This window comes from Corapipo altera, unplaced genomic scaffold, assembly GCF_003945725.1.
Source record: "Corapipo altera isolate COAL_440 unplaced genomic scaffold, ASM394572v1 133, whole genome shotgun sequence".
Classification (NCBI taxonomy): Eukaryota; Metazoa; Chordata; class Aves; order Passeriformes; family Pipridae; genus Corapipo; species Corapipo altera.
The window spans coordinates 6,331-78,419 of NW_020884939.1; the positions used below are offsets into that span (position 1 = coordinate 6,331).

The 72,089-nt window shown below is 41.0% G+C and overlaps 2 long non-coding RNA genes across 4 annotated transcripts in view; both read left to right on the forward strand.

Moving 5' to 3' along the window:
• The first annotated feature begins 18,536 nt into the window (after nucleotides 1-18,536).
• Nucleotides 18,537-50,299, forward strand: LOC113955437. 3 transcript variants are annotated; one of them, XR_003530556.1, is made up of 4 exons: nucleotides 18,537-18,784; nucleotides 24,596-24,831; nucleotides 49,888-50,076; nucleotides 50,174-50,299. It is a non-coding gene; the product is annotated as an uncharacterized LOC113955437 (long non-coding RNA). The 3 variants fall into 3 exon arrangements; XR_003530558.1 differs by lacking the exon at nucleotides 18,537-18,784 and adding an exon at nucleotides 20,682-20,762; XR_003530555.1 differs by lacking the exon at nucleotides 18,537-18,784 and adding an exon at nucleotides 23,595-23,839.
• A 13,513-nt stretch (nucleotides 50,300-63,812) lies between these two features.
• LOC113955439 overlaps nucleotides 63,813-72,089 on the forward strand; it is a 55,644-nt gene continuing 47,367 nt past the window's right edge. The window contains exons 1-2 of the long non-coding RNA XR_003530560.1: nucleotides 63,813-63,969; nucleotides 69,173-69,269. This is a non-coding gene — a long non-coding RNA (uncharacterized LOC113955439). The remainder of the gene's footprint in view (nucleotides 63,970-69,172; nucleotides 69,270-72,089) is intronic.

The window sequence follows — 72,089 nt, forward strand, 5'->3', positions numbered from 1 at the left end:
GAGCAACCACCGTGATGCAATTACAAACTTTTATTGTTAACTGAGTGCACCATATACACTTTCTCATTTTTATTATGTTAATATTTTTCAGTGTTTTGAGCCATCTTCTGTGCAATTGTCTGGTTGCAAAAATTTCCCCAAACAAGCCTTTAATCCCACTGCTGCCTTCTCGAATCTTTATACAGGAAGAACCACAGTGCCTCCTTTTTTTTTCTTTTTTTTTTTAAAGCATTCAATTCCAAGTCCTTGGGATACATTTAATTCTCTGACTATCTCTGCTTTTCCAAGGAAGGGATGAGAGCACTAGATGGCTGGTTTGAAAAACAGCATCTGACAACTGCGCTTAGTTTAAGACAGCGTTAAACTATTGTTCCTCATTTATTTGAGTCTGTCAAAGATGCATCTGATATGGAAGACCTAATTCTGGTACAATCCTCTTCTTGTACAGTTGAGTCTGTGCTGATGCAGAGGCTTTGTCACACACATAAGTTACTCTGATAATAGAAGAAAGTTACTTTGAAAGAAATGCCGCTTAGAAATACTTGTATTAAATCAAGTCTGATTTTTATAAGTTTCAAATGCCAATTAAAATATCCCAGCTCAGCAAAACCTGATATCAGTAGCCAGATAAATGCCTTCTAACTGGCCCAGCTGATGGGAGAGGGGACCCTTTTCATGAATGCAGGTGTCAGATGGTCTCATATTTGCCTTAGAACCCATTTCCTTGGCTGTAGGCTCACAGAGTAGAGAAAATATGGGGTCTGAGAAAAAACAGCAGCAACCCATAGTGCTCACTGTGACCTTGTAAAGCAATTTAGGCCCATATGTGTGAAGAATTTCAACAGCAACTACACACAAATAGGTGCATTGGGGCTGCGGTAGACCCATGCCTTGTTTTTCCATCTCTAAAATGAGGGAAGTGGTACTTCCTTACCTGTATTTCCACCCTTTCTGGGTGTAGGGAGGTTAAAAACATTGTGAAGTGCCTGATTGCCAAGAATCGTGCCCTCTCTGTGTATCACTGATGTATTTCTAATTCCATAGTTTCAGTTAGTGGGAGTTCCTTCTTTCCATGTCCCTCGTAGTTCTTGGGCTCCTCACGGAAGGCAGTGGTTAAAGTGACGTGATGTAAAGCAGCCAAGCACCACTGCTGTACTGAGGCAGAACAAAGGCAACTGCTGGCAAAGCTTCAAGGACACCAAGGGCATCTTGTTGCTGAAATCTAATCTAGTGCTGTGACACTGCTTTCCTCCAGGCTCTATGGAATGATGGGGGAAACAGCTTGTGGCTGTCCACTTACCCACCATTACAGAAATGCTGCTTTCTTCTATTTCACTTTCACGTTTTGCAATGGATGTTTCACTGTTGACTGCAGGAAATGATCAAAGGTGTGTACAAGAGAGTCTGTGTTAATTACTGGGCAGGAGATGGGGTTTTATGGGCTTTTGGATCTCTCTAGGAGTAACCTGGAGCATCCATGGCAGGCAGAGATGGCTTAATGTTGTCAATAGAGCCTGGAGGCACATTCCTGCAATCCCATGGGGGTGTCAGCCCACTGCTGGCAGCAGGATGGGGTATCCCTGTTCATTCACTTCATCCCCCATCCATCGAAACAGCACGGCTGAGATGTGTGACTCAGGTTACATGGGCTCAGAGCCACGGTGTGTGCAGTGCTGTGACTACATTTCTTTTTGAGCACATTGCAGCAATATACTGTGCAAGTGAGTTACCAAAATATCCTAAAGCCCACCCACAACTCCTGCTGAGAACGGATTATTTTCATCAATTCTCTTTTTTTTTTTATCCCACTAAGTCTACTCTTCCACAGTTTAGTGAGGCAGGGATATACTTTCCTGCCCTGGCATAGTGCAGCATGGCTCAGGAATATAGAACCAATTTGTCGGTGTGACAATATAAAAACTCCATAGAATTACAAAAATAAGTTGTTTTTTTTTCTGTGCAAGTGTGTATTATGCTCTTCTCACCTGGATAAATGCGCACAACTCACATAAATGACCCTCAACATAAAGTGAAAGTGAGTGTTGGTTCCTTTAGGCATGGAATTATTCATTTTTAACTTGGTACTGATGCATCAAATTGCGTGCAGTTTAAGGGTTGATAAGTTATTTGTGTTTTTCCTTTAGACTGTAAATGAAACAGTTTTCAGACACTATTAACTCCTTTAAAAAACAATTCTCTCTGAATTTCGTGCTTTTGAAGCACGCCAGAACATTTCTTCTCAAAACAGACACCATGTAATTCTCGCTTATGGAAATGGAATGATATATTGGGAAGCTGTAATAACAGTTGCACAATGTAAACACAGAGGCAGGATTTAATATTTTTCTAGTCTCTCCTCACCTACCAGTGGTGGTTTCAACCCTTCCCCTTAGGAGCACAAATCATGGTGACCGTGTGACACAATTCCTTTTTGGGACTGCCACACAGAAGGAAATTATCACCTGATGGAGGGGCTCCAGAACTTCTCCAAATCCCAGGACTGTCTAGGCTTAGGTTTTGTTCTGTTACCTCACTTTCTCCCTAGCCACTCTCGATTCATATTGTTCTTGTGCATGAATTACATCCAGTTTTCAAAAATATTGACTGCTACAGAAGAGCCCTAGTTAGTAAGCAGAACCACCAGAGCAGAGAGAAGTGGGATTTTTCCCCTTCTCTGTAGTGTTGATAAGTTATCGATTCCAATTCCGGCTGTATAAGGTGATTTTCTGTGGGTGTTTTTCATACATCAATCTGAGCTCAGGTCCTGAGGCCAATAATTTCCTGCTTTCCTGCCTGTCAGTGTCAGTAGCCACAGGGGCACAGTTTTTGGGGCAGCTGCTCACAGGGGCCCTGGTGGCAGGTGTGGGGGGGCTGTGCTGTAGGTCCCAGGCTGCTTCCTTCCCTTTGCTCCAATGGTTACAGCTGCAGAGGCCATTTCTACTGCTGCCTGTAAATGCCATCTGACCTTCTCTGCAGGATACCTGCAAACAGTTTGGGTTTGAGGCTTTTTAAATGGTCCTTTGGTTTGCCCAGTGTGTATTTTCCTTCACTGGCAGGGTACCTCATTCCCCTGTGTTACTCCTCCTGTTGTGACTTCTCAGGACTTGACCCAGAGCAAGAATATTTATTCTCCTCGTGACATCTGTTCAGATTCTATGAAGCAGAGCTTGCTGCTCATCCTCAGAGCAGCACAGGGAAAGACTTGCCACAGAAAGCCCTTGTTGGTGTGATGCAAAGCTGGCAGAACCAGGTGTCCTTTCCTGCTTGCCACCGCTGCTGGCACTGCGAAAGGGCCAATCCCCTTTGTGCTCCCACATGGATTGTTGCCAGGCCATTTTGCACTTGTGGAAAGACTCAGATTCAGGACAACTCCACACAGGGCATACAAAGGCAAGGCAGACCTTTCTATATCCACTGAAAGATGGAACTACAAAATACCCTAAGCAGAAGAGAGGGACTTTCGCATCACCTGTTGTGAAAGTTGTTACCTGCAAAGGTTTTAACTCACACCAGGGCTGTGAGTTCCTCTGTGGTGTATGGATAATACCTGGGAGATATCACTGCAATGAATATGAAAGTGCAGCATAGTTCTTGGCCTCTCTGCTGAGCTGCTGAATTTTTAGTGCCACAGCTGACAGTGATAGTAAAAATAGTGGGTTTGAGCCACTGACAGTGACAGTGATTTCTCATACCCTGGATTCAGTAAAAACCTGACACTTCGTTCACTGATGCAGTTAATATTTTCTCAATCCACAACAACGTTCAGAATCTGGCTCCTCTGAATTAGAAACTGGACTGTTTCAGCAGCAAATTTTACTGGGCAGCCATCCAGTTGACCTAAACCATTTTTAACATGGTGATTTAGAGACAAGAGGCACTTCTGTGTACTTTGCTGTATCCTGAATCATCTGTGCTTGTTCTCCTCATAGTTGAACTATGTCATTTGAGTAGAAGTACTATGGCTGAAGCATTTACACTCGGCTCCAAAAGCCCTTTGAATATTCTTACAAGAAAAGGTTGCTTTATAGGAAGGTAGAGCACATATTATTACCAGTCTGGAGCTGACATGGAGATTTGGCACTCCATCTGGAGTGCTTCCTTTCAAGAGGTATTTCTATAAATTCTGCCCTGGTCCTGATGCACAGACAGTCTCTGTTGTCTGTCTCAAACCATAGGCTTGTCAGGCGTGATAAAGGCAAAGGAATATATACAGTGTGCATTGGCTGATTGCACATTGTCTGCAGCTGTATAATTTTCCTCTTATTGCTTTCAGGTGATTTATTTGTGCAATTTCTTGGGGCAAGTCATCTGCAGGTTTCAAAATGCATAGTGTTATGATCTTGGGGATTTATTCTCACTGTGTAAATGGGGACTCTCAGTGTCATCTATGAAACTGCACTAAGATAGTGTGGAGAAGTAATCAAGACCACTTTTAGAACATGGACCTCAGCAGAATGACTGGAGGTTTATATTAACATGCCTGGTGTATAAAATGTGACTGGAGAGCAGTTGATAGTCTATCTAAGAAGAGGTACAGCTTTTGGACAAAAATTATTGAACATAAGGGGCAATGAACAGAAGGTTTTAGAGGTGTAGCGTGTAGAATTTACCATATCTCTTGAAAATAGATGTCTTGTTTTCATGCTAAGTACTGTCTTTTTCATCTTCTACAGGAAATACTTCAACTCTCATGGAAATAAGTAGGGAAGGTAATCATAGTTTCTTAGTCATTTTTGCCCTCAGAGGAAGGAGACCAACTTTTCTTTGAAGACTATTTGTACTGTAATTGAACCAGGGTAATTACTATGCAAACAATACCTACTTTTCTCATAGCTTCAGGAAATTTATGATCTCATTCTTTGTTTGCTTGTTTGTTTCCCACTGCCTGCAAATCACTGGCTAGATAAAGATTAGCCTGGTGAACCCTTTGATAGTTTGGGCAATACATTTCATATGCAGAGTGGTGAAGTCCTGGCTGCAGGAAAGGGTGGACAGTTTAAGATACCAGCTTGTTGTTCTTTGATAATTTGTTATTCCTTGGCTGGGACAAATAAGCACCTTTCTGGCTGATGTGGAGGAACAGGCCATGTGGCTCAAGCTCTCCAGGTGGCTGGAAGAAACCATAAGGAATTTATTGTATTAATCAGTATTTTCTTTATGCTGAAATTGCATGTGCTGCTGTTGAAATCTTTCCTTTGTGATTTGCTGTCCGGCTTTGGTGTATTGAACAAACCCCATAAATTCAATAGGCTTCTCCCCAGGCTGTGGGATGGAAATCACTTCTAGATATAAAAAAACTCCAATGCCTAGTGTGGAGAAAAAAATTTCTTTCCATTTGCAGAGCACGTGTAGAGGAAAAGACAGTGAAATTACCAGGGTAACATGGATACATCAGAAAAGCTTAATTCTTTTTCAGTCCATAGCCTAGGATCGTGGTGCTGTGATATGAGGAAGCAGCTGTTTGTAGTTTTACCAAATGGTGGTTTGAGTTTTTGTTTCTCCCTAGTCCAGCCTCAAGCTCTGCCCTTGAGCTGCCTGCAAGGCTGTTGTGGGGGGCAACTCCTGTCTCCATGTTCCTTCTGAGGAACAAACTCCACATCAAACCTGCTGGAGCTGTGGCAGATGACCTTCCCTCACTGCTACCTTTCTTTTAAGATGGACAGCATGGCTAAAGTGCTTGTTTTCCAGCTGACACAGCATGTTTTATTTACTGCAGGAAGCAGAAATATCTGTGTCCCTTTTGGTCCGACTACCTCAAATCGTGTTTCCCCCTGCTTTTGTGTTATTGGTTTGTTGGTCATAAAAGTGCAACCTCCTACTGTTTTGTCTTTGTTGTTCTATAAATTACTGAATATTGCCACATTTCATGAATTCACAGCCAGGCAGTTGTTGAGGCTGTAGCAAGCAGGTGTTCTGCACTTTTATATCCTTTACTTTTAGTGTAAAGATTGTATTTTCTGCTGACTGTAAAAAATGATAGAGATTTTTTGGATGCTGAATATGTGACTGTTTTGATCCAGGTAGTGAATTCAAATGGGAATATTCTATTTATAAAGGAATTAATGCCAAAGTACCAGCACTGGAACCCAGTTTGGGATCATGGTAAAACTGCAGAAACTGCCCCTAAGAGAGCTCTGACACTGTCAGAGTAGCTGAGTAGCAGAAAATAAACCAAGTCCAAATAACTAACATTTAGACTTATGTAAATAAACCTACTTCTCTTTATCAGATCTGACACTATCTTTTTCAGTGCTCCATGTTTCTGAGATGGTATAAAAAAATTAGATGAACAGAAGAAACAGCTTTGTAAAACCTGAGGATGTGAATATCCTTTAGTTTTGTATTACTATCTGCACAAAGCTTTTCTGCTCCTTAGTGTCCCCACAGATACTTTTCTCAGTTGAGACCCTCTCACTAACCCCCAGGAAAGGCTGAGGCCTTGAACTCCACTGTCCAGAGCAACCCAGAAGTCTTTCAAATGATGGGGAAAATGCGTTGCTCTCCATAAGTATCTTAGTGTGGAGCATGTGCTTGTGAGTTCAGCTTGGATATGGGGTGTCCTACAGCTCTGTGCCTCTGTATGTTCTCTGACCCTCTCTGATTTCTGCACTTGATACCCCCCTCAGTTTTCCCAAGGTGAGTAATTGCTTTCCCTTATGCATTCCCAAGTGTGCTGATCCCCCAGCTCAACTTGTCTGTAGCGAATCAGTATTTGTGGGAGACAAAGCAAATGCCATCCTCTATGATGTGTACACTACAGAGAGGGAGAAAAAAATTCAGTATTTGCCTATTTGTATTACTCTATGAACTGATACCACAGCCTTCTCGACCAGCTCAAGTTCCACCTCAAAGAGGGAATGGACAGCTTATAAACTGTCTGCATTAAACTTATTTGCAGGTGACTTGGTCCTTCCCCAGGGACCTAGTTTGGTCTTTGCTGAACAACAGGCAGTTGCAGAGAACTCAGCATTTGCCTAGACTGAGTTGCTAAGTTTCTACCTGCACCATCAAAAACCTCCCTCCTTTAGCAACTCTAAGCTTACTTTTTGAGTGACTAAAAAACCCACTTTAGCACATTTTATGTTCTTCCCAGTCCTTCAGGCTTATCCCTTAGCAATTCCTTCCAACCCCTTTTTCTTAAGAAGTATAATTTTGCAGCCTCCTTCACAGAAAATGTGATCTCATTGTAATCTCCTATACCTTAAAATAAACCAGCCACCCTTCAGTCCATTTCTCTCACCATCCAGTCATCTTTCATCCTAAAGTTTAATGAACTGCTTTCTACTGTTTTAATGTAGGTACTTTCCAGTTCATCCTTATTTCTGGATTGAAACACCTTCAGAAGTGTCAAACCTTTGCCAGAGATGTAAATACATTTACTTTTTTTCCTGTGATGTACTATCTCTGGAAGTCTCTTATATGGACTCGGATTCAGGGACCTTTATACACCTAGCAAATGCAAGCTAAGGTTGTAGCATTTTGGACAATTTTTTGTGGAAATTTGATTAACAAAATTTAGTCATTTGCTGTTTTCTAGTGACCTAAAGATCACTTTTTCTCTAATTTTTTTTCTTTTCCAGGCACTGAAGACAAGATTGCCCACTGTCTTTGCCATGGCCCAGCCTGCAAATGTGAGTGTTGTTTCAGCGTGTCCCTCATCCTCACATCCTAATTCCAGGGCAGCTATACTTTGCTGTTCTGTTTTGTGCAGCAGCATCTCTGTGTCTGCACAACTGAAATTCTATCCCAGCTTTCACCCCCTCATGTCTGGAGTTACTTAGGAGGACACTCACACTCTCTTTCTATTTGTTCAAAATGCTGCTAGTGATACTCATTTCTTGCCTTGTAATTTAAGCACTTTATCACTCTTCTTGCATCTCTTTGCTGACTTGCTTTCATCCCCTCTATCCACTGTCATTCTGCATTTTTAAGACCCTTCCAAGCCTGCCAAGCAAGGCTGTGAAGCTGTTAACTCTTGTTTCTGCCCTGAGGATGGTGCCAGTCATTCTCATCCTCCTGCTTCACCTTTTCTTATGTTCTTTACCAGGGATGAGCAAAGTTCCTTGTAACCCCAGCAGGGCAGCTCCATGGGGTGCCTCCTAGGCTGGCCTTGAAATTCCCTTAGCAGTGATGCCTGTGTGCCAGTAGGCACGCAGTGTGTCACCTTGGCCTGGCTTGTGTCTGTGCTGATGTCCTCTCAGATGTGGGATTTGAGAGAGGACAGAGCTTGTCTGGCTTTCATCACCCTAAAACCAAGCCCTGGTAGCAATGTACTGCTATAATATGACCAACACAATTTGCTTGGGAAGATTCTGGGTTATCTATATCACATCAGCTCCTCCTATACAAATTGTTTAGGATAAAAGTATCTACATTTTATAAATGTAATTCTATAAATCAAATTGTTTTCACAGATCACACTTTCCTTTTATTGCTCTTTGTTATTTGGGGGCATATGGTAGCTTTTTGTAAAATGTCACCTTAATTGCCTTCTGGATATACCCTATAAATCCTGACAAATGCTTTTAAAAGCGAAAACCAAGACATATTTTTCTTCTATCAGAGCTTGCTCAACAAACTGCTTGTACCTTTTCTGTGGGGCCTTGCAAAATGCTGTTATGTCAAGAAGAAAAATGCTCTTTAATTTATGAACCATTAATATTTATTGCACATGCAATGGCTGGCATTTTGTGTGAGAGAGCTGGACAGCAGCTATTAAAATTGGAAAGAGGTTATTTATTAACCAAGGCTACTCAGATAATTCATATGGGTAATTTTTGATTAATTTATTTCTTTCTGTTGACAAATTTCCTGGTAGTGACCAACAAGGTGGGTTTTTTAAACTTATTTGCTAGCTCATAATGAATTGCTCAGTAATTACTACAAAAAATTCAACTCCTTTGTTATTAGGGTTTTATAAGTGTGTTGAAGAAGACTTGCTTATCTTGTTACACAATTAAGGAGTTGGATCTCAGTCTCACTTCTGAGTTGGGATCTGCTTGTTTCCCACAAAGATCAGGACTGGGGGCTCCTTACTCTGTGTTTTGCACAGGGGCATCCAGAGACCCCAGTGTGTGATGCTGCTGCCCTAAACCACACCCCCAGTTCCACAGTGTGAGGAATTTGCAAAACCTTGTAGCAGTGCTCAGCTTTGCAGTGAATCTCCCTGCAAACTGTGTTGGAATACTGGCCCAAGAGAGGGCTCTGGTGCCACAGTATCATCTTTTGAAAAGAACATGATTAATTTTGGGGTATAAGTTGGATAGATCTGCAGGCTATTTGTAGAATAAGTTGCCTGAAAATTACTTGTAACAAGGTTTTAAAATTCAGGTTATGTTGGTTTCTCCTGATACAAGTCTGCTCTTCTCAGTTCCTGATGGGGAATAATGTTATTTTCTTGAATCAGGTTCTGATTACAATGTAAGTTTTATTTCCCTAAGTATTTTATGTGACTCACTTTAGAATTAGCTGCTTCAGAGAAGTTTCCAGATGATAGATTACTTTGGGAGATGCTTACAGAAACATGTGAGTATGACTGATAGCCATCAACATGGAACAGGTGGGAATTCTGAACAGTTTGATTAATGTTTTGGGGGTTGTTTATTATTATTTTTTTAAATGTTGTGATACTTGCACCTGTAGCAGAGTGGAGTCTGTGACTGTATCACTGAAGAAATTGATAGAGGAATATTATGCCTAACACACTGATACAAATACAAATTTGATTCCCATACAAATTGGAAACCTGGAAAGCAGCAATATTGCAGCCCATTAAAAGACACAGCAGTGCACTAGTCAGAACTGAAGTGATGCAGTGATACAATTCTGGCTGATACTGATGTAAGAACACAGGATAATAGAAGTTTTCACTATGTGCCTGTGTTATGCAGAGGGATTAATTGTGATTAGATCTAGGGTATTATTTTGATGAATTATTCCCAGTAAGATATTCACAGAACAAGAGGGACTTCAAGACTGGTGAAGCATAACAATCCTATTAGCTGGTTTGAGAAGATCCAATTCAGCTTTGTCTTCTAAATGCAGTCACTGGAGTCTAAGAGGGTGGGAATGGCTGCTCAGGCCGTGTCCAGATGACAGGCAGGAAGGAGTCCTGTTGGGAAGGGGGCAGGCTGCCCAAAGGACTGTCCTCTGGTTCCTCAGGGCCTGTGTCCCATTAGGCTCAGTTCTTGCATGTGGGAAACCTGGTGCAAATGTCTAAAAGTGTGTAGGGGAAGCTGGTAAGTACAAACAAGGGAGCAGATTTAACTGGTTTCCAGATTCCAAATCTGCAATCTTGCAAAAACGCTTCTAAAATGCATTGTGACTTCTGCCTCAATAAGGGCAGCCAGAAAGTGTCTCTTGCAGTTTTTGTTGCAGTGTACTAGGGCTGGAAAAGATTCAGGGAAAACCTGGAATTGCTAGCAATAGTCAACTTCTGGCACGTGTGGCAGACCAGTCCCTCACTTGCATTTTGGATTTGCACAGAGATGGCAGTAGCTACCAACCCTTGCATAGTGTCCATGACAGAAGTCAGAGCTTTTAAACGGAAAATGAAGAAAAAAATATAAATATGTAATCTTTTAACTCCTGGAAGATATGTCAGTTCTTTTGTGGAGCTGGGAGAGATTTGTTACTTAGGTTTGAATAGGGAGAGCAGGAAAGCAATGCAACGTAGTTGTTGGTAACTTCCACACGAACATTTAACAAGTGGATGTTTCTGATGTGGAGAAGCAGCAGCATTTTGTTTCCATAAGGATGCATCAGAAGCACAAAGCTGTGCTTTTGAGTTATGAGGAAAGATGAACATTAATAAACAGGCAGGTCAAGAAACACCGAAATACAAAGGAGTTTGTTATTCCTCTAGCATTTGTCACCAGATGCTAGCCCTCCAATAAATCTTGCTTTGAGAAATAGTTTTTAAGTCTTGCTTAGATCTGACAGCAGTAAAAGTCCCTCGTGAACTCTGAAAAGGCAATCTCAATCCAGCTGCTGGTGTTTAGGGCTACACAAGATGAAAAGTGCTGTAAATGACAGAATCTATCTTCTAATAGATTTGACAAATGCTGGGGCTGAACCTGTGAACGATGGGAGCTTTTTTTATTGACTTGCCAAAAGCAATGGCTGAAACCAACAGTAAAAACATGCACTGATGCAAGTTGCTGAGTAATCATGTATCCTTCCTGTGAGCAGTAAATACCTTTTGCTAACTAAATGCTACGTTCAAGAGCAAACCGTACAGAAGGCACAATAAACTTCACAGTAAATCTGCCTCCTGGGTGTTGAGCATCAGAGGCTGCAGTTACTGTGTGACTTCAGGCAGACCGTGTAGCTCATGCTCCTTGGTTTCTTCACCTAAACCAGGCAGTTCACAAGATCTTTCAGATCACTGGATGAGGGATTATTACCCACATTGGGGTATTTTTAGTAAATTGCTAATTACTGCGGTCTTGATAGGGTGATATCTCTCACTTGCTCACTAAAAAGGTTTGTCCAATTTTTTCATGAAGCCTAAATAGAACACAGGTGCTTACCATCCAGCACCAGCAGTTTTGCTGTAGTATATGTGTATATATATTTTTTACTTTCCATAAATAAAAAGCCCTTTTAATTAACATTTTAAGAACAGTGTTAACCAGGTAATATGATTTACCACTACAGTCATTAGCAGGTCAGCTTCTTGGAGAAAAAATCCTCACTGGCTTTATCAGTGTGAGCTCTGCTGAAAACTATCTCCAGCTGAGGAACGTGCAAATTCCTTGGGCAAACATTAATCTTTCAAGGGCACACACTCTGGTAGCCAAGCAGAGAAATGGCCATTTCTCTAGCAAAATAAATCCACTTTGGATAACTAAAATCTTCACTTAAACCTTAATAACACAATCCACTTTTTTTTGGAAAGCCAATTGCTCCCACACATGCCTTTCTAGCTAGAATTGGGGCACTGAAAAGATTAAATCTCATCATTCTGCAAATCTCTAAGTATCTTAACTGTCTGCAATACATTGATGTTAGGTCAATATACTGAAAACAACACGGCACACACAAACTGCAGTGTCTCCAGCACACACCCACGGTTGCTTATCAGACAAAACGATCTGAATCACTGAGCACTGATGGGCCCGTTTCACTCCAGCCGAAGCCCAAACTACCTACTGCATTTCCCTCCTGAAGCTCCCAGCTATGTACACTCTTAGTAACGAATCTTTGCCCTTGACACTGTGCACTTTTTATTTTTTTTTTCACTCCAGGCTTTGGTGTAAAATGCGAACTGCACAAGTTTAACTCCTGTTTGTTTCCCCTACACTTTTGCTCTTAATTCTTCCTGCCTTTTTAAAAATTCTCCTTTATTCTTTCTCCGTGCTGGTTTAGGATTTTGCAGCAGCAGAAAAGATTTTGTTGTAGTGGTTGTGAAGAGTATATTCCAAACAGGAAAATGTTTTCCATACAGGTATCACCGGACATAGTGGCACTATGTAAGTAGCACGTTCTTTTCTACATGACCTAGATGTTTTCTGGTCTTCCCACTCAAGAGCTGATTTGGGAATCTGCAGCAGTGAGCTGAAGGAAATAGATAGTATGGTAAATTTAACAGAGGAGGAAACTTTGGGGTAAAATGCTATAGCTTGCTCTGGTGTGTCTGAATTTCAGTCCCACCTTAGAGGCTGTGCCACTCCATAGCAGTCTTGTGCTCTGTCTTTCTCAGGTTGCAATTCATGTGGTCTGGGGGTGTGGACATGGAAAGAAGGAGGTGAGAGGAAGGGCACTGTGTGCTGTTCTCCCCGTGGTTCTTATGAGGCACTAAGTAAGAGGTGAATTGCAAAAGACATTAAATTTGTAAAGTCAAGCTCTGAGAACTCGTGTGGCTTTGCTGCAGCCCTCTGTGCCTGCAGTTAGGAAACGGCCTTTGAGTACACAACCGCAAACTGGCAGGAAGCATCACAGTGGGAAGAATAAATCATGGATGTGAGCTGTTTGTTAGGGCAGGTAATGGAAAAAAGGAGTCAAGGAAGGAGAGTGCAATTAAAAGAAGGAGGCAAGGGCATGTTGAGTGGACCTGTGATCTGGATTTTGTGTGGCTGGAGATTGCAGGGCACAAGACGATGTCTTCCCAAGGAAGGCTCACGTGGATGGTGCACCAGAGAGCTGGATTTGCTTGTCAGTGTCTGTCTTTTCTGTGATGCATCTTTAGGGACCCTGGAGTCTGATTTGGAGAAGCGCTGACTTGCAGCTGCAGATCAAGCCCGTGGTAGATGTGCTTTGAACCAAAAACTGTGGTGTTTCTTTAGCTGGTTCAAAAAGTCAGGCATGAGGTGTCTCATTTGGGCACTCAAAATTCCTGTACAATATTGACATTATTTTCTCTTTGCCTCAAATCTTCCATAGAAGTGTCTGCAGGAGGGGAAATCCCATCTTCTCAAACAAATGGCATTTGTTTCATAACACCACTAATGTTTATGAAGTACTAATATTATCCCTTCAGGTGCTATAAAAAGCCCTAAAGCAACTAATAGTTCTGGCTTCAGAGCAAACTTTGAACAGTGTGCAGTAAATATCTTAGTGAGCAAGGAGTGTAGTGCTGAGTGGGAATACAAATAAAAGTTGGGCTAAGGTGGACTTTGCACAGATATTAAAAGAAAAGGCTATTAATTTATTGAAGTTTAATCAAACAAAACCCAAGTGGGCTGCTATGGAAAAAGAGGTAGGTGAGCGGATGGTGGTTTATCTGTGGTCCCAGCCTAAATGGGTCCTTCACATCAGTTTTTCATTTAAGAGGATAATTTTGAAGCAGATGAAAAGGCCAAGTGAGCTGTGGAAATGAACACATGGAAATGTGAGTACCAGACCAGATACACAGTGATCGAGGCTGAGCAGGTGCTATGTGGCTGCAAAATAGTAAAGAAACTATTGGAAAACAGGGGGAGAAGGGAAGCAGAATGTAGCCAGCAATCACTCTGGCAGAAGCACAAGTGTAGGAATGTGCTGAGAGAGTGAGCTACTGGTGGGCACCATCAGCACTCGGGCATCAAGAGCAGTGCTGAGACCCCGGAGTTAATCGCTGCTGCAATTTCCTGTGTCCCTGCTCCTGGTTTAGATTCAAGAAGGCAAAACTGGTGCTTTGCTGATCCTCTGTGGAGGGGACAGCATTTGCTTCTGGCTCTTATCTACAGAAATGTCTAATCCTCTCTGCTAGGCATTTTCCCTCGCTATTGACTGTTGGCAACACTTACATGAATCTATACACTGGCCTTTTCAAAGCAGAAAAGGGGAGTTTATAATTTTAAAAGTGTGCCTTTCAGTTTTGTTGCCTGCTTGCTTGTTTTGCATCACAGGAGGATTAACTGAAGTATTTGGCTTAACTTCTTTATGCTGTGCTCTCACATGTATCCTTCCAACGTGTCCCCTCTGATTCCTATTCTTACTAAAATAAGCAGTCCCAGTTGTTCCTGTTTTCTGGCAATTTCACTGGAAGAGCCATGGTCCTTTTTGAAATTCCTGGGGTCATTCAGATTAATAGCATTTTTTTAATATGCAGATTGCTTTCTGGGACATTTGTTAGGTTCATCTTTTTTATAGAATAGATTTTATTAATAGGATGAGTTTCACAAAATCATTGCTGAAGATTTCAGGTGGAAAAAAGAGGAAAAAATGGACTGATTTGGAGAAATTCAGGAGTGATTAGACCAGCTTTGGCCCCGGGAAAAGTTATGGGACAAATCATTAAACAGTCAATTTATCAAATGCTGAAGATGATGAAATGATTAAAAAAACCCTATGGGTTTGTGAAGAACGAGTAATTTCAAACTAATCCAATTTCTTTCTTGGGCAGGATAATGGACACAGTACATGGGGGGATATGTAAATTGACTTCTGTTAAGCTTTTTGACTTTTTCTCGTGGTATCTTTATATACAGCACAGGGAATTATGTCCAGCCTGAAAACACTGCACACAATGGAGTGGAAACCACTCCAAACTTGTTGTATGTCACTGCCAGAGTGAGAGAGCTTTTGAAGCGGAGCTGTTTCTATTCCGTATTTTCATTAAGGACTCAGGTAATGGAATGGAGGTTAAACTGGTCAAATGCACAGAGGACATCACACTGTTATGCTGTAAGGACAATGGAAGACAAAACCGGAATTCAAAAGGGCCTTGTTAATTTGACAGAAAGTACTAAATCAACAAAAGCAGGCTCAGCTTTTCAAAGTCCCCATATGGGAAGATAAGGGGCAAGCTGGGGTGAAAAATGGAGAATAGTAACTGCCCAGGAGCCTGAATGTTAGAGAAAGATTTTTGGAGTGGACAACAACTGAATACAGGTCAACAAGTGGTATTCTTGCAATAACACATATTTCGTTGTTTAACAAGGATATGGACAAATTGGAGGCACCTCAATGGAGAGTTTAGAAAGGATAGAATGAAAATTGAAAGAAGTGGTTATGTTTTAATATAAAGAAAAGAAAATAGATAGGATAACAGTATCCCAGTTTGCAGCAGAGGGTAGCAGCTAATTGTTCTGCTTTCATCCTTGGAACAGAACAGTAACATATCGGTTTAAAGTGGAAGAAAGAAATTCAGGTTGAAGGTTAGAATAAAGTGATATAAAATAGAAAGAGATCCCTCAGAAGGGTTCTGGACACCTCTGGAGGTGTTGAGGAGAAAGCTGGCCAGATATTTGTTAGGAATGGTAGTTGAGATGTATCCAGCCCCTCCATTAGTATGCAGGACTGAAAAGTATTTGACACCACTTTTCTGTAACTGTTCTTCTTCCCAAGTAAATGAGTCTTTTTTTTTTTTTTTACCATGTCAAGAAAAGATTACAAAAAGGTAAAACTGAACTTCCTATCTGAATTTAACTCTGTGTTAATGTCTGCCATTCCAGAATGATTATTCTTGTGGTGCTCTGAGAGCCTTTTCTATATTCTGTCTGAAATCTTCCTCACTTGAGGTCTGTTCCAGCTGAAACAGTGAAAATGTGCTCCAGGAGACAACTTGAACTGTTTGATCCCGTATAATACCTCTTACAATTTTCATCTTACAGGCTGGGCCAAACCCTCTGGTGTAAAATACAGGCATGGGAGACACTCTGTAGAGTGAGTGGCAGAAAGTCTCCTCAAACTTAACCCAAAATGAAAGAATGTGCAAGGCTTTAGATGTGCACTGCAAAGAGCTGTTGTCTTCATGTTAGCAAGTTTAAGAGGAAGGGAGGGGTTGGACTGAAATAATGTGTGAGAAAAGCAAGGGAACAAAAACTAGAGGGACAAGCAATTGGGTTTGTGCCACTGAAGAAAAGCCCAGTGTTTGTGGGCTGGGCAAGGCTGTGAGTAATGACAGGCCCTAGTGTTTGATCCTGTGATCATCGAAACACAACTTCATGCATCCTATTAAGTAAACCCATCTTCAACTGAAAATTACTTGACTCTATCATGATGTCCTCTTCCTAATTAAAACTGCTGTCAGGATCCTGAGTTTTGCTAAATTGAGGAAAAAGGAATGTGTTACAAAACTTCAGTTTAAAAGAGATACTGCTTACAGAAATAGAAAGTTAGCTGATATCATTATATGTCCCTCATGGAGGTGACACATACTGCCTCTTTCTTAAACAGCAGGCTCCAAACAAATAAGCAACCCACTGTCCTTTTCTCACTCCATTTTCTGTGAGCTTGCACAAGTAAGGCAGAGGAGAGATGCAGACTTTTGGTTGAGGGTCTAAATACTACTTCTGTTTCACTTCTACTCCCAACTAAGAAAGAACTAGGAAACTGAAATTTTTTCCAACTTGTGGCAGACTGCAGTTGAGGAGCACAAAGCTCAGGCAATACAAACTTCTTTAAATCTTGGAGGTTCATTGGAAGGGATTTTTTTTTCAACCTGTTTTTATAATTTTTTTTTTCTCCTAATGGAAAGAAAAATATTCTTATAATGGAAGAAACAGAAAGATTTCTCTCATTGATCAGGGTTCATATTCACTCTCTTTGATATCACAGTTATATTTTTGGTGTATTTGGTTAGTGCTTTAGTTCTACTGCTCAGTCTTTTACAGCTGCTGTCTTATAGGCAGTTCACCTTATAAAACGAACCAACACCTTTTCTTCTGCCATGAATGATAATGATTTTTTTGTTTAGTGAACCAATCAGATGTTGAATTTTCTAACTCTGAGTATATCCTATTTTGTACATTGCATGACAAAACCAAAGCTGGTAGGTGTTTGGAGGTGATTTTAGAACTGCTGTTGTGTTCAAAGAACTACAGAAGACAACTGTGCCACAAGTAATCTTTTGAGCATTTCCTGAGCAAGGGGTAAATTATTGTTTGTAGCAAAGGGTAAAAGAAATCAAATATGCTTTTTATGATAGTAAGACTGAAATGTAGAACAAGTGCTGACATTAGAAAAGTGGTTATTTTGCTCTTTTTTCTTCAGTTTACTCCCTATGCTATTTCTAAAACTGACCTTCTGCCAATGATAATGCATTCATGAGTTTGTTTGCACAGCTCAATGTGTAATGCCTTTATGAAATTTGATCATATGAGTGGCACATGTCAGATGAAGGGATATCTGCCATCATATACAAAACAATTACATGTTTGATTGCACAGAGTATAGTCTCAAATGGTGCCAGCAGCTCCTGTTAAATGTCAAAAGATAAAATCAAGCCCTACTCCCAAGCATATTTTACATACTTTGTAAAGCTCTCATTCTGTGATATCCTGTCTTTGGTTCCTCTTCCCTGTGACATAGATGTTTCTTCTAGCTTCATTCTTTGGATGTGTATTTTCAAATTGTGTAGGCAATGTATTCTTAAATTGTACAGCTCTGTATGTGGATCCCCTGCCATCAATAAAATCTCAGGCTGACCAACAGTCACAGTTAGAGCTGATTTTTGGGTTTCTGTTACAGCTGCCAACCACAGGCAGCAGGTACTGGGAGTATTTACATTTATGTTCTCATCTGTGCCAAAGCCAGGTATCAGCACCTGCATTTGTGTCTTCTGTCAGCATCATGTCTGTTGTGCGATGCTTTGCTTTTCAGCAAAGAATCCATAAAGTTGCTTAAAAATATTGGAAGGGCCGGACTGATTTACTGCTAAATCATATAATGGCAAATTACTGGCATGTGAGAAATGATCTTGGAATTAGAATCAAATCAAAGAACAAACACACCTACAAAATAGAGTAGGGACTCACTGATTATTGATATTTGGAGGTGAGATGTGTGCATGTATGTATTTATGCATCCACATCAAGGTAAACCTCTATAGAAAGTTGCTTACACTTGTTTTCTATATAGTGTCATAGCATTTGCTAATTAATTACATTTTGCACAGCTATAGAACCTTTGCCATGTTTCAGAGTGTGTGAAACACAACCAGTCTCCACCAAGCAAGAAGGAGGTAGATCATGGTGGTGGTTTGAGGGGCTGTGTCAGGCCATGGGCTGGAATGATCTGGAAAAGGCAGAATATCCAGGTTTGAGAAAACAGATCCAACAGTGTATTTTTCTATTACTGTTTTTAAGCCAATACTTGATCTCAAGGTCTAGCCTAGTGATGGTAACTTTCTTCTTTCCAGTGTTTGGAGAATTTCTTGTTTCACAGCCTTGAAGCAAACCATTTTAAAATCAACTCTGTTATCCCACAAAGAGGTCTTTTTCCAACAGTGAAGTATCTGTTCAGTTGTCATTCATGGCAAGTACCCAGACAACCTGTCTCCTGTCCTTTTTGTTTTGTAGCAGTCTGACAGCAGTATCAGCTTCCAAGACTTCGTTAGATTGACATTCATGAGCAGAAGGTATGTGTTTCACCTTCACAATGCCCTCCCCAAAACCAGCATGATGTTGTGCCATGTACATAATTTATCACTTATCCCATGGCACTAAAACTACACAAGGATGTCTCCAACATTCTCCAGGGTGACAAGAGAATGATTTCTTTTTTTTTTTCCTCTGTTGCTGTTTCCATCACACTGCTTAACACCGGGAAGAACTTTGTCCCTGAAAATCACCCACCGTGTTTGATAATCTTTGTCAGAACATTGAACAGACACCAAACTACAGGGTATTTTAGGGCCCACTTTTCTGCCATTGCACATCTCAACTTGCTAGTAACTTCAGTGTAACAAATGGCAGACAAACACATAGACAAAGATGTAGAGATGGCATTGCTCCCTGGGAGCACACTGCTTTTTAAAAGCTGAGCAGGGGAACTTAGACTGTGCCTGTTAATTCAGTGATCAGCACCTCTACTGTGATTGCCAACAGGGCTGAACACATCCTTAATTTTTATCTGCAACCTGCATATGAGAAGCAAGACATGATCCTGCTTCTTCTGAGGTCAGAGGGAAAACATTTCATTGGGTACTTGGGAGCTGGTCTTCTCCCAAAAGCAGAAGTGGAGTGGCCTTGTACACTTGAACCGTTCTCCTGATACATGCCATGATTTTGGTACCTGTGTCTCCTTTTCACCACATCCCAGCACCTGTGCAGGGCTTGCAATTCAGTTTTTCAGAGAAGGGGAGATTGCCAATTCAAGTTTGGTGGGCAAGGGTAATTTGTTTGAATAAAACACATATGCCAGTCCTAGAAGAGATAGGGATGTGGACAGCAGTTCTGTCTTCCATGCTTCCCTAATTGGAGCTCACAAACCACTTCCTGTTCCCCAGGAAACTACTGGATCACAATAATTACTTAATTATTTCTAGATAGAGATAGTAAATAGGAGTATGAAACTTCTGGGCTCAGCCTCAGTCCTTTCAAAGGGTTGTCATATGAAAAACAAAAAAGAACGTATTAAGATTTCTTTTAAGACTAAAAATACATGTCTTTTAAACACAGCTCTTGAATAAGATTTTTTTTTATCTGATAATAAACACCTTGAAAAGAGTTCAATCTGAAACAGCTTCTTTTGATTTTTCTACTAAAAAAGATAGGATAAACTATATATGTTTTTTGGATAAACTGTTCTTTATTTTAGTTTTGTAGTTATGAAAACATAGCCACATGTTTATATATAGCAAAAATTGAAATATGTTTCTGAAATTATTACTAGTGATGCCTTAAGCCCCTAATGTTTTTTTTTCTATTTTTCTAATATTTGTAAGACTTGTAAGTTTTGTAAGTAATGGAAGTAGGTTTTAAAAGCAGAAACCCTTCCCTTCTTTGTCCCTTGTCCCTTTCCCTTTCCCTGTAGCACCCTTGTTTACACATTCCTTAAACCTCTTACCCCATTCTATCCTCCCTATATCACTCATAGCCCCAAATCTAATAGAAATGTTTAGTCTTTTGTCAAGGCAAGGCCTAGACAGTTGACAGAACAGCATATCTGGGCCTAAACCACAGAATACAGTCAAGAATTAGGTAACTATGTACCCTTTGTGCTCTGATGATGATGAAGGTGATGAAGTAGGTGGTCCCGAAATTTACCCCAGACCCATTTTAAGGGGGTGGACCCCGGGGCGGTCCAGAGCAAAGGCCACAGGGTGGACACATCTGGGATTGGATGGATGGTATTATATTATCTTGGGCACAGGGGCGCGTGTCTTGTAACATCTTAGCCTTGGCAAATAAACCCTTTCTTACCTCACCCCTAATTAACTGCTCCGGAGATTTTTTCAGCACCTAAATCCCACGGCAGCACTAGTGCTTTCAATTTTTATTTCTACATTCTCTTTTTCCCCACAGTCTTTTTTCTGTGGTGAGTGAAATATCTTCACAAACTCATGTTTTCCTTTTTATGACTGAAATGTGTTTTAATTGAAGGAAAGCAAACAGGTGGGTTTTGGTTTTCTGCACAATACAATATAACATTGCTTTTCAATGGTGGCTCAATGAAAATTTTAAAAACTAGTTCCTCTTGACTGCGTCTCCCATTTAGATGCCTATTAGATTTCTTAATTATTAAGTCACATTGGAAATTGCTATGTTTCACTCTAAGAGAAAATCTAACATGTTATTTTTGTAACTGGCAAAGGTGATCATTTTAAAGTAAGTTCAAGTGAGCCGCTCAGAGGTAAGAAATTTATACTTAACTGTGAAATAATTGAAAAAATTATAATAAAGCAATTATTGAGAATGCTTTGCTAAGATTGAGTCAATTACTATCACCCAATTACCAGAGAGGGTTTTGAAATTTGAAGTACATTAAATCATTGTGGTATGATTTTGTAAACCATGGTTGCAATACCAGTGGCAGTGTAGCAAATTAAACTGCTGGGAAAGTAAATGTATAGTTATGCCTCGGTGGCTGTAAAGTGTCTCTGTGCTCTGACTGAAACAGCCCCATTTAAGAACAACAATCTACATATTTTGGAGTTCACGTAGCTTGCCTATATTTTCTGATGGAGAGGAGAAAATGTCCCTCAGGTCACTTTCATTTTGTTGCATTAAGGTAAAGGCCTGTGAAAATGGATTAAGAATGGGACTTAAATTGCAAAAGCATCACTGTAAAGTGTATTGGAAGTGAAAATGGCTTTTTGTTCGTATTCCAGTTATTGTGCCCATTAGACACTATATTGGTTAAAGAAAAGTACCCATCAGTGAATTGTGGTGGATACATATGAATTACTTCTTACCATCTTTCCTTTTGCATTATGTATCATTCTGCTTGGAGCACAGCATTAGCATTATTTTCTTGAGAATAACATTTTCTTATATTCTATGACATTTTAATCAAGAAATGAAAAAAATATTATTTGCACTCATACTGAAAAATATAGGTTTATTCCTTCGTATTAACTTCTTTAACCTAATTTAAGTACAAATACTTTTTGCAAAATTTGTCAGCAGCAATATCAAATGTGTACAAAGCCAAAATGAAGATTTATGGGGAAGATTTTCAATGGCATATGTCAGTTAGCATTTCTTTTCCTTTTTGGAAATCTCTTCTGCTTAATTGGGGCAGAATGACACCCATTTAAAGTTAATTAATTGTTATTATGTTAAGTAGAGCACTCTGAATGTTATTAGCTGAGTGCTGGCAAACTGGAGAACCAGAGTGGTTCTGATTATTTTTTCTCATTGACGTATCCAACACTTTTGACTACGTTGTGGCTACTTTGTTAGCATAACTTATGAGTTGTTTGTGTGGTGCCTGATGTGCTCCTGGTGTGGGGTTTGTCTTTTGACAGTACAGGGACCAATCTGAGCGCAGGGGGGCCAGTGGGGTGCCCCTTTCCAGGAAGCAGGGCTGCTGGGGCACACAGGCCAGGAGAGGTTATTGCTAGCAGGAGAAAGAACCTTCCAGGGGCCGGTTCCTGGGGATGAGGAGGGTTTGCAGTTAGGCATTTCCATGGCAACAGGCTCAGGGGAGCTGCCAAGAAAGAGGGAAGGTCAAAGGACAGAAAACGGCTGGGAGAGGCAGCATGAGGAGCTGATGAAAGTGTCCCAAGGGTTGTTGCAGGGTCTCGGAGAAGCACATGTCTTTGGGCTGCTGCCTTGACACCCTATTAGGGGCATGCAGAAGGCTGGAGAGGGGCTGTCTGGCAGTGCTTGGGGCCTGGGGGAATATGGGGAGCTGCCGAAGGTGTGAAAGTGCAAGTGGCTGAAGCCTCAGGAGGCAGCCATGCCCCAGAGCAGAGGGCTGAGGGCAGCTGTGATGCCCCGGTCTCTCAAGGAGCTGGTCCCTCCAGTGGCAAGTCTATTACAAGCACACTCAGCTGGAAAGTTTTAGCTGTACTCAGGGGTAAAGTATTGCCCTTTAGCTCAAAACTTAAATATAAGTGGTGAATCGGCACAGAGCATCATTTGGTCCTAGGTGGTGGGCATCAGATAGAGCTGCTCTTTTAACAGTAGTTGGAATTATATTCATGTGAAAGATCATATTTAATCTGTTATTAATTATTTAATAAGGACTGATGGAATGAACAAAAAAAGATTGAGTGCCATTAAGTACAGAACTTGGGAGATTTCCCTGGCAATGCTTTAATATTTGATGCAGAGATTGTTTTTACGTGCAAACATATGGTCACAGCAGGTATTAACTAAAATGGCCTGAGAAAGGAATGCGATTTCCCTTTCCTCCCCCCATCTTCCAGCCCAGATGTGCTGTTCACAGTGAGCAGCAATGGGAATCTGCAGCACAGCTCCTCTCCTCCTTTCACACGTGAGTTGTGCTTCTCTGTGATTGCTGCAGGAATGGGTTTAGCCTCTGGGAGCAGTGCGTACCTCCACAATTCATTTCTCCGTTTCTAATTTCACACTGCAAACTTCCCAAATGGGGTTCCCAAAAGGGGTGGCTCGCCATGAGTTCGCTGGTGATGGACGCTTCAGGGCGGTCGGGAAGAAGGGGAGGGAATACACTGGAGAGCTTGTGCATGAAGGAGCCCTGTCACCCTTTTACCTCAGACAAGCCCCAGCACACAAAGCAGCTGTGGGGAGGTCACACAGGGGAGTGAGCCCAGAGCTGGCCAGGGGGCCATGGTGGCCCCGCGGCAGGGGAAAAGTGGCCGGCGTGGCTGGGAGCTCTCTGCTCCAGCTGCTCTGGTGGAGGACTCCAAATCCTGCTTTGGGAGTGTGAAAGGAAAACTTCTCTTTTGGGCTGGCAGCTCAGTGACCCCTGCAGTCCTACACATTGCAGGGCACATAGTCAAAGGTAGGAGTGCCTGCAGCTGCCGCTTGGCTGAGGCGGCCATTTTGCAGTGGTGCACCTCATGTGGTGGCCATTTGCCTGACACAGCCGTTTGCTTGCAGAGCCATGTCTGTGGTGGCCGTTGACCTGAGGCAGCTATTTGCTGAGGCTCCCCACATGTGGCCACTTGCCCCATGCAGCCGTTTGCCCAAGGCTCTTCATGTGTGGTGGCTGTGAGCTGGCTGTTTGCCCAAGGCGCCTCATGCAGCGGCCATTTTCTGAGGTAGCTGTGGTGCTGGTTTTCATCCCTGAGGGGGGGGCCAGTGCGTCCTGTAGGCTGTGACTTGGGAGCACTGACAGGGGAACAGCGCTGCCAACATCTGAGAACAGGAATTTGCGACAGACAAGAGACGAGAGGGCCAACAAGGGGCAGCTCTGTGCTGCTCTCTGACCCCTCATACATGCAACCACAAGGCAGCCCCCAGGGAATGGCCACAGGGAAGCACTGATCTTGGATCCTCCCTGGGAAACCGCAAAGCTTCATAGGGAGGGCTGGGTTGGTGGCTCTTCTTGTACCTGAAGGTCTGACTCTACCAAGAGCCCAACACTCTGCTGTTCCAGTCCAGTTCCACCACAAACAGTGGTTGTCCAAGCTAATGAATGCTGTAAGGAAAAGAAATTAATCCCTCTAAAGCCATATTATCCAACAGGCTTGTGCTTAAGTGGACAAGTTTGACTTGAGTCAAGAGGATTCCCAGATTGAGAAAGGAGTGAGGATCATCTCATAATAATAAAATAATGAAAAAAATTTAAAATAAATGGAAAGTAAAGCGATTGAGAATAAAATATATCAAATTAAACACAACTTTTTTTTTTTCAAATAGATCTTGTGTTTCTTGGTCTATGAAGGGAAACAGGCATTTTGTTGGAGATGCTGTTATTCGTGTCATTTGCCCGTGGTTTGATCTAAATTTTAATCACACGCACACACAAAGTTGTAAATAAAAAATTGTGCATCCTTATTTTTTATCTTTTTAAGAACCCTGATCAGGCACTGTGGAAACCTTCTGAATGCACAAGGAGGAAAGAAATCACTGAGAGCAGTGAGAATAAAGTATGAGGCTTCAGTAAGTAAGTCAACAGAGAGAAGAGGAGGAAAGGCACATGTCTGGAAGGCTGTTGGAAGTCTGCAAACTGATGATCAGGAAGAAGACGGGAATGAATAATAGCATAAGAAGAGAGACAATGACCAGAAAAGAAATGATGGAATAAAAGGTGAGGTGAGGAATGATGCTGAGTTGTAGCAGTGTCACAGGAGATTCAAGCTCTTGTGATGTATGGGAAAGTTGAACATGGTTGCACCATTCTTGTAGTGTCTTGAATACTCCCCAAAAGCCAAGTCTCGTATCAGTGCCTTCACTTCTTTGCTTGGCACCATATTTATAATTGATTTCTTGTAGGATTTGTCTCTGTTCTCCAAGATTCCTTTCCCCTGTGACTCGTCTTGTCTTGATTTACTTGTATGTGGGACTGCCCTTGAAGGCTTTTCCCAGACAGGTGCAGAACATAAAATGGTGCCTGGCAGCTTGGTTATTCTGCTCCACAGGTAGTGAGTGTCTGGGCTTTCCAGGCGGCGTGCTAAAGCTACACTTACTACTGTGAGCAACATGAAAGAATAACGCATCTGTTTGGACAATGTAACAGTCTTATCCTTGCCTGGAACAAAGTTTGATTTGTAAACATTGGTGAAATCTGAGGTCTCTTGTAGTGCAAGGGCTGTCTCACCACCTTTTTTCCAAGAGGAAGAGGTAGCAAGACTCCCCCAGGATGGGGGAAGATGGTGTCCTGCTGCTCCCTGGGGAATACTTTAATGCTCTTAGCTGGCAGTGCACTTTTACTTGCTGTAGGTGGACCTGCCTCCTCCAGCTCCCAGGGAGGAGGCTGAAATGCAGTCACTGCATGCAGAATCTCAATAGATAATGTGAGCTGAAAAACAGGCAGGAAATAAACTCATCTTTACTCTGAGATGCGGTCTTGTCTAATGCCTGAGGACTTTCATCTGAATTTGGGTGAAGTTTTCAGAAAACTCCTTAGTCAGCTACTGTTTCTTTGTGTGAAAGTAATTTTTTCTCTCTGGATTTACCCAACCTTGCGGATGCCTCCAGCAGGGAAAAGAAATCCTTTTAAATCATGATAGCCACAATCATACAATTGAACTACCTTTTATACAGTAGTTGTCGCAAATGCTGTGTTGAAAAGAGGCATTTCTTTCACTAGAATAAGCTATCAAGTCAGGTTCTGTTATCCAAGTTCATAGCAGTATTAGTTCTGGTTTATTGATGTGAATTTGTGGGGAAAAACCGAGGCAGAACAATAAGAATTCTGTAATGATTGACTGCTTTGAGACAGTGTTGACTATCATAAAAGGGAACGTTCAGAGTAGGAATATGCAAAACTTGGCATTTGTTTATGATTAAAGAAAATAGAGTGGAGGGAGTTGCATTTGCAATAAAAGTCAGAGTATATTGTAATAATATGATTGTTAGCTTGCTTTTTATACTCATAGACTTCACCTGTGATACACATTTTGAAGAAACTTAATGTGAACCTTCTGTCTTGGAGTAGCAGATGGCTATTCTGGTCTAACTGTGGATTGGTGGCTTGGAGAGCACTGAGAAGCTCTGCGGCAGTGAAGTTAATGAGAGAGAGCAGACTTTTACTTAGTTCAAACCTGAATTCCAGGTAGCAGTTTTTTCTGCTGTCCACAGGATCAATTGTACAGATGACATAAACGAGGAAGATCACGGTGCTGGTTGTAAACTGCTGAAATTGCCTCTCGTGTCAGGGTCCATAGACCAATTTTCCAGTCTTCTGGGAATACAGGCCATGGTTTCACCTAGTGATCCTTCGTGGTTAACAGAAAGGCATCCAATCATGTGAAGATATTAGGAACAGGGAACCTGCTGTTTCTTTTCTTATTTCAGTAGTTTATCATTCATATTATTAAAAGCTTTATCTAATTTCAATTTGCCTCACTTTGGGGCTTTTTTTGTTGTTAAGTCTTGTTAGACTTACTCTGCAGGATTTAAGAGCCATGATTACAGGTATTTTCTCCTTAAAGAAAAGGAAATGTCATCGATTTTTATTTTGTATTCTTTGTCCCTTCATTTGATTCCAAAACCTCTTCTGTGCATCCTTCTCAATTTTGATGTGTCTTTAAAACATGAGGAGTCCTATGAGCAGCCTTTTGTTATGGGTCTCAAGAGTGCTTCAGAGGTGAGCAGAACCACATCCTGATTTCTTATTACTTCTCTTTTGTGCAGCCAAGGATCACACTGGAACTTGGCACTGATTTTAGAGTTGCTGCTGTGCAAGGCAGGGTCCCCTACTCTGTAGCTGTGGATGACAATATTTGTAGCTTTATGACTTTGCATTGGGCTGCCTTATGACTTTTGAGTTTGTCACGTAGGCTCAGTTTAACAAGCATCTGGGTCCATTTTGAGTGAACTCACTCATTTCTTTACTGTTTATCATTCTGACTGTGTTTGCTTCTAGTTGTATTTGCAGGGATGTAATATTTACCTCCAGACTGTAAATACTGTATCATCAATGGGACCCACTCCTGTTAAATCATGATTACCTCTAACAAATGTTTTAGTGTTTCTTTTCTTCTTGTTTTCAACACTTAGGTAACGTAGTCAGTTTTTAATCCAGTAACTATATACTTTAGGGCCTTAAAAACCTCACAGAATTCTGAGGATATTGCATTTCTGCTCTTGTCTTTATCAGCCAAACTTGTAATCCCATCAAAGAATGAGGCATCTTTGGCTCTGCAGGAACTGCTTGTGGAAAATAGGCTACAGAGACATTTTGAACAGCTGTTTTGCTTGAGAATTAAAACATTGTGGAATGCTGTAAGTAAAAGACCTGAAACTTTTTCAGTCCCTTAGTGTTTCCAGATATCCATGCAGGTTAATGTTGGCACCTTTCTAAGCATACTGTGCGTGTAGTTTATGGAAATTTCTGTGACATCTTGGCCAACTTCAGAGGTCTGGGCCTTTTGCTTGAGTTTTTATTCAAACCTTGAGGATAAGAGCAGTTTTTGGCACCAGCTTGACCTGTTTTCAGTAAATTCATTTCCCCCGCAAAAGCCTGCATTCTTAATACAATGGGCACTGTTTATCTGCATTGCTGTTTCATTCCTCATGATGCTGAAAAATTAGAATGTAGAATAAATTTGTTTTTCTATGCAAATATTTTTCCTACCTATTAAGTACCTGAAGGCTCAAACTGATCAGAATTTGCATTTATTTCTTGTGGTTTTGAATTCTTGTAAGTATTTCTTTACAGGTATTGAAAAAATTGAGAGCCACTTTTATGAAGGAAGTTATCTAGTTGTTTAAGTCCACATTTATAAAAAAAAACCCCAAAGCCCCCCTTACTACATTCTGCAATACAAAGGAGTTCAAGTTGGAGGCTGATAACATGATCATGAAGTAGCTTTTCTCTTGCCTGCATATTGATTTGATCTTAATATAAAATAACATGAATTCTTTCCAAGTCTCACTACCTCAGCAATTAGTGGAGACTTAAGGTTTCAGAAGAGAATGATGTATGAAAAGCGAGTATGTACAGACAACACAAGGACAGTGTCAGAGCAGTAATGACTTTGTTTCCTTTGCATGTCTTTGTTCATGTGATTTATTAACTGTGATTTGTTTATCAGTTGTGGCTTTTTTCCCTTCTCATATTTGGCTTGTTTGGCTCTGTGCAGTGGTAAGTAGCTAAAGCCCTACCATCAGTAGTTCTGTTGCCTACTGAATATTTTCTTCTGAGATGAAAGTGTGCTTCAGCTGTGCTGCTCTCAAATAACCGTCTGATCCGTCCTCGCTGTGCAGAGGAAAACAATATTTTAATTTCTTTTCACGTGGGTAACTTCTCTGGAAATTGGGTGCTTCGTGGCCACACTGCAGCTTCAGTATCACTACAGCACGAAACAGAGGGAAAGGGGGAAAAGGAATTTTCATATGAGCAGGTCTTCTCTAATGTTTAGAAATGGAATAGTTTTTACTCCTTCTTTATAAACGCCTTCTTCTAGAAAATTAAAATCAAGGAGGGCATGTGCACTAATTTTATCAGTGGCAAGAAGTTTTCAGCTTACAATACTAGAAATAAGGTCAAGAAATATGCAGTTCTGAGCCCTATAAAAGCCTCTTTCTCCTTTATCGTGAAGTCTTTACTCGTGATACATAGGAGCAAATAGTCTTAAATATAACTATATGCATTTCAGATTTATCAGAAATGAATGAGAGAAGAATAAGACATTCAGGTAAACACTAGCAGTTTAGCATAAAATCAACCACAGAAGATTTAAGCATAATCCTTGATTCTGCAGAGCTCAAACTGCTCTAATTCCTACCCCAGCACAGCACTTAAACACACACTGAACTATAAGCATTTACCTGCTTCTGCAGGGTTCTGTGAGGAATATTCATGAATTTAAAGACTAAGAAATAACAGAAATGCTTTGTTAGTGCAAGGATAGAATGCTTCTAACTTTGCAGGATCAAGCCTATCTTCCTTTTTGTGTCTTTTTCTTAAATTATCTTTTAATTTAGCTATTATAACGTAGACTTTGCTATTCTGTCATGGGACTCTATTCTTATGTGTGTTTCATTGGATTGAAAACAAAAAAGATGATGATTTTCCTTTCTAAAGAAAAAGTAATGCTTTCCCCTGTGTATTGTTACACTGACTTTCCCGGCAGAGAGGAGCACCAGGGGATTTGTTAGTGCACACGTTAACTTCCAAACCTCCTTGCATCCACTGAATTTTTAGTACATTTTAGAGTAATCCTGCTGTGCCCTTTTTGGCATCACTGCAGGTACAGTTGTGTCTCAGTGACTCCCTGACATTGCTTGTGGTGGCCAAGCAAGCTCACTCAGAGCCCTGTTTACTTGACACTGCTGCATACTAATACTCCCAGACAAAGGGGAGTCCTGAGGAGCCGGCCAGAAGCTGTGTGTCATTGCTTCTATGAGGTATATCTTTCTGTAGTGTTTGAGATGTTTTGTTTTCCATCATGCACTGCAACAGTGGAAGGGAGGGGAAGGAAGAGCTGCTCTTCCCATTTCACACAATGGAGTGTGGAAAAATTAGCCCAAGGCTACAGATAATGTCTGTTGTAGTTGAGTAACAAGTTGCTGTCTTGGCCACTGTCTTGACTGTTGTCTTGGAGACTCTGTGCCTCTTGTGTCACACAGCTGGGAGGAATTTAACTCAAACCATTTTCATGCCCAGGTCTGCACCTTCCTCAGCTCTAATGAGACCCTGCAATTAACTGCTGCTTTATGGAGCCCTGCAGGGTCAGACTATGGAAGAATTGCACTTGACAGGGATAAGTGGTATAGAAATGTTTCTTAGTCTACAGAAAGGCACGGAAGGCCAATGTTTTCCACAAAGAAGTTCAGAATTTCTATGGTAAAGTTGGTAAAAGAATGCACCTTACTGTAGTGTTTTGGAATGGTCCAAAAATCTGCAAACCACAGCACTTCCTTTTAATTCCTGTTCTAAACTGTTGGGAGCTATTGAATTCTATGGGAAAAACATCTTGGTTAGAGGAGACTATCACAGAATGGATAGGAAAGTAAATTCATCATCCTGTATAGAGTCCAGTGCTGACTATTGAGATGGTCTGATCCTCCTGCTTTCAGTGCTGCTTAGTAAGAAATGGTCCTGAAGAAAACTGGTGACATCAGACAAACATTTCTGTTACTAGTGTGCATTGAGTTTGAACAATGTACTCAGGAAGTGAAGCAAAAAAAGACTTAAAGGTTTGGACGAAGCAATTATTTGGGGCTTGCAGAATGGACTTTTTGCCTGTGTGTATTGTATCTATTTCAGAGATTACAATGTCAGTGTTTTTTAATGCTGGTTATTATCAGTGTAAAAGAGACCCATAAGTGTAGGTGATCCTTGTATTGCTTTATCTAAGGGGTTCCAGAAGGCACGTGAAATGTTACAGGCTGAAATTTGGAAAAGGTTTTGAGTCAGAAGTCCAAAGGCTTGTTTTGACCCCTGTAATAAACATGTTATTTCAGGTAAGATTAATCTGGAGAAAAGGGAGCAAAGAGATCAGATCACACTGTGAGCTGTCTTCTGTTGGTGCTTGTTCAGTGTAACTCTGTTTCAGTCCATGCACATGTATTAGCCTAAGACCATTGGAGCTAACAGAAGAATACAGACCCCCATGGATCCAGGCTTGGAAATGGGGATCAGTTCTTCTCAACTTCTTTAAAATTCAGGATGTTTTATGATTATATGACATGAATATTTCAAAGCAATTCTAAGAAGAAACACGAAGTCACGACTCACGTCCCAGCATGTGCTGCTTAACTTAGCATATGGTTTATGTTTCCTTGAGGTTTCTTTATTAGCTCATGAAGGAAGGCTGGGGTACTTCTATGCATATACAATTCAGAAGGTTTAAATTTGAGGGTTTTTTGAAGTCAAAGTATAGAACAGTGTGCTTAGTAGTCTCCCCCTGTGTAGTTGGTAGGTCTACTTTTTTTGGTGGGGTTTTTTTTCTTCAACAAGTCAGTGAAAATTGAAATTGGCTGGTAGTGAGCCAGACAATAAAACATATATGGACATTTATTGATAGCAGTCCCTGTGCTCTACTCAGTCACAAAGATAATAGAAATGCTTCACGATATAACATGAAGATTTTTTCTGACCCTTTGCCATTTAGGAATTGCCCAGCCTCTGTGGTAGATGTTCATTTATCTTTCCCACTTCTCTGTAGGTTTTATATTACTTTTTTCTCCTCTTTTTTTCAGTAAATAGCATAGTACCCTTTATGTGTATAATGGAGATTTTTGACAGTTTCGTATATATTGAAATCTCTCCATGGGGAAATGATTTAGTATAATGAGTTTTATGTTGTTAGGATCAAAACTGAGCATATACTTTTGATCTACTTTGTAACCAGCACCATGAAAAGAATTCACCCTGAAATGTCAAACACCCTGTGTTGTAAGTGCTGTATTTTCTTACTCCTTTCATTTTCACCACAGATTTTCCACTAGAAGTGGAAGCTAAGGAATTCTATAACTTACAGCTTCTTTGGGGTGGGTGACACGCTCTGTCTGAAGCAGTTGTGATGTACCAATAGGGAGAATAAAGGGAGCTCCTGGTGGGTGAATATGTTGTTACCCAGAGCTGTGCTGGGGTGACTTTACACCCCTCGTGGTCTGGGTTGTGCGGTGAGAGGAGCACCATGAGCACTGTGGCTGTGCAGGGTAAGGCTCACCTCTCTGGGGCCACATGTAGCTTAGAAGGTCCTGCTACTCTTCAGGTGAGCTTAGACCATGGCATCAAAAAATCTAATTTTTTCCCTGCAAACTGCTATCACAAATGCTGTCACTTTGGGCTCTTACTTTGTTGCCTGCAATCTGGGAAGGATCCAGAAGGAAAGATCTTCCATAAGCATGTCCAGGGTCATGCAATGAACCAGTGTAGTGGAAGAAAAAAAAAAAGGCTTTGATTTTTGTCTCTCTGGTTTAAGTGCTTCCTGGGTTTGAAATCTGCAAAAGGTCTAATATGTCTGACTATTTGGCCCTCTGTTTTGTATCACTTCAATAAATTAATGTTCTTGTATTTCACAAAGCAATCCTGAAGGGATCAGGGAAAAGGGACTAATTTCAGCAAGTAAATTACAGAATAAATTGGATGAAAAATCAGTCTCTGCTTTCTTTTTTTTTAGTTTTTTCCAGTGGTCTTCAAGGAGCGAAGCCGTAGCTGAGGAGGACTGGCTTGTGAAACAAGGGGTTTTTTTTGGTTGGATGTCCTATCCTCTGTGCCCCCCTGCCTCTGCAAATGTAGGTGTTACTTCTCCCCTTGAGGTCTTCCAACTTCCTTTTAGCCATGGGGGAGTGCTTGTTATTTTTACCACTTGGCTGCTTTATTTCAGTTAAAAAATATGTGAAGAGCTTATTTAGTCCTTCCCAGGCAGCTGCTGGTGAAGAAGGGGAAGCGTTTATTCCTATTGCTGGAGCATAGAGGAAAGGAGAATTACACTGGGATTTGTGCATAATTAGAGATCTGTGAAGGGACAGGGCCTTGAGGAACCTGGGGCTGGTCATGCCTTGTTGACCTAATGGAGAGAGCTTGTACTGAGACTGAGTAACAGCAAGACAGCTGAAGTATGTTCTCAGTGGCAGCATGAAACAAATGCTGCAGTGAGATAGACTTGGAACAGGAACAAATGGGCTGACAGCAGTGTGCAAGTCTGCTGTGGCTTCTGAAATGTGCACAAAACAATTGGAAGTAGTTGATTGTAAATGCAGGAATATGCTTTATTTGGGATTTAAGCTGTGATGTACCTCCACCTCCCCAGTGTGCCGGGTCTGAGTCTGCGCCCTGGCACCCCTGCTGAGCCCTGCACTGGGAGCTGGGGGCTAACAGGGGGTAGCAGGCTGATGGAACAGGCAGGAGTGGAACACTGCATAACAGTGGTTACACACATCACCAAGTGTGAGTTTAAAACTGCATCATCTGCCTGACTCTTCTTTGTCTTTTAGATTGTATTCACAATGTCTAACCCTTGTCACTGTGTGACTGGCCAAAGCATAGTTATTAGAGGTCAGTGATTTTAATCAGAAGAAAGAGCTGGTTATTTTACAGTCATTTGAGAGACAAATTCTACCATTTAAGCAGGCAGAAGAATTCTGCAGCTCTAAGAACTGGTAAATAGCTTCTTTAGGTGAGTGGTGAGGTTTGGAGACTAAAAGAATAATCCTTATGGACTATGGCACACGAACTCTCTGTCAGTGGTGCTGTGTAAGCACCTCGAACTCCTCAGAGCTCTTTTGAGCAAATGCACACACAACAAAAACAGCAAATCCCAAACAAAAAAAGCTGTTGTATGAACAAGCTGGGTGACGGGGTTGTATGTTATAAAGTTAATCTTGGCCCCTGAGAAGTCCTAAAAATTTTACTAGTTTTAATGCTTTGTGGTTAGCAATGTGGGTGTGCCAGGAAAGTATTTTTAAGGCATGCTCTGTTGCTGTGTTGGCCTTTTGTACTTTGGGCTTGTATTTATTTTTTCTCCCCCAGTGTGAGATAGCTGCACTCCGCAGTCTGAGCAGTGCTTAAATATATATTCAGTACAAAGATCGAATCACATGCCTAACTGTTTGCAGTACCAGAGCTTTAATACTTGTCAACTTATGCACTGACTCTACCCCCAGTGCTCTACAGTTAGACATCCTATGGTCAGTTCGTCTCTTTCTGCCTCGGCTTTTAGTTACTAGAAGTAAAAGGTAAAGGTTCAACTGAGATGAAAAGAGAGAAGGACAGTGTGTGAGAGAGAAACATTTCAGGCAGTAGAAACAGTGCACATAGGGTCACATTTGCCATCGTAATAAAGACACCTGTGGAAGATTCAGTATTTTGTGGTTGGGCAGAGAACTGGGATGTGCAAGACTGAGATAGAAAAAGAAAAGAAAGGAGCATCCAGCACTGGAGATACAGGGGAGAATTGTGAAATACTAATCCACCGATAGTGAATCTGACCTAAATTTCTGTCCTTAGAATCAAAGTGATTTTGGTGCTCGTTGTTCTGGTATGATAAAGGAGTAAGCTTACAGGAGAGAGGGAAATCTCTCTCCTTTCTCACTTTTCCTCCTGAAATACTGATACTTCAGTATGATCTCAGTATGCTTTTGGCTTTTCCTTGGGGCTCTTTGCTTTATATACTGTAACTTAGGGAATAGCTCACTTGCCATGTGTGGTATGTAGTAAAATGTGATGCCATGAAAACACCTAGATCTTGAATTTTACTGTAATATATTAACAATTTAGAAATTATTCAGTAAAAACAGTGTGTGGGATTCGGTCTGGAGATTGCCAAGAATTCCTAACCATGTTTGGTTTTTCCCTGCTAGGGAACTTGGCTGAAGGTGAAGTATACCCTTTCTTTTCAGTGACAAAGATTTGGGGTTCTGCTTCTAAAAGTCAATCTAAATCATAGGATGCGACCCAAAAACTTGTCAGACTTGCTTGAAATGGTAAAAGAATTCCATTTCATGTTGTTGGCTTTTCATTACTCCCTGTGTCACAAAAATTGTTCACTTCAAATCTTCTGTGTTCTCAAGCTGAATTAAATGGGCTGAGGTCTGGTTTGATGTAGTATTTGCTCTCTGCTTGCTGTTGTCATCTTTTATCCTCTGAAGGAAGTTAAAGGAGAAATATAAGTGAATGTGCTTTTTGATAATGAGAGGGAGGAAAGTGTACTTCATCTGACAACAGAAAGCAATTGCAGGAATGAGCAATTTCTCCCCATTTCAAGAAAGAAACCTCAAGAAAAATAAGAGGGATGTTTTCATTAAAAGGAGAATCATCTGCAATCTTAGTTGTCGTCTTTCACTGCAGAGCTTTCATCAGTAGCATTCCTCATCCTATCTTATTTTACAAACAAGAATTAACATATAATAAATCAATAACATTATTATATGTTCAAGTGAATTGTTGGCTCAGCCACTCAGATGTAAACACTGCCTGGCTTTGAGGAGAATGTTGTTCGGCTGCTTCTCTTGGAAGATCAATGGCCAGAGCGGCAATCTGTTGGTCAGCATATTCGTGATGTCTCACCAGGACAGTGGCACAGCCTTCGCCAGGGCTGACAAATTGATCCTGACATAGTGAAAGATGGTTCAAATACAGTGACAGCTGGGAAATGATAAGAATTTGAGAATGTGACCTATGAAGGAACAGAGTTGGTTTCTGCTGAAGAGGACTGGTGGATGGAGGGGGTTGAGGGGACAGGGGTTATGTTTACCGATACTTAAATGGTTGTTGGAGACAGAATAGTAATGGCTGTGTTACTGCTGGGCTAAGGTGCAAGGCATTGAACCTGTGGTGCTGTTTAGCTTGTTTCAGTTAGGAAATAGCTAAGTGCCCTCATTTCAATGGTGGATTTGAAAGGGTATAAGAGATCTGGGGAGGTTGTATGAGCCCTTAGGGGCTTTTAGGAGCATGGCAGATGAGCATCTGGTAATGCCAACTTATTTGATACTGCATCAATGATGGAGTCTCCAGAAGTCCTTTACAGTCCACCTCTCTATCATTCAGATTATGTACATCACAAATGATGGAAAAATAGGAATTGTGTAAAAACCAATTCTGACTCTTGTGAGGGCTGTGATTTAATGCTGTCCTGCTCTCCCCTCATTGTTTGAATGTTTGTGACTAACAGGAGCCTTGCTACTAATATTGTAGAAGAAATCCACCTGAATGCAGCTGAGAATGTTCTGTTTCCCCCTTGCTTTTACCCTTCATGTGCTTAGGCAGGAGAGCTCTTGAAATGTAGAGAGATTTTGAGTATCTCAAGGCTTACCTCTTTTCTATTCTAAGTGATGAAGAGCAAAAGAATACTTTATTCAGGCATTGACACAGAGACAAGATTTACCATGTTTTGCCTGATAAGTACATTCAAAAAACTGCCTTTTTATTTGATTAATTCAGAAATTTTTTGCCTCTTAGGGATTCACTGACTGGCTGTGGGAAGCCATGAAAATATTTTTTTCCTGACTAAAAAATAGGCCACTTTCACCAAGCTTTGCCCTGAAGGCTTCTGGAAGGCTACAGTCCAAGGGGGTAGCTGACATTTCCATTTAAGTGCGTAACTATGTAAAGAGTTCCCTGCTTCTCTGAGAAGTTAGAATTCTCTGACTTCAAATATTTAAGTCCACCTTTGCTCTCACGACCTTGGTCTTAAATTTGTCCTCTGAGTCTTTGAAAGAACATTCTCCCTTTTCCCTAAAAGGCAGAACCTGTCTTATGAGATTTCCATGCATAACTTGAAGCAATTTACATAGAAATGTCAAGGTAAAGCTTGCAATGGCTTTACCTTGAGGGCTCACATATGGTAAACAAAATACAATAGGAGTTGGGTAGTAAAATACGAGTGTTCATGAGCTCAGATAAGGATTTTTCTCACTGGTAAGAAGCTTTGTTTCAATTAATAATTTTATTAATTATTACTTGGCATAAAATGACAGCTGTAGAATGCACTGAGAATTGAAGATAACTTATTTGGCCTGTTGTAAAGCAAATTAATATTAACAGTCTGTCTATTTTTCCATGTAATTAAGCAATAATAATCAAAGCTCAATGCTTTTCTTGGAGATTAATGGTGACTTTGAAAATTAATGGTGTGAGGTGAAAGCAAGGACCATTAGCTGTAGTAAATTGCTAAGATTCCAGAAAACACACTGGGCTGAGTCATTCAATTTGTTTTATGATTATTTAAATACTGGTTTTCCCTCTATTTATTAGAAAACAAGTGGATATTCATACAGGCTAAGTAATGCAAGATATAACAGTTTCACTGTAAGCAACCAAATGCAGAATCGGCTCAGGGTCCAGCCACGGTCACATCTGGGAACAAGCATAATGACTGTTTCTGGCACTGTTACCTAAACTCTCTGCATCTCCCTCTTTTCATCACATGGATTCCAAGATTCATTACTGGTACTCAGCCGTGTTGCTCTCTCATGAAATGACTCTCCTAGCAGGTGATAAAAGCAAAACTAGCATGTGGTGTTTGCAGGATCAAGTCCCGCATGGCTGCCTCAGTGCCCGGCAAAGGAGCCACATCAGCACTTTCACTCTACTTGTGCTCGGTGGGAGAGACATTTCCAAGATAACTTTTTTCTTTTTTAAGACTCACCCTTCATTATTAATGTTTTCAGACCAAACCATGGACAGCAAAAAAACGTCAGCAGAAACTGGCCATCTGGGTCTTTGCTCCCAGGGAGCTGCAATAGATTTACAGGATCTTCTAAAAATGGTGCTCTTTAGGTGCTGAGTTGATTCTAGCACTCACTACAGTCAACGGTATAAAATGCTGTTGAGTGTTGTGGTGCAAAATCAAGATGAAAGCTCTTTACTTTTTTTTTTTTTTTTCTTTGTTACAATAGCACAAATCAGAAGTAATTTAGTTGAAATCAATGAAATGGCATCTCCGAGAGGAGACTAAGATCTAAGCTATTGCCAATTCATGCTACACTCCTTCAGCCACACTTCATGATGGGAATACTCCTGTTTCAATTAGATGTACTATGAGAGAAATCTTTTCCACTAGAGCTTTTAAAGCAGGGATAGTTACTGAGATTAAAGAACTGCTTCCAAAATGTTGTACTTAAGTTTTAACTGTGGGAGGCAGACAAACACCCTTTGCTCCTGAGTTTGTTGTCTAGGTAGTAACTGGACACCAGTATTTGACATTTGCACTGACCTCCTTTTTTAGACATCCCTTTGCACTGACTGCAAGTGGCAGCTTTAATAACTTAATGATAGCCAGAAAAGAGCAGTGTCTGCAGACAGCTGTAGTGGGAAAGACACAAGTATCTCTAATGCTAAAAGGCCTGTTTTTCACCTAAAAATGCTGAACTCTTCTACACCCTGCATATTTCTCTTGTGCATGGGCAGATTTGTTAGTAAGTGTTTAAGAAATTAAAGAGAAGCCTGTTTATCCATTTATTTCTTTAAAACTATAATGCTCTTTGAAGACCAGAATAGATCCATATACTCATTTGGAATGGTTTCCTGCATAGCACAAACAAGCATGTTGCAAAGCCAGACTGGTGGATTAGAGGGCTGGGGAGGTGTTAGTTTGTTGTTTTACTTTGTTCCTGAATTAATTCTTCATTGCAAATTTCTGGGCCTTTATATTTTGGTTGAAGATTGAGACAACAAAAATAATCTCTAATTTATTGAAAACCAGCCAACAAACCAATCCCTTTACTATTTCTATAAATGTGACCTTTGGTCTGATCTTCTAAGTATATTTGTGGAACAGAACAGAAGTTTTGGCAATACTAAAAGCAAGATAGTACGTAAGTCATGTTTTCCTGCAGCAGATTGCATAGTATACAGTGGGATCCTGCAGTCATTTATGAAGAGTTGCTTGTGAAAATGCTAGAAGCCTTGAAATAAAGGACAGTCTTCTCTTGGAATACAGTATTGATATCAAGTCTCGTTACTAATCACGTAAAACAATGTGCTGTGTGGTTGTGGTTTGTTGTACAGCTTTCTAATATGTTGACTTTTGCACATACTCTTTTGTGGCAATCCGTGTTCCTTTAAGCTATAATTTGTGTTCCTTATGGTTTTTTACTCCAGAATATAGCAATTGCTGAGAGCTTTAACCAGTGTCTGCTGCAATTGTCTGGAGTCACAGAAGTCAGCAGTAGCATTTTACTTTAAGTTCATAATCCATTTGTAAATGCCTAAACATTGTCATCCTATGCTTTCTAACAGGAATGAAAAACTGACCCAAACTAGTGTCTGCTTTGTGGTGCTGGTAATGCAGCAGGGAAAAGCTCAGGGAATTCTGCACAGGTCCTGAGTTTGTCTCCCTGTGCAATGATGCAGCCCACAGCAGGAACATGTGGCAAAACCAATTGTCTGTAGAAAAGCAAACCTCATTCTGGTGTCAGTGTGGAACTCCAGTGTGGCACAAGTTTTCCTGCAAAGTGCAGAGAACAAATGGGATTGTGTGGCAGCCAGCTGTGTCTGCATTGCAAGTGTCCTGTGTTCTGCTGTGCTGTGCTGGGACACAAGAGTGCCAACAAGTGTGCAAGCGCTGGCCAGGGCGTAGTGCTTCCAAATGCAAGGTTTGGGCACAGGAAGCTTCCTTCTCTCTAGCTCAGAATAATGCTGGGAAAGCCTAGATAGAGCAAGATTCAGAGTTCAATGAGAAAATCTGCCACCTCTCTTACTTTTTCCAGTGATCTTAACCCCTGTACTACTTTAACCCTGTTAGTGTGTTGGCTGTGGTGCAGTTTTACACTCACTCTTTGTTCTGGGTTACCTCAAAGACATTCTGTATGTAGTGTAGCTCAGAAAAGATGCAGCTTCTGAGCAAAAGGGAACATTAGATTCCTCTGTTTTGTCTGTGACTGAATTCAATCAAGTAACGAAAAGGGAAGGTCAGTGCAACTGCCTTTGCATGTAGCACATGTACAGAACTCCAGCTGTCTGCCTACAGCATCCCATGTGATGTGGGAGCCAAGTGCAGCAGTCAGGGCAGTGCTGCTATCAGCTTTCTAAGGGCACTGATACCCACCTCTGCTCCCACCTGTCCCCACACAAATGAGTGCCCTTACTGCTATTGAGATGGGAGAAACATATCCACAGGGAACACTGCAGGGACTGCCCTGTAAATGGGCATGAAATCTGCTCTTACCCTGGAGACACAAGCTGTGGAAGAGGCCTGAGCAGCACTGGCATGGCTGCCTGTTAACCTGGTGGAAAACATAACAGTTATTCAGTGAATGCTAGCACAGTCCTTCCTTTTGGGTCCTGTGAGATTTGACTTGACTTTTCAACCCCTAGACTGGCTACATTTTAAATACAGTTAATTAGACTGCCGTACCACTCTCAGGCATAAGTGCCAGCTCTAAAGCAACTTTGGCTTTTTCTATCACTGGTGTTTTCTGCACGAATAGCTCCAAGAACATGATGCCACAGAAATGATTATCTTCCCTTCACCACCACAACTGTCAGCTCTCTCCTTGGATTCAAATCAGAGATTCCTGCTCTTCCTGTGAAACACCATGACATGCCCCCTTTCAGACTCTTCTTAGCTCAGTGAAAAGCAATACCAGTGCCCCTAAACTCCTAGATTGCAATAGTTGAACAGTGAGGCAAGAGAAGGAATTGGTACTTGGTTGTCAGAAACTTTGGTGTGTGCAGTTCATGGCTGAAGATGAATAGGATGTCAGTGAGATCTGTGATTTCAGTACAGTAGAGATAATATCTTCACTGCTGTGGTCTTCACTCTGTTATGTGATGGTGAGACACATTTCATTTTGAAACCTGTAATTTTCCAGTGCTGTCAGTAACAGAACTGCTCACTGAGACATTTGCTATGCTGGGAAACACCAAAAAAATGTGTTTTGTTCCTCATTCATTATCTTACTAGGAAAGATAAAGATGAATTTATCCAGCTACTTCAAACAAAATCATTCTCTCTTGTTGAGTCTCACAGAATTCTTTTCCCACCGTTAAGTTTTACTGAGGCAGTTTCCACATCAGGAATTTAATGTAAGTTATTAAGCAGTTCTGGTTTTCCTAATTTAAAAAAAAAAAAAAGTCTAATCCTTCTCTTGTTACTTGCAGTAAGTGAAATGAATGTTAGATGACAGTATTATGGCTGGTGTGAGGGTCTAGGCTGCTAGAAAGCGATGTCGTTATTTTAACACCTACTAAAGCTATAGAAACACCTATTAAAACTATAAAATGGAAATATCAGAACATCAACAGCATATCCAGGCCAAGTGTAGCAGTTGTTCTTCATTTGAGCCCTCTATATTTTCTGCATTGAAACAGAAAATTGCCAGGAAACCAGCTTTCAGGCCTTGGCTGTGATTACTGCTCTTCCTAAACTGCTATAGAGATGTTGGAAAATACAACACTGGGATCAGACTGCACAGATTATTTTAGGTAAAAGGACTACACAGCATTTATTTTTTATTTTTATTGATGATAAGCCTATCAACTTTCTCCTCAGGATTAAGTGAAGAATAGAAATTAAACTATTTTACTTTTTGAATGAGGAATGGAAAAGGTCTTTCCAAAAGCTTCATTGAGTTGAAAGCAAAAGCTCGATAGTTCTGTAGATGAATGTTACAGAAGCTGATATTTTTGGATGAATTTGATAATTAGGGTGCTATCCCAAGCCATGATACAAGTGTAAAAATGAACACAATTTTTTTTTTCATTTATTTTGTCCTTTGCCAAGTGTGACTGTTGCTCTTAAGTCAATGACTACAGCAAAAACTCTTTTGACTCAGGTCAAGATCAGCTTCCTTTCTAGGAATGTTAGACTTCCAAACTTTAAGAAAAAACCATTTATATCAGTTGCTTATTTGTGTTGTTATGGTGAATATTAACAAAGACGCTGATTTGGCAGTTTTACATGTTTTGTGGTATTTTTTTAAGTTCATCTTCTCCTTACAAGTGATCATATTAGAAATCAGCAGTTTCCCTGTACACTTCCTTGGGGAATTGTACACAACCTACACATCTTTGAGTATTTCAGAGTTGGTAGTCTGCCCCAAGTTCACTTGTCATTTGACTCCAGCTTCTCTGCCTGGCACTTGTACAACTTACAAAAGGAAAAAGTAAATGCTGGAAATAAAATATGTGATCTGTGAGCATTTGTTTCACACGATTCTGTGCTCTGGAGAGGCCGCTGCCCATGGCCAACTCACAGCAGATGGGGATGCAGTCTGGAGAGGGAGAAGGTGGTGCCCAGAGTCCCTGTGCTGGCAGCCTGGCTCTGATGCCATGTGCTGGGATTTGCATCATCAGATTATTGTTGATCGTTATGGAGTCTAATTCCAGACTTTGCTGTCTGGAATAACACTTTGGCCTTACTGGTATCTGTGACTTTTTCCAGAATTTTACACCTGACTTCTGAATGTTACTTTAAATATTAATTTTTGTGACTGGAAGATGCCTTGCCATCCCTCTTGTCCCCTTTTCCCCAGCATTAAAATATAGAATTACTGAATGCACTTGCCTCTCTTGAGTTAACAGTTGCATATTCGTATATAGTCTGTGTGCTACAGTGGAGTTGAAGCTGAATTTTCCCTGGAGTCCATTGCCATAGACTCAAAAGATACAAGGTCAGGTCTGGAAGAATGCCATGGCAATCAAATGTTACCTAGGGAGGAATATCAGACAGATTTATGACTACATTGGATGAAAAGCTCGGGGAATACTATAGACAGGGCAAAAGAGATTTTACAAGTGGTCCTGCATGGCAAGAACCCTGCCTTGGGCAGAAATGACCACGGTGGTGCACAACTGGAGAGTTGTCAGGCTGAAGTCAGGCCTGATTCCTTCTCACTCCATTTGCAAATCATCACCCTGGTGCAAAAGGCGCTTTTGGGTCATTAGAAGTAGCTCATGTCATCAGTGCTGTGGCTGTGGAAGTGTCCCAGCTTTGCTCTGTCTGAGCAGGGTGTTCACTTCCCCGGCCCTGCTGTGCCCCAAGGCTGCTGAGGGGTTTGAAGAGCTGGTTGCAACCTGGGATGTTTGTGTAAGAGCTGATGGTAAGGGAAAGGATAGCTTTGCCAAGGCCTTGCCAGTGAAAACAAGGAGCGTACGTTTGTGATAGAGAGGTGGGAACAAGCAGAAAAACAGTGTGATGGGAGTCAAGGACAGGTGAGGAAAAGCCTTTATGTTTATCAGGCAAGGAAGAGGATGTCTCAGTGCACAGCTGAATGTTGAATGGGAGCTTGGTTGAAGATTTTGACTGTGTGATCTTGCAAGTTGATATTTTAAGAGATGTTATGCAGGAAGAATTTGCAATGTTTAGATGTAGTCCAAGTGCAAAGATGAGGAGGGATGTTAAATTTTTTCTGCAAATTCTTCATCAGAACTCTACCTTTAAAGTCCCTTTAAATAATACCCCACAGATCTGGCCTGATGTTGCTTTGGCTGAAGGTGAATTACCCTGTTGTGCTGTCAGACCTGGTTCCTTTGACACAGCTGCTGGGTGTTACTCATATCACCGGTCTGCTCTCAGGGCTCCACCAGAAAGAACTAAATCAACTCTGAATGAGTTTCCCTTACCCTTAAGGAGAATCAAGGGGGAACTTATGGCTAGGTGAGTAATTTTTCTCTGTAAACAGGCCAGCACATATTGGCTGTCTGATGATGATGGGTGTGTGTCCTTGGTCAGAGTGCAAATGCCCTGAGAGAAGAGACTACAATGCAGCATTTTTGCTGCTGAAACCCGTCCTCTTGTTTTCATCTTCAAAAGCAGCATATGCTTTGCTTGTGTCCTTTTTTCATTTTTCCAGGGGAGAAGGGAAAGGAGTATGGGTTGACTGATTGTGGCAGCCCATAAGATCTTTCCTAACTATGAAGGGCCACTGTCTGTCCCAATGGTCTATCACGCACCACGTGGGCACTGAGCTCTTATCTCAACCATTTAGTCCATCATCACCCCTTCTAAACAGCTAAAGCAAAAGGAAGAAATGGAGGCATGCAGTGATCATAGAACTATTAAAGATTTTGTCAGGGGTCATGGCCAGCTTTTTATTTCCAGTGCCTGGCAGCAGCCTAATGATGGTGTTCATTTACTGGCAGGTATGGAAGTCTTAACTTTATTTCCTCAGGGCTGTAGGAAAGAATGTCTGTCTTGGTCCCAGCATAAAGAGCAACTGTCATTTCTGCACCCTTGAGAGCAGAATTTCTCATTTCAATGATTAACTGTTGGCAAACCCACAAGCCTGCAACCCTTTTTCTGTCTCCTCTGTGTAAACGACCAAACCATATGTGTTGGGGAAGGAGCATGTGGGAAGATGTGTGTTGCTGCTGCTCCTCATCTCCACATCAGCAGTGCTGCAGTTTAAATCAGCTGAGGATCTGCTGCAATGGGCTGGCCATATGGAGTTTTAGAAAAACACTGTACTGCCCATTTAGACACTTTTTATTTGGTTTGTACTACACAGATTTTGCATTTGCACATTTTGTGTTACTGCTTAAGAGCCACTGAAATGACCCTTGTTCGGTTGGATGCAGGAGAACACTGCACACATAACTGCTTTATTAGCTAAATTCAGCAGTCACTCACTACCTGCTTTTGTCCAAAAGAAAGGGGAAGAATTTATTCCTCTGGCTGTTTCAATTCTGATTCGGTTTCTCTGCCAGATTTTGTTTTGGGATCTGCACGAACAAGTTCCTGATGGCAGAGAAGATAAATTGGAGACAGTTATCCTGACATAGGCAGTCTTTGGTAATGCCATGCTTCAGTGTCAGCTGTTGATGGTATCCAGGGATCAGAGATGGACAACTCTTGGCTTTCCAATGAATAGGACGGTTACGGATAAGCTACCAGAAGCTGCAGTTCTGGCAATATCAGCACCTGCTGTTCTTTCTACTTGATTGTTTTTCCTCTTGTCTTTTAAAATGTGGATGCCTGTAACTACTGATCTTTCCTTTAACTTTCTTTTTTTCAGTTGGGAGTTTTCTCCTGTTTGCCTTGTTTTCAGGGCCATATGCTTTCAAAACCTTTTTCTCAATGAATTGGATTTTGTGAACCAGAGGGATTGTTGACGATCCCTAATGTGTGAAAGCTATTATGATCTCTGATTGTGAATTTTGTCTGAATTGTGCTCATCAGGTAAAAAAATCACTAAGTGTATGGGATCTATCTTAACTAAACAAAGACTCCTAAGTAGAAATTGTTCTCAATAATCAGGAGGCACAGCCATGGAATGTAGCCTTTTCATTGTGGCCCGTGAATCTAAACCGACCAGCAGCTGAAATGAGACCCTTGTTCCCTTGTGTTGAAATCTTCAATTGATTCTATACACTGGGCTTTTTACTGCACAAGCCAGCTTTGTAATTTCCCCAGTTACTTATCTCTCTTTTCAGGTGGTTCTCCTTTCTTTTTTTTTCCTCCCTTCTCTTTTTTCTTTCCATCCCTTCCCCATGTCCACATCTCACAGCACCACAGGCTACAAGCTGAAGGCAGACATTGGGGCGGATATTGATGTGCATCTAGAAAGGCAGGACGCAGTCCCGAAGCTTTTCACCATCTTCTTGCTTGGGTAACTCTTCAATTAATTTTCAGAAGTTATTTAACTCAAGGTGTAGTCCTGAAGCAATACAGCATGAAGTCATTAGTCATGAGCAGAATCCTGACATCCTTCTCTTGCTGCAGATGATAAAGCTTCTTCTTGCTTAGAGAGCTGGAAGCTGCACTGACACTGTCAAAAAACTGGCTGGTGTTTGTGCAACAAGAGGCAACGTACTCAATTCCTCCAAGTGCTCAAGAAAGCTCGCAAGACCCTTCTGTCTCTGCTTTCTTAGGAGTGGGAAAGGGGAGATTTGTAGTTCTTGTTACTCTGGAATGCTCCCAAAGGATACAGCAAGTGCTCTTCCGAAAAAAAAACATGTATGTGAGTGTCTTGACACTGCCTCTGAAATGAGTGTTGCAGAGGTCCCCCTGCCCTGCCACCATGATGGCACAGGACAGCCTTTCAGAGCACTGGCACTCATGTCATGGAGGAGGTGGCTCAAATGACTGCTGAGATCCGATACAGGGACTTGTGCTGTTTAAAACCCGTAGTGCACAGGCAATGTGCTGAGCAGTGCACTCTTACTGCCCCTGGTGTGTCCTAGAGCTTTCCTGAGCCTTCCAGAGTTGTCTTAGGTCCAGAATGTCTCTCTTTGCTATTTTTTGCATTTTTATCCTCTCTCCTTCCCTGGAACACTTCCTTGGAAGTGCTTATATCACAAAGGTCTGTAAAGCCACTTGTGGTTTTTAAGTGCTCTGACTTTCTGCCAGTTCCCAAGGCTAGCTTTCTGCAGCCACTGGCCACTCTGTCTCTCAAGACAGGTAGGTGGTTTTTGAAAATGTTTGCAGAACTGAAGCTGCTTTTCCTTTATAGATAAATCAATATGTTTGCCCTTTTTTTAGGAAGTGGGAGTTACAGGTGTATTGCCCTTAGGTGTGCTGCAGTTTTTGCTTTATTTCCTGCTGAAGTGCTGTAATGAGGGATACAGTTATCATGATGCTTATTTGGAGGAACTAGGAAAATGGTAGATCTCGGTTAATGACATCTGGTGGAGATTCCTTTTCTCCCCAGAGCCTTTTCAACAGCCTGATAGCACAGGGTAACTTTAAAGAGGGCAAGAGCTGCCTGAGGCTGCCAGAGGAGCATAAAAGAGATGTGAAAAGACTTAAGAATTAGTTTACTATATGCTTTTCTTATATAATTCCATCTTGACCCCTTTTTCCTTACATCACTATAGTTCATATTCAGACAAGTACAGTATTCTGAAGTGCAGCCTTCAGTTGCAAAAGAAGGTAAGAGTAACAGAGACTGGCTGAAGGCAAAGTTTTAGAATGTTGCTAATAAAAATCATATAAGAGAGGGACTGAGAGACAGGAAGAATTTCTGTGTAACTCTGAGCTCTCACCTGAAGCTGATGCTCCCTTGAGCTCAGTTAGGGCCTGTGGTTTTGGGGTTTTTTTTTGTTAGTCAGAAGTTTGTTAATAACCCAGCAGGGTTTTTGGTCTTTAATGCTTGTTTTAAAGGCAAGCAGTTAAAACTCATAATCTTCCCTTAAAACATTATATTCTGTCCTTCCTAGCAAAATAAATGCTTAGGAAGAGGCATGGGCCACACAGAGGAGCTTTCTGTGAGGTGGTGAGTGCCCGAGATCACACAGCTGATGACTTTGTCATTGCTTCCAGTCACAATCTGTGGTTATGAAACAGCTACTTTGAGCTCAATTATGGAATCATTGGTAAAGCTGCAAAAGCTTATGTTTTAATGTCCTTTTAATACCCTAAAGGTGGAAATTAAACCCTGAAGTCAATTGGTCACAGCGGGGTGGTGGTTCTTTAATCCCTGCTGTCCCCTGTCTTCTGTTAGTTCTGCCTAAAATCCCATGGCTGAGCAAAGAAATACACAAGCATTGTTTACATGATACCTTTCCTGCTTGGCCCTGGGCTCACAGTTCACTGGCATTTTGTAATTAATCAATAATACATAGACTGGTTCTTGTAGGTGCCACTCGAATTCATCCATGTGCTAAGTACACCACAGGTATCATATAAAATTTTTTCATGTGGGTCTTTTTAGAAAGTCAAGAAGCTAACAGTCCAGATAAGTGCTAAGTGAGCTTTTTCAGAATCTTGTTGGATGCAACTCTTGTTTGAAAATGGTTCTGAAAATCCCATTAGCACTTACTCATCTCTTTCACACTTAGTCGCTGTTTAAAATGTCCCCTATGGGCCATCATTTACACTTGTAAGTCACCTGACCATACAGGGTTAGCACTATAGGATGAGAGCAGATGAATAAAGACTGCAAATATTCAATAATTTCTAATTACAGGTGATAGAGAGATCATTAGAAGGTTTTTTGAATTCACATTTGGAGGACTTAATTTTTCAATATTTTGTTATTCCATCAGTTAAGAATCTCTGGAGGAAAAATTGCCCTTGATGTAAGATTAATTGATATAGTGCTTCATCCTTTCACCTACTTTTGGACTGTGCCTTCAGAAGCATGAAAGGAAAACCCCTTGTGACTTCAGTGGAGCCAGAGTTTAATCTTTGTTACAGGGAGCAACTTTATGATTGGACCCAATAAGAATATCCATGGTAACTAATGTGTACTGTTGCAATTTCTGACATTTATTCATCCAAAACACAACTGATAATAGAAAACAAAACTTTAATTTTCAATTTTGATCCTTTAAATTATGCTGATACAACATCTTTTGGGAACATTTATGGAGTGTAATTTAATAATGATATTTTTCCCACATACAGATTGCACAATAGGTAAATTAAAATTGAAGCATTAAAGTGAAGATGTCTTTACCATAATACTGAAATGATTGTGCAATATTTACAATTACTTTATTTTTTTCCCAAATAACACTGGTGGCACCTGGAGTTTTGTTTATCAATTTCAGTTCTATATTATTCATAAGATGAGAGAAATGCATAATTTAATAATATATTCTCTCATGCTCTGTTTTCCAATTTCCTGACTTAATCCCTATGAAACCCTATTACTTGTGCTCTCAATGAATATTTATTTCACATTCACTTTATTTTGGCCTTTGTCCTAGTTGCAAAGGTTCCTGTAGCAGCACACGTAAAACCAGGATATGACAAATGGGGTGCCATATCTCTCACTTAGGTGCCTGGAGTTAAAACACCAACTCCACAGCTAGGGTAGCAAGATTAGATCTGCATTGGGTAGCACTGCAAAAGTACACCTGAAGTCAAAAGCCACCAGATCTTCCTGCAAAAGGGCTGTAGCAACCTTCTGTCAAGAGTCACAGGTGTCACTAGGTTAAAGAAAGCTGAGCCTCAAATTAGTGTTAATCACCAAATCCTCCATTTCACTACTTGTGAAAATCAAGGCTTCTCTTGCTCCTGCTTTCTGCATGTGTGGGACCATGAGGTTCTGGCCTTAAGATACAAGGAAAAATGAAGTCACAAAAATTGCAGCAGTGGAGATGTAGGTTGGATATCAGGAAAAATTTCTTTGCCACAAAGGTGGCCAAGCACTGGAACAGGTTGTCTGGGACAGTGGTGGGGTCTCCATCTCTGGAGGGATTTAAAGGACTTGTAGGTGTGGTGTGGTTTAGCAGTAGATTAATGATTGGACTTGATGATCTTAAGAGTCTTTTTCAACATAAATAGTTCTATGATACTGTGAAAAGGAGCCTGAAATAATGAAAAATTTTTTCTCGGCCACATTTCTTGGTGTCCCATGTTCTTGGAGTCATCTGTGGTCTTCTCGTATGCTGTTTTGGGAGACTCTTGAGTGTGACAGAGGTACATGCATGGAAGAACTATGTTGAAGGTGTGTGTCATTCTGAGGGTCTTTGGATACTTTTGAAGAGAAGCTGGATCTGGCATTACTGTTGTCTAAAACAAGTACAGCATTCGCCAGGATCTCACCTAAGCCTTCCACCATGCACCAGCAGAAGTTATTAGGGAATGACATCTCTCTGTTGCTGTTAAGACACCCATTCATTATTTTGTGATGCCAAGTGTAAATTGAACACGCCAAGGCTGAAGTCTAAAAGATCTTTTTTTTGGCTTTGATTTCTGCAGAATGGACACACAGCAATCCCTCTAATACTGTTACTGCACAGAATCATGTTTAAAATTGCTTCAGTGCTCTCTCTAAATCAGTAATATGAAAGAAACAAAGTGTAAAACTGTCATTTTCTGACAATACAGACACAACTGGAAGCTGTGGGCTCACTTGCAGGTCTTGTAGGGATGGATGTAATAAAGTGACATGTTTCCATTTCAGTCTTCCCAGCCCTTAACATAGTCCAGTGGCCATTGTTACAGTGTGTTTTCCTCTTTATACCTTACCTTCTTTCTTTAATGGCTGTACTGTTTATTTCAGGACAAGACTTACTGTATGGACTTTACATTTTTAACTTGTTTTCATTATTTGACTTTCTGCGGTGCACAAGAGTAAAACATGAATGTAGAAAAGATGCCCAATAGTCTGATGGAAGCTTGGTCCCAGAACTATCCCTCCTTGTCTTGTGGTCTCTTTCCCCAGTGTGGACCTGGGACAGAACTAATCCCACTCTCTGGAGAGTAGGAAAACACTGAGCTGAGATGCTGCTTGGAGCAATTATGAAGCAGCTGCACACAGGTTCCCCGTCAGAGATCCCTCCTGGCAGTGAGTTGAATACGGAGGTGAAAGCAATTCTAGGGCTCAAGTGTGACTGTTCTCTTCTTTCTCTCAGGTGGGAGCTCTGTGGCCTTTCTCTCACCCAGCATGGAGGGAATATGTTTTTAAACGAGATTCTGGGAGTCCATGGACTTACAGTTGAGAATGGAGGTGATGAATGCCTTCCTTACTTCAATTTTATTGCACAGAAAAACATTTTATGCTTGAGTTTTCTGGTACCAGTTCCCATAGCTTTTGAGAACAGGTAATAACTCATTCTAGAGCTTATTTAAGGCTGATAAAAGTGCTGGATTTTAAAGAAATTTCCCATTGTCACGCTGTTCCTTTATTGTCTGTTGTAGGGTTGTGCATTGATCTGAAGGACACTGGCTGCCCTTGGCTATGGTGTTTGAACTGAACTCTGCATTGTTGTAGAGTAATAGTATGTGAAAATTGACTATTCATTTTAGGATAATAAACTGGGACTGAGATCTTGGATCTCTTGAAATGAACGTGTGGCTTGTCATTGACTTCACTGGGGACATGATTTCTTCATTTTACCAGGGGGGATTTGGCATAGATATGTTGTTAAAATGAAAAACAAAGTTTGATGTAATTAAAGTAACTTGGAGTGCTGAGATCTACTGAGAGATGGCTCTTCCTGTCTTAGGGTGAGTTAAAGTGGATTTCTATTGTTTCAAGCTAAGCAGGTGCCTTTTTTCCAAGTCTTGTAAGTGTTGGGCTTGCTCCAAGTTTGCTGTGACTGGTGATTCTTCTCATCTTCAATGCTAACTGGTTTAAAAAATATTATTTTATTGTGCCTATTTGCATCATCTAAGGAAATGGCTGACAACATTTGGCAAAGGTGGGATGTTTTTTCTCCTTATAAATAATTTAAATTCCTTAATTGAAGCACTGGGGTTTTTTTTGAAGCAGGTAAATCGGCTCCTTGAGGAAGAATGGTACTGCTTGTGTAGCATGCCATCATTAAAGTGTTCTCTAGGCCTGCCATTTAAATTTGGAAGGAAATCCATTCCCTAAAGGAATAAAAAGGGCAGGATTGGTGGCCAGAAAGTCAGGGTGAGTTAGTCATCAGAAAAATCTTTTATTCATGAAATTAATAAATAAGGGAGAACTGCAAAAGACATGCTGCTGGGTTTTGTCAGAAAAATGAAATAAAAGGAGTTGCAAAGCTGGCTTCCTGACAAAATGTCACTTTCAGTTTAAAGCATAGTTTAAAATCAAATTCAAAAACTGCTAATCAGTTTTGTCCTCTTTGAGTTTGTTTGTGTCTTCTATGGATATTTTTAGATCTGAAGGCTTCCTTTATCAGAACATCCATGGAGAGCTCTGTTCCATGCAGAAAGCTTGGCCTACAGAATCTTCTTAATTTGAAGCTGGTATCCTGCCACTTTCCCTGTCTCACTGCAGCAGCCCCAGTACTTGTGGTGTCCCAAACAAATAGGAATTTGGGCAGGAAGGATCCTTTGGAGGCTCAGACAGCCCTACTTCTCCCTCTCCTTTATTAAATACTCTTTGTAGTGATGAAATTTGTGCCTTTTGGCTTTACAAACTGAACTGTAGAAAGAAAAGTCTGGGGTTTTAAACAAACCTCAACCTCAAATGTGACAGCTTATTTTTTGTTGATCATTTTTTGTCTTTGCCTAAAAAGCATCTCTCTTGATATTGCACAGTTTTAATCCCTGTCACCTGAGCAAGCTTCTTCTGAGGAGCAGTTGAAGGGAAAAACCCAAAAAGATGTTTTCTTGTGGAAGCATCCAGAAAAAGCACTCCTCTTTTTTTCTTTTTGCTGTTTAAAAAACCCACCCAACTTTAACCATTAAAATCAGTAAATGTTTTATTGTGGGATTGCTTTCAAAGCAGTTCCCTAAGATGGAAGACTTCTAGGAGCCTGTGAAGTGTCCCTCTTGGGCTCAGGGACACAGGGACTCGTGCAGTAAGAAGCAATCCTTGCACTCCCAGACAGAATGGAAATGAGTTCGATTTGTTCTCCTAGTGCTTCAGGAGAGCCCTTTGAGAGGATCAGAGCATCTGGTAACATTCACTCAAGTGTCCAAACTGTGACTTTCCTTTCATGTGAGACAGGAGTGACTCTGTTACCTAATTCCTGTCACGTAAAGTCATTTTCAGGAAGGAAAGAATCAAACCTAGAGTCTATAAAACATGACACATCTGTAGATTCATAGATTTGTACTTGGAAGGAAGCTTTAATACTTTTCAGTAACATCCCTGACCCTCTTTATTTTTTATTATTCCACAGTACAATTCTTGTAATTTTTTTTTAGGATACATATACCATAGGTTTGTTGTCATAAAAGTAGTTCATAAATGTCATACATGGTATGCATAATGTTAAATTGATGTTTATTCTGTGCTTCCAGTCCTACCTTAAAGATTTGAAAAGAGAAAAATAAATTTTACAATTACAGTTTTATCCACTAGACAGTGGCACCAGCGTAGCATATGACCTCCTAACTGAATTACTCTGAATCAGCTTCACTTGAATTTAACAGTATAATCTCTGCTGCTGTTTTGGAAATACAGCAGGCAGTGAATCTGCTCTGGTCTGTGTTCACTAAGCATCTACCCAGGCTCAAGCCTGTACTCATAATGGCTTGATTTTCTTGTAGCAGTTTGACCAGATGTAATTACTGTGCCTTCAAAAGACTGTCTCCTCATTTTACATGAATTAGACCTAAAAATATCATTTCGGATAGCTAAAATCCAAATGCAGTACCACTGTGTAATTAACATATCTCTGTATTCCTGCAGAAAGGATTGTGTTCAGGATGAATTTCTATTATGTTCCTGTTATCACAGCAGTCAAGGTGAAATGCCACCTGCGTTATCCCTTGCAGTCACAGAGTAGATAAGCTGTATTTTATTGTCACAGTGTGAATCAGTTGTGCAGTCTGACCTGTCGTAAGCAGGTTCTGCCACTGGTATCTTGCCAGGGGACCACTCATCTGGGGAGGGACTGGCTGTGTGTCTAATCTCAGATCCTGCCTCTGGCTGCCTTTCAGCTGTGAGACCTGGGCCAGGAGTTGGACTTCGATGATCCGTGTGGGTCCCTTTCGGCTCGGGATATTCTAGGACTCTATGACTGTGGATTCTTTGACTCTGGGAGCAGCTTAGATTTATTCACCAGCAGTCTGCATAAACTTTGATTGTTTTTGCTTCATACAACAGCAACGTTAAACACTGGAATGGGAGCTTAGCAAAGATTTTTTGATTTCTTTTCTTTCTTCCCGCTCATTTTTTCCCTCACAGAGTCCAAGAAAGTTTTAGATTTGTGGAAAAGTGCACAGTCCTTTATATGATCTTTCTCTTTTCAGAGACTTCTTGTGCAACAGCCTTGAAGCCAAGACCTCCCCTACCTCTGCTTCCTTCTGTCAAGTCCCCTTAACAAGGATGGAGTGGCTGACTTGGGTTTGGAAAAGCTCTCCTTGGTTGGCTGAGGCCCTCAAGCTGCTTCCCTCAAGGTTACATGACTAGAATCGGCCTGTGTAGTTCTATCTACCTATTTAAGCTTCTGTAGAAAAAAAAGTGATTCAAAGGCCAGAGCTTTCTGGCAGACATCCCCTTGTTCAGCTGGCTGGGAGTCTTTTGGGCTCAGTGACCTTGAATTCCTTTTTTGCAAAAAAGGCACAACTTTTTCCTTATTTCTAGTGGCTCCTGCCACATAATGGATGATCTTGTCCTTTAAGTGGTAGAGCTGATATTCCCTGATACGTATTCCCTGTAGCTGTTATGTATTCCCTGAATTTTCAGATGTTACATGGAATACGGGGCAAAAAATTGATAAATAGGACCTGACTCTTCTTTCTGTTGCCTTTCTGGAGGCAGCTCACTTCCCCTGCAATTAAATTCATGACTGATTATGTGCTCCCCTTGTTATATCTGATGAGACTGATAAATAGCAAACACTGCAAAAGCAACTAGTGCCTCCAGTGTTTTTATCTTGCTCAGGGGCTGCATCCCAGGTTTAGTTTTGTTTACTGGAGTTGGAAGACATGGAGAGAGAGGGAAATACAGGGTAGGTGTGGTGGTGGCAGTGTTGCTGTGTGTGCTGACATTTATCAGCACTTCCTTCTGTTTACTCCTGCATCAGATGAAAAGTCAAGAGGGTTTGTACACAACTAGAGCCTTTAGCACTTCCTTTGTGCTATCTTTTTTCCTCTTCCCAGTTTCAGAGACCTGGTGGTTAGAGAGAGGCTCTTGGGGATGAGCTCTGAGTTGTTGATGTGATTGCCAGCTTTCCTTTTGCCTTCCCTGTCTTGGTGATGGAAAAGGCTAGTGGATGTGTGTGCATTCAGAATTTAAGACTTCCTAAAATGCCAGTGAGCAGGTGGTAGCATTTGGTTTTGTTGTGTTCTCAGATTTGGTTTTTGAGAAAAAGGATCATTGCAAAGTGTCTCAAATGTCTCAAATTTCAATACTTTTCCACCTAAGCAGTGCCCAAATGTAGTTTCTTAACGCTTTCAAATTAACTAACCTAGTACTAGCTCAACTACTAACCAAGCCAATGTCTTCTTACAGGTCAAACCTGTGTTTATACTGCAAAGGTGTGAAATAGAGGTAGAACATAGCTGGCAAGTCAATATACTGTCTCTCAGGGAAAGTTTTTACATGTATTTACAAATATGACATAAAATTTGGATTTTTGATAGGAAATCATCTGCAACTTCAGCAATGTTTGAAGAAATGTTATGGCTGATCATAAATGAGAAGGACATTCATTGCAAAAGATACCTTTCCAGTCAACCTCCACTCTACTGGTTTTCTACAGATCTCTGCTTCCAAAGTGCTGAAACAGAGCTCATGATTCCTCCACTGTGAGTCACCTTATTCCTCTATAATTAAGGTGAAATATCAGTTTAATAAAGTGAATGTAATGACTGAATTTGAGCCCTATGTTAACAGGGAAAGTTACTGACATTCTTTTCTCTAGATTTGCATACAGGAGTCATTGTCTGAAGAACATATGTCTGTTTTCAGACTTAGTCCTAATTTCATCAAACTGGGCTTCGTGCCATATTCTTCCTATTATTATTTCATACAGGAGATCAAACTTGAGAAATATTCCTGCTGAAATTTTTAAGTTTCACACTTCAAATTCAGGAAAAAACTACCTAATTGAAAATAATTTTTCAAAATTTAATTAAGCATATTTGTTACTTTAATAAGCAGTTGAACTTTGTTAACTTTTTGATTGGCACTCAGCAAGTTCCCCTGAGTGTGATATGGGCTCAACTGAGTAAAGAGCAGCCTTTTTAATTAGTTTTCCTTGAGGGCGTGGCTTTGTGTTTGCTTATCACTATGTTGTTAGGACTGTTAATGATTTGGTGGCAGCAGCTGCAGGTAAAGGTGCAGGGAAGGTGATTGTGCCTCCTTCACCCCTCCAGGATCTGGATTAAAATAGCTATTTTTCACAGCAGGGGTAAATAGTAGCAGAGAGGTAGTGTTGAAGAGCACAAAGAGTTTTCTGCCTTCCAAGTCTGCCATTGTACCTGACCTGCTGGACAGTTTCTTCATTAGTTGGTCTGTGTGAGAGAGATTAACAGCTGCTCCAGAAAGCCAGTTTCAAAAAAGAAAAACAGCTCATACTCTACTCCCATAGAAAATTTTCAATACAAAAAAATGTTACGCAGCACATAAAGTGTTCAGCAACTAAAACAGAAATGATAGTTCATCAGAAATTATCCAGTGAGAATGTTTTTAGGTTTAATCGCTCTGCTGTTTTACCAGTTCATGTTGTAAGCACCTTTGGAAATGCCATACAATTATTAGCCTAGTATGGAAATGTTCTTAGACATTCAAGTTAGTTAAGAGGGCATGAAAAAAAATAGTCCAAGGAAGACTAGGCCTTGCTGAGTAAACCATAAAACTGAATGCACATTACTTCTGCAGAACCTCCTCTGCTCTTAAATGTCCCATTTCCAAATCCAAGAAGGATGGGAGGTGAAAGGATTAGATAAACACAGTATGTCTTTGTTTTCATGTCTCTACATCCTATGGTTCAGACCTTCAAAATCCAGCACCACTGCTCCTGACAAGGTGGCCTTTTCAGCAGCAAAGGAAATGCCATGAAGTAACATCAGCAAAGCTCACAGAAGTGCAAAAGCACTTTAACAAAGGCAAATACTTTGTATGTGTCATTCCCTTTTTGCCCAAATGTTAATTAAGTGTTCACTTCACATTGTTGGTACTTCATGCATCTCACATTAGTATGTAGAAGTGGAAGCTAAGCTAGTCCATTACAGTGATTCATATTCTGTCTAGGGAACAAACATTTTCTGATGGGACTGGGGACTGAAGCATATTAATGCTGTTGAAATTTTCCAGCTTCCAAAACAGACAGAAAAAGAAATTGTTACAAGGAATACAACTAGAAAAGCTAATATTGCTATCTGTGCAGGTACAGTGAAAAGGCAAGTGGTCTCCATCTGTATTGCCTGGCACTGTGTGCTGTCTGTTTTTTATCAGCTGAGCTGTGCAAGCCCATCAGAGCAGGAGGTACTGACTCTCTGTGATGTGCTGCTTCCCTGACCTGGTTCCTGGGGGCAGGAAGGGGGGATCATTCGGTCATGCTGTCCACTGAACTCAAAGTAGCAGTGAGATTTTTAATTCCTCTGTCATTAGAAGATCCTCTTACACCTTTGAGAGGATTAGCAGAAAGTGATGGTGACATTTGGAGCAAGTTTCAGGAATATGTTTGCCTGGCAATGAGAAGTGGATGGGGAGAATTCAGCTGGTCTGCAAACACGTATTTTCCCATACCATGCTCTGCTGTGGCTCACAGCCCTCCTCCCATCAGATCAGTGCTCTGTCCACCCCAAATGATTTAATAGCATTTCCTCTTTAAATAACAGTAATTAGTTATGGTTTCCTAGAGGCTACGAGGAACACAACTGAGCATTTTTTTCTGTGCGTTGTTGCTTATTTTTTCTGAGTCTGCTGCACCAAGTAGCTGTGCCTGGTGAAAAGGCTCTTGCAATGCATCAGGGAGACAAATGTATTTCATTTGTGATTTCAGTGATTTCCATATATGAGATTATCCTTAGAGATGTCTGTGCATGAAATGAATGCAGTTGCTCAGGTTGTTGCCTAAAAGAACAAGCATACGGAAATTAAATATGCCACTAAGATGCTCTCATTTTCTGCCTGTTCTCACAGATGCAAACCTCCATCTGTCTGCCCAGCCCTGAGCCCTCGCTCTCGTTTACCACGAACACCTCTCCTCCACCTTCTGCCAAACACTTGCTCTTTCCACATTCTGACACCACTACAAACTGCAGGCTCTCTCTGAGGACACCCCAAACCATTACTCCCTCCCACGCCAGCCTGTAGCTTAATTCCCAGATCTGCCACGTGAGGGTGAAGAAGTGAAGAATACAAGCAGAGAAAGGTTAAGTCACCTTGAGCTACAGTGATTTTGTATTTTTCAGTGCCACTGCCTGAGAGGTGTAGAAGAGTGTAGAGGTGGACCAATGCAGAAAGGATCAGTATCCAGGTGACTTGAACTACGGCCAGGAGGTTCCTGTTGGCAAATTTAATACAGTTTTCTGAAGCGACCTGAGAATCTGACCTGCCATTTTTTGTGAAGTGCTTTGTACCCTGTACTTTTTTGTAAAGTATTTTGCCTTGAATCCTCAAAGGGTGTCTGAAAGCACCCCAAAGACAACAGGAACTCAGACAATGACTTTCATCTGTGTCCTTCTGCTTCCTATGATCTATTCTTGGGTCAAACTATGCCTTATTCAAGCAGGTACAATATGTATCACTAATTGTATGATATAAGGGGTGAACGATTCTCTTTATGCTGTTGTTCCCCATGTGTTGCTCCTGACATGTGGCTATAACTGAATTTGCTACTTTGACAAAGGAGGGTGCAGTGGGGTAAGGATGCAAGGATCCCATTAATCCTCTCTCTGTCTCTCCCTTCCTACCTGCTCTGTCAGATTTGCTTGGGTGCAGTGGGGAGGACCCAAAGAGCTGGGCGATGCTTCTCCAGTGCAGGTAGCAGTTCCAGGTGGGACTGAGTGCTGTCATTCTGCGTGGTCACTGTAGCAGCAGAGCCACGATACAGATGTGCAGGGCAGCAAGTGCCACTATTGGGACTGTATGGCAGCAGTGTTCAGCTGGGAATGTGCACAGGTTTTGTATCTGTGGGAATTTTATACCTTCTTTTTGTACAGCTGGTGCTGGAGCGCAGATGGCAGCTTGGTGTGGGCTTTGGTGTGTCTCAGAGAGGCAGTTCCTTTTGCTCCTTTGCAGAGGTGGCCCCAGTGGTGCTAAAGCAGCATGTTTGGGTTCCTGTGCTGGGTTTTGCCCATGTCCCTTCTCACACAGCTGGGAATTTGTTATGTTTTAACCTTGAACCTGAAAACTTTTTTCTAGGTCAAAGACTCAAATACTTCTAACTGAAAAATCTGTCGCTTTCAATTCATCTGAGAAAGGACTAAAGCAATCACACAAGTTCGCTTTTCTCTGCTAGACACTAAGTGCAAATCGGATGATGCAGACGGGTTTCTCTCAGGGAGGGACAGTGCTCTAGAGGGCAGGCTTTCCCTATTTTGGGACAAGCATTTCCAGCTAAAGCCCAATTCAGTCAGCCCAAACAGCATTTTGACTACTTAGCTTTCTTTGTATTCATAAATCAGACAAGTCAATAATTGTTTAAAATGTGAAGGCTTTAATTTGCTGGCATTACATGTGAAGTAAAGGCAGCATTAAATTAGAGGTGCTACTGTGGTGAGGTCGTGGTGTCTCTGTCACCTTTCCAGTGATGTGGGCTTTTCTTTCGCATTGGTATTAAGCACGTTTTTTTGTTGAAAATTAGTAAGGATCGCCAACTAGAAATGCAGTTATTTTAAGTTTTTTTTGCTGAGCCTGTTGCAGTTTCAGAGAATGCACCACTTTAAGAGCATGTGTTGCTCTTTCATAAAAGCACCTGTAAAGAAGTTGCTGGGGGGGCTCTCGTCCCCTCAGCAGTGGTTTTGGTCACCAGGTCTTGTCTCTGGTGGTGGTGAAAAATTCTGAGGTGAAACAACAGTGTCTTATTGTGCAGGGTCTGGGTTAGTGTTTCTGTGGCTGCACACTTACAGACTGACAGATGGCCAGGGGGATTTAAAAAAATCTTTAATTATTGATGTTTGTAGTGAAACTATCAATGTGGTCTGAAATGGTCTAACTACACTGTGATCAATGGAGTTGGTACAGTCTGCCTTTCCTGAGGGACTGCTGTGGGCGTCACGGATTGTGTGCTGTCAGCCTGGGGTCACAACCCGTGTGTGAGGTGCACAAGGACTCCCCAGTAACTGAGATCAGCAGCACTCTGGTGTGGTGCAGAATGGCATTTCTCCTCCTGGCTTATGAAGCTGCTGATCCACTTCTGGTCAGCTCTGCACCAAGCTGAGATCTGCCAACGTGCTCTCAGTTGCCAAAATGAGTTTCTGGAGTGAGTGATCCTGGAAAAAGGAATCTGCAAGAAGACAAAAGGAAGCTGACTTTATTCAGTGTTTTATGATTCTGTTTATTTTTATATCCTGTGTATAAAAGCTAAGGGGAAAAAAAAGCTAAGATAAAAAGGATAAGAAAGAGCTCTAAATTGTTGAATAAAATCCTGTCTTCCTTTTCTTTGCTCCTGGGTTGGTCAGTAAGGGTAGAGAAATAATCATCTCTGTTTGTGACTGTGTGTTTCAACAGAGTGAGGAGGCTGAGATCTGTAAAAAAACGGTGAGAGACAGTGTATAATTTAAATATCAGTTTGAAATGTCTGTCTCCTAATTATGGTGAGTTTGATTTTTTTTCTTTCTGTTTTTTTTCTCCAGACCTTTACAGCTTGCCTTTTAAGGCATTCACAATCTTTGGACATGGGGTGAAATGAATAATAGCCTGTATTGTTTTTTTTAAAATAAGGAGATACAGTAGCGTGAAGCAGGGAACAGCAAACTTAAATTTTCCATTATGTTTTCACTCCTGGAGAGAGTGCTTGGAAATGACTACTGCTATTGGAATGTCAGTGAGTTTCTGAATATTAACAGTCTGTTCTTGTGTTTCTTTTAAGGCTGATAAATGCTTTCATTTACATTTTTTTCTCCTGCTGTATTCTCTATTCTCTTAGGAAGTGATCACATTAAATAGGACTTCAAAACAAAGTGTCAGAAGAAATAGATTAGTTGTCTGTCTGTCTGTACATGATTACCAAATGAACTGTACATTAAAATGGTGGAGCAATGGGGCATGCAAATAAAAAAAAATCATTTTTAAGGGATCTGTGAGATTTAGAAAGCCAATTACTGTTCTGCCAATGGAGAATTTTTCACTAAACATGTCCTAGTAAGTTTAAATGCCTATTAATTAATGTTTAACTGTTTCTTAATGGCAGTGAAGTCTAGTGACAGTATGACTTCCACATGAAAATTAGTCTGACGTTGGCTCTGTGGAACGGGGAGATACATCGCTGTTAATATGGTAGCCCATTTATTACCCTGGTGTCTTAATTCAGCTGCATTCAGGGGCAGTGAATTGAGAAGATCATAATCAGTTTGGGTAGGAATATAAATTAGAGGAATGTCACTGCAGTGGCTGTGCCCCAGTCTGAAGGCTGAGGGAGCTGTGTGACAGTGCTGACCCTGCTGTTCCCAGCCATGACCTGCTGGGAGCAGATCCTGGCCCTGGGCTATGGAGATGCTATTGTTGGTGAGGGCTACATGAGGCACCCGGAACACCTTCCACTGAAATGTCTCTTACAGTTCTACTTGGAGCAAAACTGTGGTAGATTTTTCTCCATCCAACCCATCTTTGTTGCAGTCAAGGTTTCCAGTGAACCACTAAGTGCGCTTAATGCTTCAGATCTTACCACAGACCTAAATTCCTGTCTTTGTCCCAGTCCAACCTGTCCACACCTTTCCAAACAAAATCTCTGTTGCTGATAAAGGGTAGCTTTGTCTCAGAGAGGCTGGAGTAGCATCAACAGGGATGGGGGCACAGAGCTGCAACATTCTCATCTACCACCTGGATTCAAATAGACCATCTTGCCCTGGGGCTACAGGAGCAAACAAAACCCCAAAGCTGACCTCCAGCAACCACATGTAAGGCATAGGATGCAAACTTAAAGGGCCATGCAGTGTACTCAGATGTATGCAAAGATGGTATGGCCTATGACTGTGAGTTGACTTTTTCAGTGCTGCAGTAATTTATAGGACAGTCTCTGCCCTCTGTATGATTCAGGAAGGAATTTGGTCAGTACAGTGTTTTAAAAATAAATGTGAGATAATCTGGGCTGTAGGTTGAAGTTTTTTCTTGCCTCAGGTATTTCAACTTATAAAGTCTAGCATTGTTATTTCAGAGGTACTGATGATCTGGCATTTTGGCCCAGTCAGAATGATTTTTTACTCCTGACCTGACATCTGTAATTTCCAGTTATTTTTCTTTCTAAGCTGATGAGTTATGAGAAGGACCAAAAAGAACCAAACTCTTGATCTCCTCTGGTGTGGTTAGAGGCAGAGTACTAAAACCTCCAAATAATGATCTGCTTGCAAAATCCTATCCTGTTCTGCCTTAACCTTGGAATTCCTCTAAAGTTGAGGATCTTGAAGGAAATTTTGCTCCCATGAACTGCTGTCCCTGTAGCCATCACTGAACCCATTCCCTCTTGTCCATGGGAACAAAGCATCACCACTGTCCTTTAGCAACAGGTCCCGTGCCATGGACGCACAGGCACAGGCACAGGACTGGAGCAGGAGCCACGTCAGGAGGGAAGACTTGCAAATGCCTGCGTTCATTCTGCCAGGAAGTCTCTGAAGATTTCAAGATAATGCAGAGTTATAAACAACTTTCTCATCCTTGGCTTGGAGCTGGAGCAAGTGTGAAGGCTAGTCTTCCAGGCACCACCCTGCTCCTCTATCCACAGACAGTTTTGAACCAAAGGCTCTGAAACCCTTGAAGGGGTGTGCAGGTTTTCAGGGAGGGGTGTGTGTGTCTCAGTGCTGTGCCTGCACATTCCTCATGGTCTTTTTCTTTTGCTGTCCCTTTGGTTTCTGAGTGCTGTAGTTAGAGTTTCCTAATATGGCATTAATGACTTGCAATTTGAGAAGTAAGGCCTGGATTTGGTGTGGAACTTTGTCCCTTAGCAGAAACTAGGACCATATTTCATGTTTCCAGGCTTGATTCTGGTCTCTTCTCCATTTCTCTGCCGTACTCAGTTCCTGTACTATGAAGAGGAAACCCAACACCAAGAGCTTCAGTGAGTGATCTTGCTACCATTTCCCCCCCCCCCCCCCGTTTAGAAAGGTACCTGGTAACTTCATCTGTACATCAGCTCTCAAAAATAGTCAACAATAAGATTTATTTGAGGTTTACTCTACTTTTTTCATGTTGGCCCTGATTGTTAAATAGCAGAGCAAGAATGACTACCTCTGTATAAAATTAAAAAAGACTGCAAAAGATGAATAGTTCATGTAAATGATTGTAGAATTGTATTGAGCACCTTTGCTTCAAAGTACTGTGCATGGATGCTTGAAATATGACTAATCATTAATTCAGTGAAAGAGAAAGTTGAGGATTTCAGTATTACTAGTGTATTGTTCTGGAAAAGATGTTCAGAAGATGAAGCTTAACAGTCTGTGAAATCTTTTTTTTCTTTTAACTTTTAGAAAGGTTGCCCTTAAACTGTTACTTCTGAGAGAGGCAAAATGGTTTAGATTGAATTAAAATGCACCTGATTTTTCCCTCCAAACATGAAATAAACACAATTTAGCTTTTTCCTTGCTGTTATATTTCCCCCCTCTCATTCTAGTATGCGTATTAGCCTTGGTCTCATGTGAGATATTTCTTTAGTTTGAATAATTTACCTTTATTCAGTATTGCCAAAGAGAAGATGTTGAGAATTCAAAAGCCAGTTCTGAGTGACTTTAATAGGCTCTACAATTTGAAATTTTAAGTAAAATGAATAGTAACTTTGTGTTCCCTGCCAGTTTACTCGTGCTACTTCAGAGTGTGTTTCTTCTGGCATGTGCAGGTTCTACACATGTACGTTCTTGAAAAAGCTCAAATCCTTGTGCACTCTCTTAACTCCAGTACTGGGGCTTTACCATGGACTTCATTATACCAAAGATTCTCTTTAAGTCATGAAAGTTTACAATGCTGTCAATAGTTTACAAAATATACTGACTATCTGGGTCTACATACATGTGAGAAGTGTGTTCTCATTAGAAAACCGCAGTTTGTCTTGTTCTGGAAAATGAAAACAAAAATTACACAAAGAAGGGAGAGAAAGTATTTGTTTTCAAATACGGGGAGACAGAGTGTTTGGGAAGAAACAATTTGTTTAAGTGTTTCTTGGCACAGATCTCTCACGTTTCGATAGTTGGGAAAGAGAAGTAATGGGCACATTCTAATCCAGATACTTTGGGCTTTCTTTTGTAAGGCAGAATAATGAGCGTAATCCTGTAACTCATTGACTAAAATGAGAGAGTGTCTCCTTTGTTCTGCCTGAACTGTCCTGTGCATTGATATCTCTGGAGAAGGGAATACTAAAGGGTGGTTGGATCTTATGAGGAAGTTGCAATAAGGATCAGTGACTGGGCCCTGCAGTCAAATTCAGAGAAGAAATCGTACAAGTGTGTTAGAGTCTGTTCCCAGCAGTGCAGCTGGACTGAGCCCTGGGACAAAGCAGCACTGGGTTGGAGGCATAGCTGCTCTATGCACTGGGGCCCAGTTGCCTTTCCATGAGCTGAAGCACAAGTGGTGAGCTCTGCACAAGGCACCCACTTGCCTTGGCACAAAAGCAGTGGGTACAGGTGTGGGTGTGAGCTCACTGTCTGTGGGGTGTGACTGCCCTCAGCCAGAAGCCTTGGGCTGCTCTCAGCTGCTCAGCCTCAACACCCAGGAGTGGGCTGAAAATAACTGTGAGATGTGCCCACCAGTTCAGAAAGAAAGGCAAAATTTTTGGAAATCTCATGTAGTGGGATTATATCTTGCCATTTAAGGCATATTATTCTGTGCAGATAAAATTAAGTTTTTCTTTAACCCTGTCATGGACTGCATTAATATCACAAGTATGCTGGAGCTGAGCATGAGGGTATCCATCCAGCTGTACTGTAAAACCATTGCTGCAGTACTCCTGGAAATGGTAAGTCTCTGGTATTTTGTCAGTCCTTATTAACAAATACCAGAATGGAAATTGATGATCAGTCTTAATAAAAGAAATGATTGTGCAATTTACATCAAGGCAGTTTTAATAAAATATCTACTCCTTAAATGTGTGTAATTAGATTTACATATTCACATCACTGCAATTAGAAATTGGTATTTAAAGGGCATGCTTCCCGTTTCATGTGCTTTTAATCACTCTTCTCAAGTTTGCTTTTTCAAATTGCAGTGTTAAGGTAAACACAGTCGTTTGTTTTTTCCCCCCTAGGCATGTAATATTTTTTCCTCTGGAATGAAATTTATATATTTGGTTTGGCTTGTGCTAATCTGCAAAACAGATAAATAAATAAAGAGGTAATCCCATTCATCACTGAAGACTTTCAAACCTTTTAAGAAGTGTGGTGGTAAACAATTTTTTTTCCAGTGTTGAAATGTTCTGGTAACAGTAACCCTCTGAATACAGCTTAAGCTTCCTCTCTTCCCAGACATGTCTTTGCTCCCTAAACCAAAGACTTTACTAATCTCACTAAGAGATAAAGATCATGGATTGCAAACTGCCTGATCAGCTTCTGACCCTGCACAGGCTTCCCTAGCCCTTTGGCCAAACTGACAGGAGTGTTTCCATGAAAGGCACTTCCAAAGTCAGTGGGGATTGCTGCAAAGATCCGAGGGAAGCGTGCCTGTGGTTCTGCTCACGCCACAGCCCTGCAGTGGAAGGTGCAGTTGCCATCCCTCCGACACAGTGAGCTGGGCTGGGAGCACTGTCACAGCAGCCTTGGCCTGGCCTTGGGGCACAAACCATGGCTTGGAAGGAGGGTTCCTCTGAGCAGGCAACTGCCTCCAACTGTGTCTCAGCCTTCTGCCAGGAGACTGAACGCCCCCTGCCCTTGGTGTGTCACACTTCCCTCTGCCTCCCAGAACACTGTTTTTTCCCAAAGGCACCACAAACCCTACACTGTTGTCTTCCTTCAGGAATGGATCTGCAGTGCTGCCGGTGCTGAATGGTAACTGCATGTGGGAGAAGTTCGTTTTGCACTTGAAGTAGCCTGTATTCGTAGGTTGTCTTATGAGGGTTGCTGCTTCAGAACCCTGAACTTTTCTGGATTATGTGAAGACTTAACATTATACAGAGACAAAAAAAAAAAAAAAAAAAAGGTTAGCTAGTGACTAGGATGACATTAATAATTCAGCACATTGAAATGAAAGATGAAAATCAGACAGGCAATAAGTTAATGCTTATGTTCTGCTGACCCTGCATGTTTCAGTTTGAAATGCTTTCTCATCCACTGGCAAAAATGCTAATGGCTGGAGTAACCCTGTGGTCCAGCTGCCCTTCTTTCTACTGGCATATGACAGTAGAAATAAACTACATTTTCACTTTTAATTTTTCTTTTTCATTCTAGTCCTCCCTTCTGATATCCTGAGTTAACCTCTCATTCCCTGTGTTTAAAAGGATGTTGGCTTTTTTTTTTTGGCTATTTTCCTCTCTTTCTTTTTTCCTTTTTCTTTCTTTTCCTATCCATTTTTCTTTTTTTCTTCCTCTCTTGGTTTGTCTTTCATTTTTTCCTATTTTTCCCTTTTTTATTTTCTCTTATCTTTTTACCTGTTTCCATTTTTATTTCTTATTTTTCCCTTTTGTCCTTTCCTCTTTTTTATCTTTTTACTTTTTTTACTTTTTTTTTTTTTCCCTTATCCCTTTATCCTCTCTGGTAAGTGGTGCACAGTCTTTGGCCAGCTGGGGACCAGGTAATCTATTGTAGAGACACTGAAAGGTTCTTCTGCATCCTGGCATGTGTCTGGAATCACAGCCTGTGGATGGAGAACAGGAGGCTGAAGCAGCTCCAGAGTTCTGCTGGTGAGCTGGGTCCTGCAGAGGGCTGTAGGTGGGTTACAGGCACCCTACAGACCCTGGCTCAGGGCTCTGCTCTCAGTTCTTGGTATGGGTAACGGTTTTTCTTTTATGGACCTGAGGGCAGGTTGAAGCAATGCAGATCCCACTTCTCCCATGCCAGACCTGTAGCAACAGTCATAAATTCTGTAGTTAAAATTATCCAGAACTCTTGGTTTCATCTCTGTCTGTGCATGTAAAGCTAAGCAGAGACAGCGATTCAGATTAAATTCTTTGTTCTATTGTCACATACTCAGCTAGGGAATCACCTTTTTCTCTTTTGACATCTTGTTTTACTGCTTTGTACAGAGTGAGAAGCAATTTGGTGACTTTGCAGTCACTAAAGAAATGATGACTGCAGGAACGTGAGAGAACGAGTTTAGGAAGAACTAACACTGCTCGGGGAAACTATGATGGCCCTTAATTGCATTTATCTGTAGTGGCAGATAACAGACTGTCCTTTAGCATCTTTTATGGTTCTCAGTGCTCCTGCAACCCCAGCCTTATGCCCATGACCATTTTGGAAATGACCATTTCCCTGCCAGAAAGGAAGGGAGCGCTGCTGATTTGGATGTAGAGGGAACTACTCTGATTTATTCCATCCCACATACGCTGCTTAAATGCACCAGAATCTGTGATGTTTTTCCAACATTGCCTTGGCAAAAGGGAAAGGTGAGGACTTGTGGCTTTTGGACACGTGGTTGCAAAGCTCCACAGGTCAGAGTGTTTGTCAGGGTAGGGGTGGTGGGGAGAAAGAGGGCAGTGTGGTCTAAGCTGCAGCTTACAACACCTTCATAAAATGGTCTTCTCTGGGGGACAGCTTGCCTGTCACTCCTTGGAGAACATGAGGATGAGTTACTTCCTCCCAAACTGAGCATCTGCAGTTTTTCTTCCGTGGCTTTGTCCCTTTTGTCTTATAAGCAGTGAAGAGAAAACAGATTTCATAATTGACTGAGCACCAGTTTTTGCTTTAGTTTGAGTATAATTTCCCAGTGCACACTGATACCACGTGCTTAGTTTTTCATACATGCTCAGTTCTGAATACAATATTCTGAAGAACTGACTAACATCAAAGATGTTTCCAAAATCAATATTTGTATAACATACCAGTGGAATTTTGCTGAAATGATGCTGGCTTGTATGGCTTTGGATATGCACAGTTTAGAATCACCAAATAGCATGCAAGATGAATAATTGCAACTGAAAACTAAACATGCTGTGGGAGACGTTATATTTAATAGAAATGTGACTATTTCAACATCACTATTATACTGCAAATGTCTGAAGTAAAACGAGAAGAAAGTGATCAATGACAAGTTACTGGTAAATCCAGCATCACATTCCATAGATTACCTTTCTTGAATTGGACAACATATGAGTCTCATCAGATAAAGCACAATGAATTTGATGTGCCCTAATTCAAATCGTAACGAACTTCATTCTACATCACAGTGATATGAAAAGATACCCTTGGCAGCCTTCTGTTTACAACAGGTTTCCACAGAGGAACAAGCAGAGCACAAACACTAACTAAGCAGCTGGCTCTTCCACTACCGAGAAATAACTGCACACTTCTGGAGCAGTAAACTAGCAAGGAGTTAACACTGGCACCTTAACTTATTTGTAACCACTGAGGATGTAGCTATCTAATTTATTCCCATGGATTTTGGTTATTGCAAAGCATCTTTTACATGTAGTTTTACCTGACTGTTTTTGCTGCTAATGGGGAAGGTCTCTGTTCCCTATTCCTCGCCACTGGCTTGGTGTCAGAGTGATAAGGACCTTGGAAGTGGTTATCACCACTTTAGAGGAATGTGAAAATGCAAAGACAGGAGATATCAATCATCATCACAAGTCAAATTCATTAAAGAGGAAGAACTGTTTTAAATAAAGACTTTCATGCCAAAAGGGCGATAACAGGTAAAAGCGTTCATGTAATTTATTCAGAGAATTTTGTGATAACTGTCAAGATATTCAACAGCTTTCTCTCATTATCATTTGCTTCATGTACCTTGACTTGGCAAAGCCTTTAGTAAGATATTTAATCAGAAGTATGCAAATGGTCCTGCTAACTTCAACAGGAAATCAGCACTTAGGAATAGCAAATCTTAAATATTGTCTTAAATGTTGAGACATATTGGTACTATGATGAGTTATGCAGTCTTCTTTTTTTTTTTTTTCTGCAGCGTAGAGAATTTTTCTGCAAGTTTTCAAATATTCCCTTAGCAGGGCTGTGCAAATCATTCCACAGAAGCTGCTGCTGGGTGACCTGAACAAAAAATGTTTCTGCTTCCATATTAAAACATAAATCCTAGGAAGTTAGCAAAGATTTTTTTGTTTGAATGAAACTTTTCATTCCCCACTAAATTTTTTTTTTTTTTTTAATGGAATATGCTGAACCTGGTCCCAAAATAACACTTTAAATTAAAAATTGAAGCACTTAGAAAATATCATACTGTATGTTTTTTGTGACATACCTATTGCACAATATAAGTTTCAGAGGTTTTGGTTTTTCCAAGCTGCCTTCCACAGAGAATGAACTATTTATGAGGAAAAAGAATTTGGCTTTCCGTGCTTTTCCATTATTTTGTTAATGGAGCTGGTCAAATATTGCAAATACTTAGCAAATGCCTTTGTTTCCTATCCATCCTGATGGAAAAGGGCTTTTCTTTAAGTAGGAGCATACAAGATAGACACCCTAACCCTGGTCATATGTACTGAGAGTAATTTGTGACTCGAACTGTGTTTTGACTTTCCGTAAATTGAAGACTTGGCAAAAGAGACTAAAGGCTTACATTCAAATAGCCTATTTTCTACCTCAGTTTTTGGACATCTGTGACTGGCCATAGACCTTCAGAAATGTTTATCAGGAAAAATATTCTACAATGGAATTTAGGGGAAACTTAGACAACCTGAAGGTGGGCTTAAAGTGTCTTTACCTCCGTATTGGAAGCAGTTACCTACAACACATGTAGTGAAACAACTTGCCCAAAGTCACACCATAAGAGACGTGGAGAAGTGAAGAGCAGAAGCTGTTGTCCACGCTCCTCCCTGTTTACCCTGTGCAGAGCTTTCCCTGGATTTGTTGCAGCTTGCTGGGGAAATACAATCAGTTCTCTGGGTTTGCTTGTGCCTGTTCCTTTGTCTTTAGCAGAGTGCAGCATGTGAGCCTGCAGATCTGCAAGTGCTTCAATCTGTTCCATTTCAGATATCCCAGTGATCATGTTTTTGATTGTGGAACTGTGGCAATATTCTGAAATCACATGTGTGCCTTGTCTTTCATTATATCCATTAGGTTCAGGATGCCTAGAGACAAATGATATGGAAAAAGGCCTCCATGACAGGTCCCTACTGGCACTGACTGTACAAGCAGGAGGACACCTAGGCAGAAGGTAAGAAAAGCCTCTTTTAATTTTTTAACTTCAGTGATGTAAAGCCTAATGAGGTGATTTTAATTTATTTGGCTACCAGCAATGGTATTTAAATGAAGCACATAATTTGTTAAATACTAACAAATATGCTTGAGGCTGTAAAGTTAATGTAATTTTTTGCTTCACTGGGAGCCTTGGAGGCGTTTGATTTCCCTTTGCCCAAACTTCAACTTCATCTGTAAGCAGACCATACCAGCAGGTTTGATCAAGCATTTGTCTTTGTCATGTTTTAAAATATGGCATTTTAATTTCTTCTTTAGCCCACTGGACCCTTCCAAAGCCCTTGCTGCCTGTCCATCTGCCATTTCCAATGTTGGTCTGTGCAGGAACACCGAGTGAGCCGTTCTGTCTGCTCCGCTCTTGTTCCATTGCACGTGTTGTCCTTGTGTATAATTCTGCTGCTTGATTCGTTTCTCACATGGGGTTCAGTTCCTGACAACTTTAAAAACCTCCTCTAATCATTTTGGCAAACAGAAAGCTACAGATTTTAGGTCCTCACCACAGTTTTCATGGTGAGTACTTATATGCATCCTGATCTATAAATTTTCCACCTCCTTTCTCAGGCTTGACCCTGTAATTTGTGGGACAGAGCAGCAGCATGGAGTCCTCTGGAAGTATCACAAGCTAAATGCACACACCATGTCATGCTTACAGCCTTGCTCATGGAAGAGCATGGCATGGGTGAATACATGAATGTGTATTTATGTGTAATTTATTGTTTCAGTGTATTTCACAAAGGTTGTGTGGTTATTTTAGTGGGGGGGTAGGAAAGGGAGTATTTTTGGTTATTTTCCAGACAGAATGATGAGTGAAGCTCCAGAGAACTATTTTAACCATAGGATACACATAAAACTGGATTAGGAGGTACTTTGAGTGATAGGTGGTCTTTTTGTTTGTTTGTTTTTTTAGTGAAAATTCTTTCATTGTTAAACCACATAAATATTGGGAACTTTATAATGACTGTAGTTGCAGAGATTTTGATGGACATTTTAATATCAAAGTAAATTGCTATTAGAAGGAAAACTTAAAATGCTTTCTAGCTATAGAATGCTTATATGAAGGTGCATTTGGGGAGATACTGGGAATGGTCATTGCACAGCAAGACCAGTCTTAAAAGAAGAAAGAAATCTTGATTGTAATAACTCTGTTCAGTAACAGTAAAAAGACAACACTAAAAACTTTCAATTAATATACAGAGTTAATAGAATGTTCATGCGGGAACATTTTGCCAGGAAAAAAGGAAATATTCTTTTATTTCAGATAGGGGGAGGAAAAGCACTACTTGACTCGCAAATCTTCTGGAAGAACACTTATGTTCTCCGTCAAATATATGTAAATTAAACCGTATTTTAAATCTTTTCACGGGTCCTGCTGGATGGAACATGTCTCAAGGGCAATCCAAGGAAGGGGAACATTTGATAAGCACATGTAGCTCCAGGCAAAGCTCTGTGCATTCCCACGGAACTGTGATGCCAGTGAGCTCTCTGCCATGCCACACGTTTTTTCCTTCTCCTTCGGGCTCTGAATCAAATTCTTTTGAAGTTAGTGGAGCTCTCCCTGTAGACTTCAAAGGGCTCTGGATTAAGTGCTGTAGAGGAAGTGCAGGTCAGGAAGTACTGATCTGAGCTTCACTTCCTTTTGCTTTCCTTTTCCCTTACTTCCCTTAATTTCAGAAAGGAACATGCTATATTCCATCTGTTCTCAAACGATCCTGGGCTGTGAGCCACCAAAGCCTGGCACTGTGTCAGGGGGCTGTCAGAACAAGAAGGAGCACAGTTGTTTTGTTCTCCTGGCTCCTTTAGTGTCTGGCTCCTTCCACCAGAGCTTCTTTTCCTTTCTCATGATGCAGTGCAGTGGAAGAAAGTATCTGGCATCCTAATAATATTAGTTTTATGGTATTCTAGTTTTCAGCTGTGAGATGAACATCAGATGCTTACATGATCTCCCTACCCACACACAATGTGTGTTTGTGTGCATATAAATTTATTCTATACCATTGCTGTTATAAATTTGTTCAGAACTTAAAAATTCTGTGGGTGGATATCTACGTGAGAGAGACAGAAAGAGATGATGTCCCCATCGTGCCACAGGGATAACACTATTGCTTAGCTCCTTTTGCGTCTAATGGAAGTCCAAAAGACTACCTGGAATCAAGTTGCTGAAAATTGGATCAATTTTGGAGGCAAAATAATCCACTTAAAACTGTTCCTTCTGCATGCATGTTATTTTTTTTTCCAGGCAGATGTCCAGCTCCATGCCCTTTCCTCTCTCTTCCCTTAACTTTCTGCCCTGCATTGGGTCAGGGCAGGCTGCAGTAGCAGTGATTTAGGGATTAGATACTCATGAGGGGGAACTTGAAGCAGGGCCAACCTTTTCCAAAGGACAGTGCAGGAAGCTGGATTTGACTTGTCAAACTAAGCAACAGTGGTTTTCTGGAAACAGCATCTTCCTCTCTTTCCAGCAAAACCTCTCTTTTGCCAGGTATCAATGTCTACATCTGAGACCTTCCTGTAGCACAGAAATTCTGCTTCAGGCAGATTTTTACAGAACAAAATTCTTGTAATCCTCTCCTCTGGTAAAGAAAAATACATTTTGTAATGAAATGTTTTCTGGACATGGCATCTCCAACACCCTTCCCACCTCTTCTCTTTCCCTTCACAGCAGAAGGATGATTCCTAAGTGACACAATAAGATGCGTTTTTTCAAGCAATTTTACAGTTAGTAGTTAAATATGTTTGTGAGATAAGAAGTACTGCTGAAAAGATAACTCCCTCACTCACC